Here is a 72,089-nt window from a genome sequence, read left to right as displayed (position 1 = left end):
ATTTGTCCAGATGAACAGGAGAATACGTTTATCGGGATTAAAAAAGATTGCACCATTCAACAAAGCAGTACTGGAAAAAAGACAACGTCTTGGATCTGCAATAGAAGCATACGACTATATCTCAAGAGATGGCAAAACAAATTTGACAGAAAGGGGTGTGATGACAACACAAGGAATTAAAACGTGGGAAACACCAACCCAATTAGCGTTCCAAACACATGGATGTTCCAGAATGATACCATGGAAATGGCGATACAGAATCAGAAATGTTCAGAACATGGTCAATCATGGGTAAACACAGTTACAGATGACGATAAATCAATATAATACATCGTGCAGTTGACGAAAATATAAGATGATGGACAATACAAAACATCAAATTCCATGTATTTATGTTAATTAAATTTTGTTAACATACAATAGACTTATACTAATTCGTCCAAGGACCGTGGTTTTGTTCGACAGGCTCTAAAACTTGACACTGTAGCCTCTCCGGCCGCATCCGGCACCTTGTCCGTCCCGCATATGAACTTTTCATATGCTTCAAAATGGTAACCATAACAACCTATAATTAACCCATACAATAACATTAAGCAGTCCATCATGCTAAGGTGTCCATACTGACAGGTGGTTGTGTTAGTCAATGCAAAAGAAAAAACCTAATATACAGGAAGTTGATCTCTATAACTTCCGTACAATCATGGAAACTAATTACCATGAATAAAAAAATATTTTTAATAAAAATAAATAAATATATTAAAAATGTTTAAAAATAAAATAACTGTCCGTTATTAAGTGACTATTACGACGGACAGTTTTAAGTGACTTTATGAAATGAAAAAAATAATAACTGTCCGTTTTTAAGTGACTATTATGACGGACAGTTTTAAGTGACTACATACAATGTATACAATAGATGGATCCAAGGGATCCAAATGGTCCCGCGGGCGTGGGTAATACTGACCACGCCCCGCGGGACCATTTTTTATTTTTAAAATTAAAATTAAAAGAAAAATATTTTAAGATATGCTATTTAATTTTGTGATTTGTAAAATATAACTTATTTTTTTAACATAAAAAATAAATTAACAAAAAAAATAAATAAAAAAGATAGGTTAAATACAACTATTAAAATAATAACTTTTTTATTTAATATGTGGGCATACTAGCTCACATGACAAGCATGTTCAAGTCGTATGCAAGCTATAGATATACTAATCAGTCTATTAATTAATCCACCACATTTGATAGACAAAATCTACAAATAGATCACTAAAAATAATTAGAAATACTTATAATTAAATTTAAAATAACCTATTAATAACAAATATTATATAGATTGAATAAATATTTATTAATAAATAATATCAGATAAAGGAATCATTTTTGCATCATGTCCGTCACCCATATATAAAAGATTTTATATGATTAAAAAGAAAACTATAAGGTAAATATTTTAGTCAATAATTTCTTAACGGACAGTTTTATGTGACCAATACAACTAAAATTTAAGTGACTTTACCTTATGTGACTATCGGACAACCCATCCAATGTGACTATTATGACGGACAGTTTTATGTGACCAATATACGGACACTATTAGGTGACTAATGTATGGACATAGTTTATGTGACTATCGGACAGCCCATCCAATGTGACTATCATGACGGACACTATTATGTGACCAATATACGGACACTATTAGGTGACTAATATATGGACAGTTTTATGTGACCAATAAATGGACAATATTAGGTGACTTTACCTTATGTGACTATCGGACAGCCCATCCAATGTGACTATTATGACGGACAGTTTTAAGTGACCAATATACGGACACTATTAGGTGCCTAATATCATGGACGGTTTTATGTGACCAATATACGGACACTATTAGGTGACTAATATAACGGACGGTTTTATGTGACCAATATACGGACACTATTAGGTGACTAATATATGGACAGTTTTATGTGACCAATATACGGACACTATTAGGTGACTAATATAACGGACGGTTTTATGTGACCAATATACGGACACTATTAGGTGACTAATATAACGGACAGTTTTATGTGACTAAAATAGAAATAAACTATTTTTCCTTTTTTTAAAAAAAATTATCATGGAAACAGGGAAATAAACTTTTTTTAAATTAGTCACTTAAAATTTAGACACTTAACACCCATCCATACACACGGACATTAGGTCTATGTGACTAGTCACATAATTACAATTAGTCTCATATATACCATTCATACGGACAAATAGTCACACTAGTATCATTTCGTGAGGACGTGGATGCACGTGAAATAATTCCAGCAAATCAATTTAACCAATTATAGTCCAATTAAAATAGGCCCAGATAGTCCCGCGGGCGTGGGTAATACTGACCACGCCCCGCGGGACTATTTTAAGGGATAATTTTAAGTGACTAATTATACGGACAATTTTAAGTGACTACAACTTAAAACATTTAGTCATATAAGTATTAATAATACTATCATGACGGACATAACTATTACTTAGGTGACTATTTTCACGGACACTTTTATGTGGCTATAATTTAGGTGACTAATTATACGGACAATTTTATGTGATTATTTTGACGGACAATTTTATGTGACTACAACTTAAAACATTTAGTCACATAAGTATTAACAATACTATCATGACGGACATAACTTTTACTTAGGTGACTAATTATACGGACAATTTTAGGTGGCTATAATTTAGGTGACTAATTATACGGACAATTTTAGGTGGCTATAATTTAGGTGACTAATTATACGGACAATTTTAGGTGGCTATAATTTAGGTGACTAATTATACGGACACTTTCAGGTGACTATTAACTTAGTCACATATATACCATTTATACGGACAAAATTTTATTCCCGGTTTTTTAAAAAATCATCATGGAAACCGGGAAATACACTAATTAAAATTTAGTCACTTAAAAGTTAAGTCTCTTAACACCCATCCATACTAATGGACAATAGGTTAATGTGACTAGTCTCTTAAATCTATTTAGTCACATATATACCATTTATACGGACAAATAGTCACATAAGTATAATTTCGTGAGGACTCAGAGACTGTTGAGGAAATTGCCTGGCATAGGGGCGGTTGACTGTCATTAGATAAGAATTGACCCAACCTCTGCACCAACCACGCCTGTGTACAGTATTGTCTTCAACAACCTCAGATACACTGCATCATATTTTGATTATATTATATACAGGTATATAGTTTGGATTGGTTGTTTGTTCTTTCACTTTTATTTACGTTTGCTTACGTTTGTTTCGTCGTATCTTGTATACGTATTTCATTTTGGTTACCTGTTTAAAATCCCTTCATTATGGAGGAATTAAAGAATATCTGTCTATCTGTCAATGTTTCTCCTTTCAAAAACAATGTTTGTGGGATGATGATACCAGCAGAATACCATCTGCCCATATATATTTGTCATCTGCCCATATCTACCCTTAACCTGTCTTCCAATTAATATATACTAGTCATCTGCCCACTTTCCGTCTTGTATATATATATATATATATATGCATATGCCACATATATTTGTCATCTGGACGGTATTATCAAATTGGTTACACAGGGAAGGGGCCTCAGACACGTTTACAGTTGCGTACGAACACAAGGATGTGTGTCCGAATGGTTCTAGAAAAAACAAGGAACGAGAGAGCGGGAACGCTTGAGTCAATCTCCTCTACATAATCAACCTTATGCACACGGGCACTCGTTATCAATATTAGATGTCTGTGTATGATGCTCAACGTACGCCGGCGACATGGTTTTACTTTTACTTGGCAAAGACGGCTTAGAACTTTGTCCCACCAATTCACTAAAAGAACGTTATCATTATAATGCAAGTTAAACACAAGTAGTGGTATTAAATGAAACAAAGTCGATGTTAACTTGCACCCAAGAGTCTTATGCGACAAGTACATGGACACAAATAATAGTATTTAAGATGCGTGCAGTGAACTCAGAAAACAATAATCCAGTCTAATAGATTGCGGCGCATCCGATGATAAAAGTCTACACCCACTAACCATGAAACATTTTTTCAGACTATAGTCCTTCCAAAAAAAGATATACGATTGTGAGGTTTGGAACAATATTTCAACAGCACAAATGATTTCCCTTAATCGAGTGCATAAACAGTGTATAATTTATACACTGTTTATGCACATGAAAAAACGTAATAATTCTAGAATTGACTCATTTTCACATTTATGAAGGTCGGATGTAGATTGACAAAAACCCCGACTAATTTTCGGACGGCTTTCACTAAGTGATGATAGTCGAGTACATTTATTCAAAACGGTACTAAGGTACCTACATTATTTAGGCAAGCCACTTGCTCAGTGTTTGCCATATATGTTATTAACCGTGTAGTGTATCTATGATTTGGTTAAAAGGTGACTTTAAAACTGTAAATAAGATAATCATCGCATCATACATTAGTTTACCAATTCCGTCTTTGTGATAGGCTGATGTTTATATGGTGAAATTAAAGTTCCATTTTGCATTATAATAAGTTTGATATTTAATTATTATCATAATTTAACTCTACTTGTTTATGACACAAGTACCGACATAAATTCAATCGGAAAGTTAATGCAAATGTATTACATTTTCAACGTTTGTTGTACAACTTACATCTATTTAGTTTACCAATATAAATGCACGTGCTCAGAGACTGTTGAGGAAGTTGCCTGGCATAGGGGCGGTTGACTGTCAGTAGATAAGGATTGACTCAACCTCTGCACCAACCACGCCTGTGTACAGTATTGTTTTCAACAACCTCAGATACACTGCATCATATTTTGATTATATTATATACAGGTATATAGTTTGGATTGGTTGTTTGTTCTTTCACTTTTATTTACTTCTGCTTACGTTTGTTTCGTCATGTAAATGTATTTCATTTTGGTTACCTGTTTAAAATCCCTTCATTATGGAGGAATTAAAGAATATCTGTCTATCTGTCAATGTTTCTCCTTTTAAAAACAAAGTTTGTGGGATGATATGATACCAGCAGAATACCATCTGCCCATATGTATTTGTCATCTGCCCACATCTACCCTCAACCTGTCTTCCAATTAATATATACAAGTCATCTGCCCACTTTCCGCAAGATATATATACTTCTCACATACATTTGTTACATCTGGACGGTATTATATTTTTTTAACACAGGAAAAGGATATAATAATAATAATAATAATAATAATAATAATAATAATAATAATAATAATAATAATAATCGTTTGCTTACAACTGCTCAATTTCATTTATAAAATATATTTTCTCCAAGAACATACTTGCTGAACTTTGATATCACAGTGACTGTTGGATACCACAGTGACTGAACATTCGATCAATGTATGATTTTATGGCTATCATTGGTATCAATATTAATACATACAAACGTGTTTGACGTACTTAACGTGTCGTCTTTATGCTAAGCATTTCAGCTACATGCAGGATAATGGTTATTATTCAGAACAATCCGTAACTTCAACTGGAATGGTATGTATGCAATACCGTCTTCATAAATCTTGTTTATAGAACGAAAAATATATTTTCCCAAACATATGCAAATAAAATTAAATAAATATGATTTCGTATTTTCGTTATATGATTGCCCGTCCAGTAGTTATTCAATTTCTCTTGATGGCATTTTTATTTATGGACTACCTCAGCAGGCTGAATAAATTGTATGTTGCCTTACTTCAATGTGAACACCTTATGCATTAATATACACGTCTGGTCAATCGATTGCCATCCAAACATATAGTTTGGATTGTGAATGATGCAGCAGCGTAACGCAAATAGAAACACAATCGACGGAATATCATTTTACAATAACACATATACGTATGATGTTCTAAACCAACTTGCACTATTTTGAATATCATGCTAAAATTAATAGATTAAATACTTGTAGTAAAGCTAACGGTGGAAATGATGTGGCATGTGTATATTTTTATTTATTTCGTACGACGGACATACTTAGTCTCGGACACGAGTTACTATGTCGTGCACACGCGATTATAATGTCTGGACGAGAAAGATACGACTGTTTATTAGCATTTTTCAAAATATGTCAAAAGGCAGGGTTGTCCACTAGTTGACAGTCAAGCAACCCTTTATCAAGTCTGATGTTTTCTGTAATAACTGTGCAAAACTAACCAGTGATGTTGCAAACACACCCTACCGTTACCCGTCTTTAATAATTTCAACTAACGTTGCGTCCACTCAAAGCTCAACCCTTACGGCGGGACCCCTTCGCGTCTACTATTTACCGCCTTCCACAACAAAGTCGATACCACTCAAAAACTTCAGACAGTGACATATTCTTTCACGTACATGTTTATTGCTTGACGTCAAATATCTTAATTGTTAAATTTCCAACCTGACAACAAAATTTGATTATTGGGCGACTCTCCGGCGGATTAAATGACGCCGTGATAAGACATGGGTAAAACGACACAAGTGGAGTTGTTTACATATATGAACAGAAATGATGGTGAATATTTGTCAAATGACGTCAACGATGTCCAACAGTGTATGTATGCACGTTTGCAGAAACTGATTGATGTTTCATAATTCTAAGTCGATACGGCGACAAAAGACACCGACCACAGGACCGCGTCATTAAGTTATAAAAGTGATGAATTTGTTGAATAGTTATTCTTGTTTGTTTTAAGTACTGAGTGATAGGTGTATATCATGATTATCGCCTAAAATAAACCGATTGTTTTCATACGTTAACTCTGCATTCAAATATAATAGAATAAAATCGTTTCTGCTAGCAGCCATTTTCAAACAACATTGATGTTTTTAACGTGTATTTTGATAGGCTAATTATGTCGTGCGTACGACTCAATTATCTCGTGCACACGACTTAACTATCTCGTGCGCACGAAATAGTAACTCGTGCAGACGACTTAATTAGCTCGTGCGCACGACATAGTATATCGTGCGCACGACATAGTATCTCGTGCGCACGACTTTGTATCTTGAGCGCACGACATAAATAAAAACATAAGCATGTCACATCTGTGCTACTGTAACAGGTGGCTAATACATTTAGTGCATCATCCTTACTATCCTTAATACTAAGCTCTTCAAAGAGTAAAATATAAGAAAGTTTAGGATTGGGTTTCTTTTTTTGCCCTTTCTCCAAAAACATATTTTCAATCATATACGGTAACCGTTTATCTAATTAACACAATTCGTGGGAAAGTAAAGTCGATCTGAACTGACACCAGTATCAGGTGTGTGTACCTACTTTTATAAGTCGCATTTTACGCTCAAAAACTTTAACAAAAACTTAATATCCTTTTACTAAAAGCTTTTATAATGATTTAATTGTATTTTTAAATCCAATCGAAACTAAGCTGCATAAAATGGGGGCAACAAACAGTATTCACGAAAAGGCCTATATAGTGGCCGGCGTGGGGCTCGAACATGTCACCTCAGGAATGTAAAGAAGAAACTACCACAGCCTATATATATTATATTATCCGAGGGCTTCACAATAAATGAAGTGTTCTTGTACCTTCCATGGCATTTCCATCAAGATGACTTTGAATATAATATACTACATTTGAAATAAAATATTAACTATATTTTTCACTCATCTGCTAAAACCGCAGAGTCTGAAACTAAATATATGCATTTTATGTTCCGTCATATTAGAGAATTTTTTAAAATTGACGTAATGGCGATTGGTCTAAATGCAGAACAATTTTCCTTTGATGTATTTGCAAAGTGATATTTAGCTTTGAAGATGTTTGAAACCAAAATAATATACTTTTACAATTACATATCTGAATGAAATAAAAACTAACACTATAATTATGTAACATACCAAATATTTTTGTTTATTGGGCTTTAAGTCCAAGCGACAGTTATTTATTTGGAAACACGTTTGTCCAAACGAGGCGGATTTAGTCTACCAAACTGTGTTATCACACGGTAGACAAGTGGAATGATAGCACGACCGACTCACGTTATCCTGAGACTGACAAACAGTTAGGATTAGGGACTTTTGGTCATTATTGCCCTGAAAATGGTCATTATTGCCCTGGAAAGATTACGGGTGGTTAGTATTGCCCTGGCACTGGTCATTAACGCCCTGCAAGCTGTTGGCACATTTTGCTCCAACAAATTTATCGTTGTTTTCGTGGGTTTTCGTGTTCATTTTCGTGTTCAGTGTCAAAAATGAGTCTAGAAACATGTTACCAATTCCTTCCCCGGGGGTCGGGAAAATTTTGGTGTTAGGCCATTTTTCGTCCATCTTGGTTTTTTTTTTATTTCCGAGCGATGGAATTTGTTGAAACTTTCGCTATGGCAGTTATTTTTCACGCCCTTTCAGATAAAAAAACCGCATTAAGATATCTCTAATCGTTTCGAGCTCGGGGGGGGGGGTCCCCGGGGGTGTTTAGGGAAATTCATAAAACATCAAGGAGTCGAAATTGGGGTTTCTTATGTGTTTTTTCGTGTTTAGAGACGTGAAATACCTGTAAAAAGAGTGTTTGGTCGCTTCTTTAGTGGTTGAAATTTTTTGGGGTTAGGGCTCATATGAGGGCGATATTAACCACCCCCAAAAATTACCCGTTTTTCTTTAATCACATTTTTATTATTTGAGATATCGTAAAACGGTTTTCAGCTCTGAGTTTAGCATATAAAATAACACCATAAAAAACACCTTTGTCGATTTTTTTTGCGAAAATCAGAGTTTTTCCTAGGGTTACATCAGGAAAATTTCTGGGGTTAAAGCAAAAAAAATTTAGTTTCTCATCTTTTTCTTTATTTTGTAGTTGGATTTCACGCTGAATTCAGATCTGAAAACCGTTTTTTTAATATCTGTATCCGTTGCACCGGAACCTGTGGGCGGGTGGTTTTCCAAAAGTGGTTAATTTTGCCCTGACCCATAAAACTTATTTTTTAAGATTTGAAAAAACGGACTTTAGATTTGTTCTCGGCGTCATTATTTACCATATATATCAAAGTTTTAGGCGATATTTTTGTCTAAAAAAACCCAGACATTTTTTCACTTAGGAAAATTATTATAAAAAAAAATTAAAAACATGAACTAGGGGTTTCTAAGGTCTTTTATCGTCTTCAGAGACGTGAAATACCTGTAACTAAACTGTTGTTTAGTAGTTGATTATATTATACGTAAGGGCTTATCAGTTCGAATATTGCGGGGAAAAAAACTACTGGTGTTTTTTTTGGATGCTTTGTACGAGTGAAAATACGCATTTTTTTTAGCTCCATAGTCGTATAGTTTTTATTGGGTTCGACCTATAAGTGGTTAATATCGCCCTCCGAAGATAAACGCTTCTGTTACTTCATGTAGAAAAAAAGTTATCAACAATTTTTGATACAGTTCCATCTAGAATATCCGTACCAAGGTTTCCAGCAAAAAAAAAAATCAAAACCCCAACGACCCAATTAATTTTTTTCGGGTCAGGGCGTTATTAACCAACCTCAAAGTAGTACCGAGTTCTGACTTTTTTATTATTTGAGAAATCGAAAAACGGTTTGCAGATTTGAATTCGGCGTCAGAAAATACCCCAGAAAACATATAAACACTTGCTGTTTTAGTCCAAAATTTCAACCCCAAAATGTGTTACCCCCCCCCCCCCCCATTTTAATCGCTTTAATCGTGTTTACCTTTTAATTATATCAGATATCGAAAAACGGTTTGCAGATTTGAAATCTGCGTCCAAAATTACCCCAGAAAACATATAAACAGTCGCTATTTTAGTAAAAAAAATTAAACCCAAAATTTGTGATAGTGCCCCTTTAATAGTTCAACATTGCTTAAATTTTTTATAACTTTTTTAATATTAGAGATATCGAAAAAACGGTTTTCAGATTCTTTCTCAGCGCATAATTTACCACTATAAATGATATTAAAAGTCTGTATTGTAGTCCAAACAATTAACCCCAAATTGTGGTAATGCCCCTTTAATTTGCTTTAACCTTAATAACTTTCTTAATATTTGAGCTATCGAAAAACGGTTTTCAGATTTGAATTCAGCGTCAAATTTTACCCCAGAAAACATATATATATGTGGTATTTTAGTGAAAAAAACCAACCCAAATTTGGGGTTAGCCCCCTTTAAATTGCTTAAATTTTCCTAACTTTTTTAATATTTGAGATATCGAAAAACGGTTTTCAGTTTTGGGTTCAGCGCACAAAGTTACACAATATATAAGAGTATCGGGCGATATTAAGATATAAAAAAAATCCTAAAATAAAGTTATGTCCCTTTAAGCAAAAGTCGAAAAAAAAAATAAAACAATGACCAATATATGTTTTTCAGGGTAACTTTTCACGGCGAACACGAATCCGAAACCCGTTTTGAGCTAACTCTTAAAACAAAAAAGATTTTTCGCGAAAAATGGTACTTTTGTTTTATTAAGTTTAATAAACATATTTGCATTGAAATTTATTGTGTTGTTGTAATTGGGCCCGGAGACCTTGTCGAGGGTTGCGTGAGCCGTCATTCTTGTATGATGTTGCAGTGACTATTCCGATGAAGTTGTACGGAATGTCAATGGTTGAGTCGTTGATCTGAAAACGATTAATATTTTTGTGAACAGCTCAATTCACAATATTGTTAATGAATTATAACAGTTTACAAAATTATCTTTTCGCTTCTTTTTTTTCTTCTTGAAACTGAATAGTAATTCCGGATGGTTTGAATACGATTAATATTTTAGTGACCAGCTCAAATCCCAATGTTGTGAATGGATTGTGCTTTTCACTAAATTATCTTTTCGCTCCTTTTTGTTTTCATATGAAGTGTGTATTAATCCAATATCTTGTAGATTAATGCCAATAATAATCTAAAGCACATATGAAATCCAGAATAAAATATCTTGGATAGCATATGTGCCTTTGAATATCCTTTTCGCTTTTTTGAAGAAAATCCATTAAAAATCCAATGTCCTGTAGATTTATTCTAAAGATAATGCAATGCAAAGTTGAAATTAGTGGTCATACCATTACTCAATCCCAATTCTGCATTGTAGTATCCTTTAGATTATGATGTTGCAGTGACTATTCCGATGAAGTTGTACGGAATGTCAATGGTTGAGTCGTTGATCTGAAAACGATTAATATTTTTGTGAACAGTTCAATTCACAATATTGTTAATGAATTATAACAGTTTACAAAATTATCTTTTCGCTTCTTTTTTTTTTCTTCTTGAAACTGAATAGTAATTCCGGATGGTTTGAATACGATTAATATTTTAGTGACCAGCTCAAATCCCAATGTTGTGAATGGATTGTGCTTTTCACTAAATTATCTTTTCGCTCCTTTTTGTTTTCATATGAAGTGTGTATTAATCCAATATCTTGTAGATTAATGCCAATAATAATCAAAAGCACATATAAAATCCAGAATAAAATATCTTGGATAGCATATGTGCCTTTGAATATCCTTTTCGCTTTTTTGAAGAAAATCCATTAAAAATCCAATGTCCTGTAGATTTATTCTAAAGATAATTGCAAAGCAAAATTGGAATCAGTAGTCATACCCTAACTGAATACCAATTATGCTGTGTAGTATCCTTTAGATTACTGGAGTATCAGGTATATTAAAGCGAATATTAATCCAATGTAGATGTAGATTAAAATTAATAAACTGATTTGATATAAAATTATCAACACATGTTTGCAGTGATGCTGTGTTGAGACTGTGTAAATAATTCCAAGATTACCGGATGTGATGACGTAATATTTCCTGATGACGTATATGATGACGACATTTTTACTAATTGGCCTTCGTACAGGAAGTGGTTGTTTCCTGCTTTCGTGCGTGGCATTGGAATACATAACCTGAAACACTAGCAGCTTTTGAGGGGGGCGCTTCCGGCGCGCGCCCCCTCTAAAATCGTCAAAGTTTACTTTTTATGTCATTTTAGGAGATAAAAATTAATAAAATACGCCTATAATGCATCATTTCCAACTACAAATTGTTAATTTTTCTTGATTGCTTAACCCCCAATCCATATGCAATCAGTTTATGCCATACACTTTCGGTTCAGAGGGAGGGGTGCATGTCAAAAGGTTGCGCCCCTAAGTTACGCCCCCTCTAACGTTCATTCCTGGATCCGCCTCTGTGAAAAGTCACTTTGGTGTTAGATTTTGTTTCACGTATTACTGAACAAGAAAAACCGAGGTTCGAGGGGTCTAAGGTGAAAACCCCAGACTTTGAAGATTTGGCGCGCGATTTTTTGGTCGAAGTGACGCTGGGTGGTCACAGAACATATACCTGGAAGTCGAGATTTTTGACAGATTCATGTCCGGTAAAAAACTTCTGGTACGATTTTAGTTGGATTAGTATATGTATACGTATTTATCTAAGACCATAGCCGTCTTAAAATATTCTGGGGTCGACCTCTAGGTGGTTAAAAACGCCCGCCAAAGTTGACGGCTCCTGTGAATTTATTAATGAAAAGTTTTGAACCATTTTTTTTAATCCCCTCTAGGATACCCAAACTTAGATATCCAGCGAAAAAAACAAACAAACCCACTCACACAATTTTTTTTTGAGTCCCCAAAAAAGACAAGGCGATAATAACCAACCGTCCCTAATTCTGGAAATATACTGTGCTGAGCGCCAAGCACAAGGAACATGATTTAACTACTAGGCCACCGGGAACGGACGACGAAGACATTTTACAAAATAACGTCTGTCATGGCCGCTAATATCTGCCATTTCGTTCAGGGCTGTTTCATTGACACATATCAGTCGTATAACGGATATGCTATGCATTAGGCTTTTCGCGTACCATAGTACCCCAATTTTGCGATACATAATAAAGGTATATAAAAAACGCAGATTCAATCGGACTCGTTGTTAATTCGTAGTAACAAAATCTCGAATCATGAAAAAAAAAACATAATTAGCACATGTATTGTTTTCATTTCCCTATGATAAAGAAACATTACTAGTTACAAAAATGTAAAAGCATACCTGTTACTTTGGGATAATCTTAACCACATTACGAAGCCTGTGGTCAGCAAAACCGCGGTTTCATTGCTCTGTATTTGAACATGTCACAGATTCCCCATCTGATATGCCAAATCATCTCCAGTAACTCTTTCCTGTGCAACTAAGTTCATATGTTGTGAAAAAAAGTATGAATAGAAGCTAATCGATGAACCACGGCAGCGTTGTGGTTTAAGGCCTTCGCTCTGAGTGCAGGGGGTACCAGGTTCGAGTAACCGCGATGGATTTGTTCGATATGACTAGTTGGTGAGTTGCCGGCTAGCATTTAATGGTAACCGCTTGCCAAGCTACCTGGCATCGGGGAGTTATGGCTTATGCTTTTTCTAAAAAGGTGTCTCATTAGCTAAAACCTATTTGGCCTTTCAATTGGGGTGACACTATAATTAACAAAAACAATACTTTACATAGAAGACTTATACCGTTGCAATATCAACAAGGTATTTGCTTCATGACTTGGTTCTCAAGATCACTTTCCGACCACAAGTGTGAGAAAATAATATCATGCAGAGCTACAGATAACTTTTTTACTTAAAGTGCATCTTACACCCTTATGCAATCTGGTAAAGTGTATGGTACACACTTGGGTCATTCAATAAAGTGTAATGGCGATTTCTATAGGGTACTGGTACATTAAATTACAATTATGAATGACTTTTTTCTCTTTTAATGAACTTTAATAGCACACATATAAGAACTAACACAAAATTAAAATGTTGCTCAGCAAATAACAATTCCTGACTAATCTGCTGAGCAACATTTTAGTTTGTGCAAGTTGATTAACACAATATAAAATCGATTAAACAAACGCTACGCATCGGTTACGTCCCCTAACAGTTACACATTGCGTACGACATTCGGAGCTCCTCGGCCATTATTTCCATTTGTTTTCGATAAAATGGTCGAGGAATTCCGAATGTGCGTAGGATAGTGAACTTGAATCAATTTTTAACAAACCGGTTTAATACTTAGTCAAAACGGCTAGCGTAAAAACAACCAAAAATACTCTGAAGAACGTTACGCCAGTTTTCTTTTTTTTAATCGTACCGTTACGAACAGCTGGTTTTATGTCGTAATGGGTTTAAAAGTGCATTTACGCCCATTACGACCCTTATCTGTAGCTCTGAATCATGACTTGGCCGAAGGCCCGAGGAAATATCACTGTAAGGGACAATTATCCCATATGTTTCACAACGTGTCACTCAGTAAGGTTTTCAAGATCATAAAAAAGTTCACCTCATAAGGTCTACATGAATGATTAAACCTCATTTGGATGAGGCCATCTCAGTTTAGATTCTTATGATAATCTTAAGTGCCACATATATTCATTACAGTAGCCATTAACATTTACTACAAATTTAAACCTTAAGGTGTAAAGAAAAATAAGGGGTCTGGGAATCTAGACAGATTTGCAATGTGAAACTGGGGTTAAAGACATCCAGAGCAAGGCAAATTTGATAAAAAAGAAAAAAAAATGCATTTCTACAACATGTTTAAACCGGCCGTGCCGTGCCTTTGTTGACTCCAACGTTCATTAACTAGTGCTGTTAACGGCAAACCAAATAATGCCCTAATTTGGTGGACACAGGTTTATTCTCGATTCAGGAGAGCTAACAAAACACTTTCTACTTCTCAACTTTATTTCAAAAAACAATAATGAAACACAAAGAAATATGAAACTTATATTAGACCACATACATTAATGTTTAAGTTTATTGTGTCTCGGACAACACATGAACAATGTACAGAACAAGAGCATGCTCGACATATCCGCAACTTTAGAAAATAAGGATCAAAAGTTTTGGTGAAAAGGCTATGGATATAAAATTGGATTAAAATGATGCCTGCGAAGATTTGATGAACTAATCTAGAACATCATACAATTAATTAAAAACATATTTGTATGAAATTGATGAAAGCTTGCATAAGAAAACCTTAATCAGATTTTTAAGCAGTTACTTACATTATAGGCAAAATATAGTTATCTGACTTGATGGATGTGAACATTTGTCTAAAGTTTCAATGCAATACATTAAGTATTTACAGAGAAAGCATCTTAAATGAGGTTACCAGGTACATGCAAAATGTTTAGAGTAGTATAGCTCTCCTTATTCTTCCATACAGTCAAGCTTTAAAAAGTACAACAAAATATATACAAGTTGGAAATGGCCTGAACTTTTTAACCAAGTTTCTTGTTACCATAACAATTTATTAAAGAGCAAGGCAAAAATGTTGTTTGTCAATTCTTTGAATAAATATTTTGTCCACAACCTTTTTTTCACCACAATTCATGGAATTATTAACTTGACCTAGATTTCATAAATGCTCTAATTAAGTTTCTGGAAGAGCACTGAAAAAAAGTGAATCTCATTCTTTTTATGAGAGTTTGTAGATCACAAATACAATATAATATCAGAAATAGGAATCGGTTCCCTGATGCACATGACATGTTCATTTTACAGTCTAAGCAAGTTTAATAAAAAATGTGAAGGGTTGCATTCATCAGTACATATGAAACAAATAACAAAGGATCATAACTCCTGAACAAAGAGTCCAAAAGAAAATTGAAGCACAAACACACAAATAGGTATACATTATAAATTTTTGTAGTATAGCTGATAGTATAGGCAAGCTACACCAAAATTCTTCGTAAACTACTCATAATTACTCCTGCGGCTAATCATTTTTCAGGATACTTTCCAAAACAATGTTGTCATTATTAAAAACCTTAGCCCTTTTTTCCATTCCAAAAATTTAAAAGGAAGTGGAATGAAATAATTCAACTTTAGTCCAAGGGGAACAGAATGAGGTACACAAAAGGTGTCAAATCCAGTCAGACAGGTATAGTTTTCGAACATTTCTTCATGCTTCTTATAAATCCAACAGAAAAGAAAATATTGTCCAACATACAAAATTTCAACAAAAGTTTTTGAAAGTACCAGTATGTAATTTACATTCACCCTGAACCTAGGTTGGTTGCCCAGCCAAAGAAAATCTTGATTTATAAACAGAGGTAAAACACTTGATATTTTTATTAAAACTAGCCTTATCTGTGTGAAACTTCTGTTGATGAACTTATGATTATCATCAAGCAATGTATAATTTCCAAACTGGAACAAAAAGCGCTCACGCCTGACAATAACGGTAACCCCTCCTGGTAAGCAAGTTTCAACAAAATACTTTAAAAATGTAGGAATGCATTTACAAGAATTTGTTAACTGACAGACAACTAAAGGTATAATATGACCCTATGGACATATAAAAATGAAATAAAACCCTTCAATGATATTTCCATCTTGGCACACAAAGCCCTTCAAACCAAAGTATGGGTGATATAATCACTGAACTAAAGTGTGTCCATAGGGCACGGATGCCCCCACTTGCCTCACGTGATACCAGGAAATGTTCATACATTTATTTTCAACCAAAATGAAAGTCAATCCATAGTTAATCCATTATCCTGATAATTGGGCGCATAAAATTAAATGTTATACATGCTCATTACACAGAAGCTTAGAGAACGAAACATGTACAGCTTTGAAGCAGTCTTTTTCAAACAAGTGGTTCTTAAATTAAAAAAAAGATCATGATGACTATATATATCTCAATCAAGTAGCCTGACCCCTCTCGAAACTTTTTAAGTCCCTTATAACAGGATTAAGCCAATCTCACTATTTTTGTTTCCCTATAACTCATGTTATACTTTCTTTTTTAGAGTATTCAGTTATTTTTATGATAATCTCAAAAAAGAATGTTTCATTTATTAAAATCAAATTGAAGTTTGTTTTCGGCTAAGTGAAATAAGCTAGTTAAGCTTAAGTTGCTTATTTCAATAAGCCAAAATACGTACTTAAAATTGATTTTGATTAATCAAAAGAGGTTTATTGTGATTATCATAAAGATAATTTTTATATAACGTCTAAAAACTCTTCAATAAGTAAATATAAGGCATATTTTAGAAAAACAAAAAAGGCTTAGCATAATCCAGTTATAAGGGACTTTTGAAGTTTCGAGAATTAGGGGCCAGCCGGAAACCCAAGATTTTATCACAATAAAATATTTACACCTAAACTCCCATTCCTTAAATTGAACGGCCTTACGGCAATTGTTAATATTTTCCGATAAATGCTTCATCTTTGGATCGCAAATCATCGGATAAGAATATACATGTAAATTGAAAATTGTTTATCTTGTTTGTATTAATATTGTGTCCCGGAAAACTTAAATCAACATGTAAGAAACGGTAAATTTATGATATTATAAATGTATTGATGACATAAGTCTTTCAATGTTACGTTTTAAAGAGTTTTCAAGTGGTTGACCTTTTCCCGCATTATTGTGATGTCATTTGATAAACTGTTTCCAGTTACGCTCAATTTGTTCTATTTACTGCTAAATGAAGAATTACTGTAACGTTTTCTGAAATGAAATGAAGTCTTTTTAACAATTCTTGAATGAAATGGTGAACTATTGGTGTAAATATAAGTAATGAATTGTGGGATTGATCTCATTGTTAGGGATATGAACGCAGTTGGGCTGGTTCAAGTATGTGTGGTGTCCTTTGGACCACATATACTTTTACCAGCCTAACTGTGTTCATACTCCGATAATGACATCAGCCCCCACAATTTATTCCTTAAAGGATGAATGCTTGTTTGCCTGTAATAATATTGTGAACTCTAGTTCTAATCTGAGCCACTGTCCTTTGAGGCATTTTTGAAGCTGCTAGCTTTATGGCAGTAAGTGTTGGCATATGCTTGTCCTTCAGACAGCCACTAAATATCTGCATGAAGATCTTGTTTTCAGTTTCTGACCACCTCTGTTTGTAGAATTTTTGTTGCTGGATAAAATTCTTCGACGTTTGTTCATCATCTGTGCTTGACTCTTCTCTGCCTGAATCCATAAAACTGGGATCTATCAATGAGTCATCGTCAGCAACATCTGAAAAAAACATATCAAGACATTCAGTTAATTTTATTGACAAAATACAGGCTTAAAGGATAAGGTAGTAATTTCATGTTAACAGCAGTTGCATAACATTGGTGGGTTTGATTTTGAAACAACAGCCAATTTAGATTCTTTAATTATTAAAATATCCCCAAATGTACAATTATTGATAACCAGGTTATGGTTATTTCTAGAAGCAAGGCCTTTGTTCCATGAACCTGCAAGTTCCAGCCACAGTCTTTCCTAAATGATGTAGAGTGTTAAATATTTCTTTTCTTGCAATAAGGCATATGTTATTATTTTTCCAAAGAAATATACAGATGACTTTAGACAAATTTTTTCAAGATATGGCATTTTACTTTATAATCAATTTTAATGGCAAGTATTGTTGCAAACAAATTTTAATGAAAACAAGACAGATAAAATATTTGGCATATTTGACATGCCTACAAATGACACTTTTGGTGGAATTTGCAAGACACAATTTACCTTCAGAGTCTGACTCTTGCATGTGTCTTTTCTTGGAAAGCCTGAGGCGCTTTGGTCGCTGGTAAACAGGCATGGAGGATTGGGTCTCTGCTGGTTGCTCATCTGAAATTTTATCAATTTTCTGAACATATCCAAAAGTTGTGAACATATCATAACTCTTTAACAAGAGTGCCAAACTGTCACATGATACGCATGATACACTTATCTGGTTATCAAACTAATGTGAGATATACTATGCCTATATATAGATACACAATTTACCTTCAGAGTCTGACTCTTGTATGTGTCTTTTCTTGGTAAGCCTGGGGCGCTTCTGTCTCTGGTTAACAGGCATGGAGGATTGGGTCTCTGCTGGTTGCTCATCTGAAATTTTATCAATTTTCTGAACATATCCAAAAGTTGTGAACATATCATAACTCTTGTAACAAGAGTGCCAAACTGTCACATGATACGCATGATACACTTATCTGGTTATCAAACTAATGTGAGATATACTATGCCTATATATAGATACACAATTTACCTTCAGAGTCTGACTCTTGTATGTGTCTTTTCTTGGTAAGCCTGGGGCGCTTCTGTCTCTGGTTAACAGGCATGGAGGATTGGGTCTCTGCTGGTTGCTCATCTGAAATTTTATCAATTTTCTAAACATATCCAAAAGTTGTGAACATATCATAACTCTTTAACAAGAGTGCCAAACTGTCACATGATACGCATGATACACTTATCTGGTTATCAAACTAATGTGAGATATACTATGCCTATATATAGATACACAATTTACCTTCAGAGTCTGACTCTTGTATGTGTCTTTTCTTGGTAAGCCTGGGGCGCTTCTGTCTCTGGTTAACAGGCATGGAGGATTGGGTCTCTGCTGGTTGCTCATCTGAAATTTTATCAATTTTCTGAACATATCCAAAAGTTGTGAACATATCATAACTCTTTAACAAGAGTGCCAAACTGTCACATGATACGCATGAAACACTTATCTGGTTATCAAACTAATGTGAGATATACTATGCCTATATATAGATACACAATTTACCTTCAGAGTCTGACTCTTGTATGTGTCTTTTCTTGGTAAGCCTGGGGCGCTTCTGTCTCTGATTAACAGGCATGGAGGATTGGGCCTCTGCTGGTTGCTCATCTGAAATGTATTAGATGCAAAGTTACAAGATCACAGCTATAAACTAGAATCATCACTAACAAATCTGGTCTCCGTAAATTGAGGCATAATAAAACACATCAGGAACAAAGCATTTACTTTTTGTTTTATGATTACCAGTAAAGTTTTGGTGAAAAACCAGAAATCCATTATAAAGTTAAGAAAATAAAACATATTTTGTGGACAGACAGACAATGCGATTACTAAAGGGTACCTTCAAACTCCCTTTATCAAGATATTGATAAATTCAATTTAGTTTACTCATTTCTGTAGAGTCAAATACTGATCACTTCTTTGAAGTTATTTCAACATCTTGCAGCTGATTTCATGAGATGTTTTAATAAGGCAAAATAAACTAGAACTGTAAGCCATAGGCTAACGAATACTCCCCACCCCTCCATGTCTAGGTTGTTTGCCCTGGAGTTAGGCCGGACAAAGCTAATTTTGCCTACAAGGGGAGATAACTCCAGTCAGGGTCATGTGACCTGTACCAAATTCACAGAGGCGAAAGTTTACAACATGGCCATTAATTTCTGAAAGTTTGATAAAGATTTGTTGAATAATAACAAAGATGAATCCCGGACAGGGCTTATTTTGCCTACTTTAACACATCAAGGGGAGATAACTCCAGTCAGGGTCATGTGACCTGTACCAAATTCACAGAGGCGAAAGTTTACAACATGGCCATTAATTTCTGAAAGTTTGATAAAGATTTGTTGAATAATAACAAAGATGAATCCCGGACAGGGCTTATTTTGCCTACTTTAACACATCAAGGGGAGATAACTCTGGTCAGGGTCATGTGACCCGTACCAATTTCACAGAGGCGCAAGTTTACATCATGGCCATTAATATCTGAAAGTTTGAAAAAGATTTGTTCAATAACGACAAAGATGAATCCCGGACAAAAAAACGGACGGACAGAGGGACAGACGGACAACCCGATTCCAGTATACCCCCCCCCCAAACTTTGTTTTGGGGGGTATAAATAAAATGATTGTTTCCAGTTAAATGCCCTAAAAAGAATAGGGAAGGTTGGTCAGAACTTTTTTTTATAGGCAAATTGTTTCTTGAGATTTGTCTGTTATCAAAACACAAATACGCTTTAATAAGAACAATGAAAAGGTTTAGGGCCAGGGTAATAAATTAGGGTAGGTCAGGAAACCAGAAACAAAATTATTTTTATAAGCCTAAACATAATGGGTGAAGGCAGACCTCCAATTTATTATCTTTACAGCTCAGCTTAGCCCTTTATGAGCTCAAGTGAGCTACAAACCTAAGAGAGCAGGAAGTAAATGCAACATTTTAAACATAACATATGTATGATTGTTAATATACCATCTCCATTCCAATGCTCAGCCAAGTTCAAATCAATAGAATCATCTGCACTTTCTCCATGCACAGGTATATCGTCTGACTCTCCCAACGGTAAATCTAGGAAGACAAATTGATACAAGTCCTTTCTCTAAGTATATGTTGTGATTACTAGGTATATATATGTGGAATATAAAAAGTTACTCATATTACAGACCCCATCTTAATAATACATGAAATATCTAATTATAAAAAGTATTACATTCAAAACATTCCCGTCATTTTTCATTCCTGTAACAAAACAGATAAGAGAATTACTTTTAATCTAGTGACAAGAATTAATTGCGTTTTATTAAACACATGACAAAGCCTAAAAACAAGTAACAAAGATTCAAAATTTACTAATACCTTGATTTCAAAAGCATACTACTATATTATTTTTGGTAAAAGTGATCTTGACCCGAGCTTACCCCTTAATGTTCACTGCTGTATACATACCCATACCAAGTTTGATATCAACATCTTATTCCCACTTTTGACAAGAGGTGTTTGTCAAACATGCTCCCCTGAGCATCACTTTTTCAGAACAAATTGAAGATTCAATTTAACATGTACAACCCTTGAATGTCAGCAAATTGTCTGCGAGACAATTCAACATACATACTGAGTTTGAGAGGACAGTTTGCCAACCTGTTATCCTGTTATCAGTTTTGTGTGTACAAAGGAACTGTAACCTTGATGTGCAAAGCAGTATACTTCCCTTCTTTGAAGAGATTAGCATAATAACAGTGACAGTGACCCAAATAACAATTAAAACCAAGCCCTTCATATAAACATGCTGTATACCAATTCTAAATTGAATTTCTTATTATCAACTAAAGATATTCCCAATGGAAACAGATTTTTGAAGCCTGCCTTACAAACTGCCCCACACACAAGCTTACCTTCAGTCATTGAAAATAGACTTATAACCGTTAATGACTGGTTTAAGACACACTTTTCCCCCCACAGATTTAGATTTTAAAAAATGCCTGTGTCTTACAAACAGTAACAAGCTTTTGACATTTTTTCTGAGGTCAATTTAGGGTTAAGATTTTCAAGAAATTTTTTGTCTGCATCTTCTAATGGTACCACTATGGTCTTATAACCTGTCATTTACGGTAATGAACAAGCCCATAATTCTTGCTCTAGAGCTTGGAATGAAAACAAAGTAAAATCCCAAATTTTAACAAGACCAGAAAGCATTTTACCAGAGCAGGGCTTGCAGCCTAGTGAATTAATTTCATGAAGATTGGGCCAGAAATATTGCCTCTTGACTGTTCACAAGGTTTTTTCTTAGATTTGATGTCGTGACCTAGTTTCAAACTAATCTAAAATTGTATCATGGCAGTTTCAAGATTGGGGCAAATATATTGCCGGTGTTTGTTTCCATAATATCATGAAGATTTGATCTAATAACAAAGTTTTAAACCTTATGTGCTGACAACAATTTGAACAAAGACTGACATTTCCTACCAAAAAGTGTGATGGATGGAATGACAGATGGATATACTATGCCAAAACAATATCCCCTCCAAAACCTTTGGTTCAGCTGGGGCTAACAAGAGCACCGCGAAACGGAGCATTATACGCCCGAAGAAGATTCGGCTTGAGGTCCTTTTAATGTAGTGATGATTTGTATAAAGTTATTTGAAAATCGCTTTATTAGTTACCAAGTTATGGCCCGGACACGGAATTGCTAACGGACGAGTAACAAAGATGTGGCCCGGACACAGAATTGCTAACGCCCCCCCATGGTGATTCAAGTCTTTGAGTTATGGCCTGGACATGGAATTGCTAACGTCCCCCCCATGGTGATTCTAGACTTTGAGGTATGGACCTGGAAATTGCACGTGACACATCCTTTTAATGTAGTGATGATTTGTATAAAGTTATTTGAAAATCACTTTATTAGTAACAAAGATGTGGCCCCGACACAGAATTGCTAACGCCACCCTATGGTGATTCTAGTGTTTGAGGTATGGACCTGAAAATTGCGCGCGACACATCCTTTTAATGTAATGATGCTTTGTATAAAGTTATTTGAAAATGACTTTATTAGTGACCAAGTTGTGGCGCGGACATGGATTTGCTAACGCACCCCCATGGTGATTCTAGTCTTTGAGGTATGGACCTGGAAAGATGTGGCCCGGACAAAGAATTGCTAACGCACTCCCATGGTGAGTCTAGTCTTTGAGTTATGGCCTGGACATGGAATTGCTAACGTCCCCCCCATGGTGATTCTAGACTTTGAGGTATGGACCTGGAAATTGCACGTGACACATCCTTTTAATGTAGTGATGATTTGTATAAAGTTATTTGAAAATCACTTTATTAGTAACAAAGATGTGGCCCGGACACAGAATTGCTAACGCCCCCCATGGTGATTCTAGTGTTTGAGGTATGGACCTGAAAATTGGGCGCGACACATCCTTTTAATGTAATGATGCTTTGTATAAAGTTATTTGAAAATGACTTTATTAGTGACCAAGTTGTGGCGCGGACACGGATTTGCTAACGCACCCCCATGGTGATTCTAGTCTTTGAGGTATGGACCTGGAAATTGCGCGCGACACATCCTTTTAATGTAGAGATGATTTGTATAAAGTTATTTGAAAATCACTTTATTAGTAACAAAGATGTGGCCCGGACACAGAATTGCTAACGCCCCCCCCATGGTGATTAGTTACCAAGTTATGGCCCGGACACGGAATTGCTAACGGACGGACAGACGATGGAGGCCATAACATAATACGACCCTTCGGGCGTATAAAAAAGGCTTCTTACCATCAACCTGTATATCTTCCAGCGACTTTCCTTTATATTTTGACAATGTCCCGTTCTCTGCGGCTAGTAGCAGCCTAGATACTTTGGCGATTTCGATGGCTCCCTCCTGCAGCCTGTAAAAACCTAAGTGGGTTTTTACTGTGTGGGCAAGGTGGCTCGACACCCACTGCACCTCACCTTCGTTTAGATCTAAAATCTGCAAGGAAAGGAAAAATGAGTAATGAGTACTGAATCATGCTGATATTACAGACAATATCTAATTAATCAAATTGTGAAACCATTTGGTTTTCTATTTACTAATACTTTGTACTTTCTGGCTGTGTCAATTTTGCTTAACAGCTGCTGACCCAAGTAGCAAATGGTACCTCTGAGAGCAGGGATTTTTAAAAAAGAAAAACATGACATTTTGTTGAATTTTTATTTTTAGAAAATATTGGTTTCTAGAAACAAAGTAAAAATCATCCATTTATCAATAGAATCAGATAACAGTCATTTTTTTAAATGCTTACCTGACAAACTGTTGCTATGTACTTCCGCAGGGAGTTACTGTTGATGAGTTCTGGTCTTTGGCACCCAGCCTGATTAACCATGTCACGAAGACTTTGCCAGGTGCTGAGATGCCCATCCTTTTGGTTTGCGAAGATAAACTTGTTAGACTCTCTAATACCACACTGTGTTCTGCAGGCAATCAGGATATCAACTGCGCTCACCATTTCACTGGTCATTAGCGTCGCAACTTTTTTGTTCATTTTTCCTTGCGACTGTACCATATCCATTCTATAAAAAGAGATGATTCAAATGTACATGTATCAATCATAGCAGCACTTCATCTTTCAGTGCTCCAGCCAGGATTTGAAAAGGGCAGGGTGGAGTTTTGAAAAGGGCAAGCTACATGAGTCGTGTAGGGGCGATTGGGGGTGGTGGTGGTGGGAGGGGTCAATCCCTGTCACAAGGTTGTTTTTTTGCGTGTTTTTTTTTTTTGGGGGGGGGGGGGGGGGGGGGGGGTCTGCCCCTAGAATCTGTTTTGTTTACATACTCAATTTAAATCATTTTTCATGATTTTCAGACTTATACAAAATGGTGTTGTTGTTTTTTCTCTAAAATTAGAAGGGTGTGTTTTAATATCAAAATTAAAATTTGTCTTTTTGTCTGTGGTAGTATGATTGTACTTGTCTGAAGTCTTCTTTAGTGCAATGTCACATATTTCTCCTAAAAATTATGTAAAATGAAGAAAAAACAAACACAGTTAAACATTTGAAGCAATCAAATAAATAGATACAAAAAAAAAGATATATGTTAGAGACGAATCTTAGTTTGGTACGATCACGATTGGGTACGAATGTTACATTCAGCCTGGCTGTTATTTGATTGTCTTTGGTAAAATAATGTTTAATATGCTGATGTTTTAGAATAAAATGACAATAAAAATCACTTCCCTGGTTTAAAAAATCACTTATAAAACAGAGCATTGATAAAATAACTCCGAAAAATGTTCAACAAAATGGCGGTTTCGGCGAATTTTGACAAGATCATGGACATGGTAAATAAATGCTACATAAAACATCAACATATTTTTGTGGGTAACAAAGAATTTTTTATCATGAATATTTTAGAAATTAACTTTCAAAACTTTTACTGAAAAGGTGATGTATTTGATTGTGTCAGCGCCACCTTTCTTATGTTTACAAATCGGCAGTGACTGTCTGCTTCAAATCAACAATTTTTAATTAAAATGGCGAGTATCATCAGTACAATACAATTAACAATTATTTTTAAGGATTTGTGCTTGACAACTCTTTTCACCATCCCTTCACATTTTCGCATTTTATGAACTTTCATGATTGAATGAATGAGTTCTCAATGTATATTCTGATTGGCTGACATTAAATAGCCCCGCCTCATGCCGATGTTCCCGTATTTGGCTCTTCCTAATTATTGGATTAGAAGATGACCAATTATGAACACACAGGTCGTCTGCTCACTACATAAATACACACTTAGCTGTCATATGACTTGGACAAGGCACATAGGAAGATGAAAGGGCAGTACGGCATATTTTAAGCAGACAATGGGGGCATGGTGACACCTAGCGGGATCACTATTATCATAAGTATTACGCAATTTGTCTAAATTATGACAGCAGATTAAGGGCTGCTGCTCTTTCATAATGATTTCAATAGTAAAAAGGGCACTAACGGAATAATTGGCCCTAATAGAGTATTTGTGAAAAGGGCACTACTCAAAAAAAGAACAGGGCGGTAAGAAAAGGGGCACGGGCGCTGCGCCATTGAAAAACGGGCTCGCTGGAGCACTGTCTTTGATCAAATCATTGGCCTTTCCCACAATATTAACGTTTCCATTTCTTAATAACAGAAATAGTTGTATATTTCTTAAAGAATATTTTCATAGAAAAATAAATTCATACAATATGAATCAAGCACAATAATCAACGGTTACTGTTTTTTCACCTTGAGAACATTTTTCTTTCCAGTGAAGAGAGACTGTCAAAAACCTCTTTGTTAGTGGTCTCTTTCCAGTTCGGTCGATCAGTATAGGCCATCAGTAGCAACTTTGATGCTTCAGCTCCTCGGCGTTTATTTAATAGAAGTATTCGTATCATTGTTGATTCTGCTAGTTCACGCCATACTGGGTAGGTTGGGGAATCGTTCATCTTTTCAGTCAGTGTGGCCATTTTTGAAGAGAGGTGGTTTCGCAGTTTGATTAGATCATCAGTCAGAGGCATTGCATCCCCTTTGTTAAATTTGTTTGTTTTTAGAGACGCTAATGCTACGGAGGAGATTAAATCAGTCCATTCTTTTCTATAAAACTTGCTAAATGTTTCTGCTTGGTTTGCACCCACATCATCATCATCATCATTCCTCATGCACATTCCAAATTTGATGTCCGCTGCTTTGATTATATTGTGACCCAATCTCAAAGCAAGACCAGGCTTCTCAAATTGAAAAACATTCTCCTGGTTTTCATGAATTTCTGCCAGCTCTTTAACAGCTTCAACTACATTATCAAAGTTCTTGCCATTGATCATATCAGATAGCTGATCAATCTTTTCTATCTGGTTAGAGTTTATATGTGTCTTTAATCGCCCAAGTTGCCGCATTCTTTGTGATACATCATTTTTTCGTCGGCTTCCTAGTTTTTCAAAAAGCACTTTCCCAAACTTGACAATAAGACTGTCATTAATAATTTCATTGCCAATGACATCATTTCTTGTCTGTAAAAGTTCCAAAAGTTGTGCACCATCATTTCCCTTCGGATCTGTGCTTACTGCGGCCCGTAGCATAACCCTTGCAGAAGCCGTAAAACTATTCTTCTGTTCTGTGCTATGAATTACTTTTAAGCAGCAAGTTTTCAAATGTCTCCAAAGTTCCTTTCTCTGATAAAAACCATAGCAGTACACACATGGCAAGAATTCACTTGGTATTACAGGACGTCTACTTGGTCTCTTGCATACAATGAAGTGTTCACCGCCATTTTGAAGAACGGAAACATTGTGCTTGAAGTTTCCTTTGTTCTTCAGTTTCAAGACAATGACATTTTTTTCTTCCTTGTTGGAGGTACTCAATGCTTTTGCTACTTCCTTTTCATCTCCGTGGGCAAGATACATATGCTCCATAATTCTGTGTTTATATAATTTCCCACAGTATAAGCAAGCCAGGCGTTTGTCATATATTCTCTTTTTTTTCCCACCTGAAAACAGACAATAGAAATACACCAATCACTGGAGTTATGAAGGGACCCGCACATGACTTGGACACAGAATGTTGTTTCAGACTACACACCATGGGTTGTTTGAAATCAAGAATGATTAATGTCATCATGTGTAATGCTCAATTTTTGTTAAAACCAGAGGCTTTGCAAATAGTGTGCACAAGAATATAAATGTACCCTGTATGGGAAAGGATTGGCCATAATTTCTATGAATATAATCTTACCAGTATGCATAAATTTCAAAATAGTAAATAAAGATGGATCCAGAAAACAGGAATACATAGTATGATATATTCTTTAGAATTGTTTTGTAGGCATAACATACAATACCACTAGCAAATAATGCTAATCAAGTTATTAGTGTCTGCCCTTTGCTGACAGAACAAACAGCATACAATTATTGCTTGTATTCTTCAAAAATCCACTTACTACTTGTTACAGTTTCATGTACATCATGACATGTTCTGGATCCCGAACTTTTATATTTTACACTGTCATGACCGCCACTTGCTTCAGAAACTTTTGTTTTTTTCGTCAGCTTCAAGTACTTTTCCTGAAATAGAGATGTCACAAACCTAGCCGAAGTCAATAACACCACTCTTCATGACAAGAAGGCTATGATGGCCTATCACTTACATGGGAGTGTTTATGGTCCTAATTTAATTGCTCTACAAAAACAACATTGAAATTTGTTTTCAAAGATGATGCTATATACAACATATCAAGGGTCTGCAGCTAGTGCTTCCAGACAAGGAATAATTTCAAAGATTTCTTGTGACACCTAAGGCGGGCCTTTTTTGACCCCAGGGGGCCACTTAATGATGCTACACACAAAACAGCTGACAGACAATGACCAGTCACCATTACTAAATATGGGCACTTCCTGGTCAGGGGGCTTTAAAAATGGTGGTTTTTTGCTCTGACAGACAAATACTGTTACAAGTCTTTAGTTGATGAATTTTCTTATGTTAGTGACAGTTACCTTCATGTTGTAATATTTCTTCTGAAGATTTCTCATAACTGCCATGGATGCTGAAAAATTAAAGTATCCTTCAGTTATTTAAATAAAACATTTACCCAACATCTTTATTTCAACATAGTTATAAGCATCCACCAATAATAAAGTGTAGATTGATTCTGAATTAAATCTTGTGAGACCCGCTAAACATATTTAGCTTGACCTGCCTCTAAAGTATACTTAACCAAGAATCAATTTAATATTTTAAAGATTCGAGTCAACGCAAGGCCAAATCAGGTCAATGAAGATTCAATAAAAAATGGGTATTTTAGTCTGCACATTTAAGGACTATTCCACGAAAAATGTCTGAGAGTGTCAGAGTGTAGTTATAGTGTTGGTTGGTGTACCTGGCTGTGGATATTTTGTGTTTTAAACCAACACTTATTTCAGTATAAAATACTATTCACTGTTTATATTACATTGGATTATGACTTTGGTTACACTACAATTTTTTATAACAACATGAATATTGGCAATTATATGTCTACACATGCTTGGTTTACCTTTCCCATCTGTCAGCACTGGAAAATCTTCAGATACATCTGATTCTATGCTGCACTCACTATCAACAAAGTCTGGCTTGTAGGTGACTGCTCCTGATGCTGTATATAAACCTAGAATTTTTAAACAATATTTTCACAGGCCATAACTTATACATAAGTTACATAATTGTGTGATGAACCTGAACAAAACTTTCTAAATCGATAAAGGGCTAAAATATCTGTATTAAAGATAATATGGAGTAAAGCAACCTAATACAGTAATGCTGTGATCACTCGAGGACGCTGGGAACTCTCACTCAGCAAAAACCTCGAGTGATCTGATGTTTTAATGACCCAAGTTTCCATTTTAGTCTGAAATGAAATGTCTTAGAATGTATTTTTCCATTTTAGTCTGAAATGAAATTTTCCTCAGAATATATTTTTCTTTTTTAGTCTGAAATGAAATGTCTTAGAATGTATTTTCAAAGTATGAAGTTATCACTGAGTATTGCTTTGTGAAAATGGCTCATAAGGTTAAAATCTGTCATAAATTAATGAAAAAAATGTAAAAGAAAAACCTGCCAATTGTTTGTTTTTCTTGGAACTTGCTTTTGGGAAAATGTGTGAAATTATGACCTAGGGCTAGAGGTAAGCATTAAGTTGTGTGCATGATTTGTGTATTTGGAACTGGCAATCATGCGTGTCTCCTAGACTTATTAGGTTTCGATTCAGTTTTAGTATATTTTATATGAAAATAGAAGAAATAATGGTCAGTACTAAAGCTTGGACCTCAAGTGACTGCCAGTTATCGAATGACCGCCTATTCAAACGACGGCAGTTATATTTTAGTGTGATGGTCATGAACTGTGTGAAATAGGAGTGACTTGAATGAAGGTATAGGAGTTTATAAGCGAAAATCCCTTGGTTTACCTTTCCCATCTGTCAGCACTGGAAAATCTTCAGATACATCTGATTCTATGCTGCACTCACTATCAACAAAGTCTGGCTTGTAGGTGACTGCTCCTGATGCTGTAAATAAACCTAGAATTTTTAAACAATATTTTCACAGGCCATAACTTATACATAAGTTACATAATTGTGTGATGAACCTGAACAAAACTTTCTAAATCGATAAAGGGCTAAAATATCTGTATTAAAGATAATATGGAGTAATGCAACCTAATACAGTAATGCTGTGATCACTCGAGGACGCTGGGAACTCTCACTCAGCAAAAACCTCGAGTGATCTGATGTTTTAATGACCCAAGTTTCCATTTTAGTCTGAAATGAAATGTCTTAGAATGTATTTTTCCATTTTAGTCTGAAATGAAATTTTCCTCAGAATATATTTTTCCTTTTTAGTCTGAAATGAAATGTCTTAGAATGTATTTTCAAAGTATGAAGTTATCACTAAGTATTGCTTTGTGAAAATGGCTCATAAGGTTAAAATCTGTCATAAATTAATGAAAAAAATGTAAAAGAAAAACCTGCCAATTGTTTGTTTTTCTTGGAACTTGCTTTTGGGAAAATGTGTGAAATTATGACCTAGGGCTAGAGGTAAGCATTAAGTTGTGTGCATGATTTGTGTATTTGGAACTGGCAATCATTCGTGTCTCCCAGACTTATTAGGTTTCGATTCAGTTTTAGTATATTTTATATGAAAATAGAAGGAATAATGGTCAGTACTAAAGCTTGGACCTCAAGTGACCGCCAGTTATCGAATGACCGCCTATTCAAACGACGGCAGTTATATTTTAGTGTGATGGTCATGAACTGTGTGAAATATGAGTGACTTGTATAGGAGTTTATAAGCAAAAATCCCAATTTGCCCTAAACCTTTAACCAGACACAAAGTGCCCTTAAACTTTAACCAAAGTTCCTCCAACAGCTTAAATATTTCAGAAAAACAAACCAGTTTAAAATGAGATGCTATTTTTTTATCCCTTTTTCTGTATGCTACCCCCACATTATACACACCATGGGCAGATATAATCTGAATGCTGTCTTCAGGATCATGTAGCAGGGCAGGAATCTGTTGACCTCCTGACAAGTCAGCCATCCCTGGCAGACATTTCCGATTAGTATGTTGCTCCACTGGAGGCTTGGTGGTACATACAAAGTGGACATCTGATTCTATCACATTTACATGTCCTTTACCTGATGTGGGTAACTGATATGTTGATGGGTGTTTGTAATCACTAGAAGCATTCTGTAAGCTAGCATTATGAAACTGAGATTTCCTCTCAAAGTCACATCTCTGTTCGGCTTTAGCAATGTCTACATCTTCGAAACATTTTTCAGCAGATTTTTTCTCTTTCTGCACTTCAAATTGGTTATTGTACTGACTATCTGTCCCTTTTGTGAATTTCATTTTCACACCAACTGTTTTTTTACGATCTGAGTCATTAACACTGATCACAGCATCTTTGTCTGTTGAATTTTGACCATCTGAAGAAACCATCTGTCGCCCACTATGTTTGCCTTCTAACAATGACGAAGGCCTTTTACAATCATATGAGACTGAAATTCTTGGGCTATCATCATAATAAGGAGACTTAATTTCTTTTAAATGCTTTTGAGATATTTTCACTTTTTGTGGCTCACTTGAGTTAAAAATTTCTACTCTGTTTGACGTTTTTAAGCATTTTGACATTGTGCTACTAGAATGCCCATTTTTCTCAGCCTGTTTAGCCCTATTTTCAATGACACTGTGTTCATTGTTTTCATGGGTGGATTTTATAAGTATATCACTCACAGATATGCCATCATCTGAACTTCTATCATATGAGTATTCTCCAAATTCTGAACCAGCAAGAATTGTCCCCCTAGCCTTACTGTCACTTTGGGTTTGGGTTTTACTGATCACTCCACTGTCATGGCGGAGATCCTTGACAGCCTAAAATGACATGTTGAAGACAATTAAGAAAGAAAAATTATCAGAATAAAAAACGATGTACTTCGAGGGTTTATTCCTCTGATATTAAACATATCTTGGTAACTAACTTAAAACAACAACATTTTTTAAACAGGCCAATGTGAATAAAACATTGATTTGAATAGACATTAAAGATACATTATATGTATGAATGCACATATATTAAAAGAAAGTCAACATTACACATATGAATGTGTCATAATTAGAAGACTGTTTTTTATTATACCAGTCTATCATTTTCTGAATATTTAACAGTTTTAATACTTAAACTTTCATTCTATTCTCTAATAGTGATTTTCTGATTGCATTGTTTCTAAGACAACATAAATAAATAAATCAGGCAAGATGTTTTCATATGACCATGCCACAATACCTACCTTGCCACCAAACTGCCTGTTTCCCAGGGATAGTGCAGACCTTGCACTATGGACGGACACCCCTGATGCTGCGCTAATATGTGGTTGTTTGGATACACCTGAATCCACACTGACATCTGAAGTTACCGACACTTCACTGTCACGAGACCTTACCGACATCCCTCTTGATCTGGCAGAACCAACTGACTTCCCAGACCTAATATTTCAATGATATTATGTAATTGTTGAATTTATAAAATGTTGCAGATAAAAAATGTTGCAGAAATAATATCTTGTAAATCAAAATATAAGGAAATTTTAAACCACTAAGATAATCAATGCAATGGGAATGTTTCAAAACAAAATCTTTTTGTTTCAAGCAGAACAATTCTGATGAAAATCACAAATAAATTTCATTCTGATGATTATTTAAAGCAGTAGTTAATAAACATTTTATATGAAAACAATACCCTTTGTTGTAAAGTGTGTACAACAGCCTAATAAAAATGATGTTTGTGATAAATATATGGTTGTTCAGATGGTAAATGACAAATCTAACTGTTGCATGACTTGCATAAAACAATGCCATGAGAATTTTCTCAAGCATTTTTCATGACTTAGGTATAGCATTTAATCTGGAAAAACATTAATGTGTTCAAACCGATCGTTTAGCTGCTGGGAGGTCAGTCTGTCATCTTGCTGTGAACTCTGGGAGCCTTGACTGTGACCAGTTTGAGTCAAGGGGTCCATAGGCCAAGATACATGAGAACCCTCACAGCAGCTTGATTGACCAGACTGGGTCAGTGATCTTTGGAATCCATGACTGGTAGCCAAGTGGCTGGACTTGTTTACTGCCTTAGCTGCAGCATCTGTTATACTGAGGAGTTCAAGCATGCTCCTCTGGGCGGGACTGCTGCCTGAATCAAGTCTGTCAGGAGAGGTGTTGCCTGCAGAAAAGATATATGAGTATAAAGATACCAGAATCTTTATTGAAAGGCTGGTACAAGACAATAAAAAACATTAGCTCAAGTAGCTATTTTCCGCCACGAATTACAAACATACATATCATAAGGCCAAAAAAAATATGGTTTGGTTAGGGTAACATCCTTTTCAAAAACAGGTAGGGTAGGAAGGCTTTATATATATAAATATATTTTTTTTTATATTAGGCTTTATGTAAGAACAAGATAATTATGTTAAAGTAATCTTCTGTATAACACCTTAAAGGTTATAAACTAAACATAAAAAAATAATAAAAAATTACTAAGGCCTAAAAAAAAAATACATTTGGTTCGGGTTACCCGACCCTACCTACGGAATAGGCGCCGACTCTAACGTTTTTATAGTCAGTTTGAAAAAAAAAAATGAAAAAAAAAAAAAAAAAAATTCTTCTTTTTTTTTTTTGCTTTTCAATATGTAGTTTAAAACTTTAATTGCTTATATAGAAGATAACTTTAACACCATTCTCCAATGATGAAAATGACATTCTTATATAAAGCCTAATAAAAAAATAAATAAAAAGCCTACCTACCCTACCTATTTTTGAAAAGGATGTAACCCTAACCAAACAATTTTGTTTTTAGGCCTAACCGTAATCAAAACAGTAGGGTCAGCACCTATTTTTTTAGGTAGGGTTTCTGATTCAAGTTTCATAATTAGTGGACCAGATATACTGCCTCTAGAATGTTTCAAAATTTGACCTAGTGATCTAGCTTTGGACCCCATATGACCCACTAATAAAATATGGAGGTGTCATCAAGGGTAACATTCTGTCCAAGTTTAAATGTCATCAGACTAATCATTACCATAATATGGTGGCAGACCAAATAATAAGGACCTAGTGATCTAACTTTATTAAGATGTGACCCACAAGTTGTCCAAAAGTGAATATCGTTCAGGACAGATGGAAAGAAAGAATGACAGTCAACACCAAAACAATATCCCCATACCCAAACTGAAAAGATAAAAAAAAATTCAGCAGTCAAATAACGCCACCTTGACTTTTCAAATCATTTCTATTTCAAGATACTATTTTGAGTATTGATTTTACACATTAGCAAATTTTTTATTTTAGTATAAAATATTAAATATTTCTTTTTTTCCCCTTACATTGTTGTATGCTTGATCCACCAGACTTGGGGCTAGTTAAGGATGAACCTATGCTAAAGACTGTGTCTGGGGTCCCAACACCATCTGTGAGAAGATTAAGTTTACATAAGTTAAAAAATAAGCATTAAAATTATATAAACAAACACAATCATATAAAACACCAAAAAACATATATTTAACAGTATACAAACTTAATGCTAAAAATCTATGAAAACCATGATTTTAAATGCAAATTTAATTGTTCTATATCATTTATAGTGTTCTTGATCTTTGGAAGTTTGCTACACACAAAATGTGGTTTCAACATCCTATACATACTATAGTTATTAAGGAGAAACTAATAGTTTAGTCTGTGCTTATAACCACCCACTGCCTAGCTAGATGCAATTACCAATCTAATAACTAGACTTTTCTGTTTGAAAACCTTGTTGTTAGCATATTAGGCAAAACTGAACATGACAAGATGTTAAATCAGTATCCGACTTGCAAGACATGGAAAAAGTATGCCGACTAATGAATTAGTCATTTTTACAACAACAACTTCTTTCAATCGAGCTTTTACCTTTCAGAAGATTCCATCTAAATGTTCTTCCTCCAACTTCAAATAGGTCATTGTTCTTAAGGGTTCTAACACTGCTTGTTCGTGCATCAACCAAAAAAATCTGCAAACAACAACATAAATTTACTAGCAGCATAGTTTAATATTGGGAATCAATTAGTACTCAATAATGGCCTGAAGTAGACAAATGATTAAAGACCAAGTTCGAGATACATAAACTGCATGTGCTTTGTGAATAATACCAATCAGAAATTATGATTAAAAAATAAACAAGAGCTGTTGACGGACAGCACGCCTGATGCCTCTTTGTCTTTAAATTTTTTATGCAATATAGTGCCTGTCAAAAGTGAAATAAGATGAAAATCAAGATCAAACTTTAACAAGAATTTCTAAGTCAAAGGACATATATATTTGCATTTAATGCAAAAAAGTGTGATCTTGCTTCATTAGTTTAGTTGGTGTTTTGTATTAAGTTTCAATGTCATAAATCAAGTGGTTACTGTGATATGGACTTTATTGTGGTTAAATGGCAAAAATTTAATCATAATTTGTGTAAAGTAAAAACATAAAAGGCCCTGATTTTAATTAAATGCAAGCTCAAGTTATCTTACTTGCTTATTTCAGTTGTTAAAACGGTTGAGAAGCCTTGAATAAAATTTCAATGTAATAAATCCAGTGGTTATTGAAATATGGACGTTAATGTTATAAGTTGCACACAAAACTTTAACCAGATTTTTAAGTAAAAAACAAACGGCCATTTTTTGTACTTAATGGCTGATAATCCTTGTAAAATGTTTAAACAATATAAAAAAATGGTAATTGGGATATGCAATTGTAAGACTTGAAGTACTCGAAGCAAAACTTTAACCAGAATTTCTAAGTAAAAAAATAAAGGGTCAAAACTTGCATCAATGCATGATCTAGTTATCTTACTTGCTTATTTCAGATAGCATTATGGCTGGAAAGCCTCGTACAAAATTTCAATGAAATACATTATACATTAACCATTTTTAAACAAGATCCTCAATGGAAGCCTGTTCAGCCTGCTCACATTTATGCCCATAGAGGCTCACTAGAGCTACAACAATTCACTTAAAGCTCAATTCAATTTTATTCCATAATCAAACATGTGGATTAGATTATTTTCATTTTGATTCATGTTTTACTTCTTGCTGCTATTAAATATCAAGTTGTACATTTAAAGGTTGTTTCATTTCAATTATAAAAACTAGGACAGAATAAATAGGACAAATAACAAAACTTTCTGTTTACAAAGTTAACTGTTGATAAAATTTAAATGAAACACAAAACATAACATGGTTTTGTTATTCATTTAAGTTTTATTAACAGATAATTTTTGTTATAAATGTGTGGTCTTGTATGTTTCCAAAGTAGCCTAAGATCCTTTAAATTGGGAATTTACTTTAGCATGATTTAAGCAAAGCTGCATGCGATTTTAGTCATGAATACTGTCTTGTATATAAAATTCATAGGATTAATTACCTGGCCCTGCCAATTGACTTCTATTAAAACTTCATGCAGTGAAGCTGTTTTCACTCTAATGTCATTTGTATTAGCACTGAAAACAAAAACAACTGATATTGCCAGATTACAAATAATCACACAACAGTATAACTTACTGGGATATATCATTTTATTTTTTTCATGATTATGACAGACTCTAAAAACACTCAGATATCGTAATTACCCTAGGCTTGTCATTTGATTTTGTTAATCTGGTTAATAAACTACATCTATGTTAAACCCCTAATTTGTATCTGATTTTCTATATTGAAGATCCAGTCACCTGACCAATCTATTCAACAACAATGTTTTACCAAGCAATCAATAATGATTTGCAAAGCTATATTTAAGGGTATTCCTACACTTATATCTAGATCTAAAATGCTATACAGCTCTAGGTTCACTTGTGACCAGTCAAACAAATGCAATACTCACCTTCCCATTGCCAATACTGTTGAATACATGGGAAACGTTCCAATCTCTACACCTCCTTTAAGTGCACTAACTGAGCCCCAACATTTTCCTAGAATATGTAATATTACAATTTATGAAAATGAAATAATAAGTTTTGTTGTAAAGATATAGAGGATATTTGTTTATTTCAGTGCATTTTATTTCACGAGTGTCATAGAAAAACATATTTTCACGAGTGACTTTAAAGCTTAGAAAAATGATTAAAATCCAATATGGCTTTAGAGTGCGTTTCTTAATACATGGATATTCAGTCATCAAACTGTCAGAGACCAGTCTGTTTTGCTTGAAGACAAGTCGTTTTCAAGGTAATGATGAGGACCATGCTAGTTTGTTGACATATTTTGAGGCGTGTTTGGGGTAAAACATATCAGATTATCTGTAAATTGTTGTGTAAATTTTCCGGTAAGCTTGTTTTACATATTACTGATAAACAGTTCAAAATACATTCGAACAATGATATAACATTCTTTTTATGTTCGAACAGTTGTTTGCGTCTGAAATTTGTTTGGTATGTAAGCAAATGTTCGAACATTCAGCTTCAAGATAAAAAAAACGTTCGAAAAACGGGATAATAAACAGAAAGTTGTTAATTTCCAAAAATATATCTATTTAAATGTATAAAACACTAGCGGATTTAGAGGGGGGCGCTTCCGGCGCGCGCCCCCTCTAAAATCGTCAAAGTTTACTTTTTATGTCATTTTAGGAGATAAAAAATAATAAAATACGCCTATAATGCATCATTTCCAACTACAAATTGTCAATTTTTCTTGATTGCTTAACCCCCAATCCATATGCAATCAGTTTATGCCATACACTTTCGGTTCAGAGGGAGGGGTGCATGTCAAAAGGTTGCGCCCCTAAGTTACGCCCCCTCTAACGTTCATTCCTGGATCCGCCTCTGTAAAACATTTCTTTAAATTTGCCAACATTTTCTGGTTTGAAGTGTTCTGTTTTGATCAAGGGGAAGTAACTACAAAAGTTTTTAAAAGTAGTTCTGAAAGTTGATATTTTCACTCCTTATTTTGCAGTGAAAATATCAAATTGATATTTTCACTGATAAAACCCTATATTTCATCGAAAAGCATGAAAGAAAAATGTATATTGTAATTGTGTATTAATATTCAGCAATTTCACACCACTTTATTTACAAGTGACGTGTTACTATACAGTGTCATGGCCAAGGAAACAAACCTCCAGACACAAGTGGCGAAAAAACTATATATTAAAGGGTGTGAAATTTATCAATTGTAAATTATTTTGATGAATACATCAGACAAAAAAATTAGACATCCTAACTTATGGAAGAATTTGTGAATTCTTTTGACAACTTTTTTTTATTATTTGTCTTGTAATGAAACAATTTTTTTGCGTAAATATCTGGAACCCGGTTAATCAAAACTGCTGGCAGAAGATGAAATAGGTTTGAAAAATTGTTATTTTGGGCTAAAAGCATTGCTAACCCTGAATAAGAAAAGTGATTGATTTTTTTTGCAATTTAGGCAAAATGACCCATTTGATCCGATCAGAAAGACCTGGACATCATTCCCAAAAGCGTTTGTTTATAGAATATTGCTAGAAAGATAAGCGAAAAAATATCGCCGAGCAAGCTTCTGCCATGGCATTTGCAGTACAAATTTGAAATAGAGGAACATGAAAGTATTAAACTTTAAAGTATATATCTTTTTCAAATAAATTGACAGGATAAAAGGAACAATAAGTAAGTGTCACATTAAGGATGGTTATTTGGCTCCAATTATGAATGTAATTGGATTAGACACTGCTCCGCTAAATATATTTTTCCACAGCACTGTTTAATCTTTCTCGCTATAGACACTTACCTATTATTTCTATATGCTGTCAACTAGCAACAATATAACATTTAAACACTGAGGAAACAGTTTGTGCGTACCACTATTTTTCTTCTGAAATGTGAGTATTTTGCTATAAAATTTTAATTTCAGAGTCAAATTGAAGCGTAAAATTGAACCTTTTCTTGGTAAATCACATATACAAAGATTAACAACATAAATTATTATCGGACTCCACACACATTGACCAATCCAATTGCGTTCATACCCCAATAATGACATCAACCCCGCAATTCATTCCTTAATTAAATACAAGTTATAAGTAAGGTTAGAAAATAACATTACATTTATAATCCCCTTTAAGTTTTTTTACCCAATTTGTTTCAAATCCTAATACACAATTGCCATAAGATGATTGGGTAATACTTAATTTATTAAAAAACACACACCATATCTGTAGCTCTGATCGAGTATAAAGTTTCATGCGAATAATTTATAACAAAACTTATATAAGTTTCCATGAAAGAATTATGAGAATCAACATAATATACCAAAGCTGTGATGATCCCTTGAAAAACAAACCCAAATATGAAATGTTTAGAAGTGAAAAAAAGAAGAAAAAAAAGTAGCATACCTCGACTTCATCTTTGTTGTCATTGTCCCTCTTCTCATCAGCCTCCTGCAGTTTCCTAATGAATGGCAATGCCTTCTCATGGATCTCCTGGGCAACTGCCTTGGACACATATTTCTTTGAAACCTTTACACAACCAAAAAGAAATCATATATGAGGTTTCAAAATTACCCATTCTAAGGCCAGAGGTTTCAATAAGCGGACAAAGCATATTATACGTCCGGAAAATCGCAAAGAAACACCAAGAACTTGACCCCGGGCATTATAAAAATTCCTTATAATAGCCTTGAACGTTTCTTTTAATGTGACTGGATGTTTTCATATACTGCCCCATTGACTGCTATGCCGTACTGCCATTTATCTTCCAATGTGCATTGTACTTGTCAAATGACAGCTTATTACATGTATAATGAGTGGACGACCTGTATATTCATAAACAGCACGCCCATCTTCTAATCCGATTATTAGTGAGAGCATTAGTAAAACATCACCAGGAGGCGGAGCTATTGAATGTCAGCCAATCAGAACAATCACGCCCCCCCCCCTCCATGTCCGGGGATAGCCGGGGAAATTGGCCATGTTTTTACCTTCAAGGTGGCCACGCAGTGCCGGATGAATGCGCTGGATATACCCGGGGTTTGCTGGACCAAATTTAGACCCGACCCAATATTTGGAAATGATCTAATGATGAATTACTCTTACGAGTCTTAAATGTTTTTTGTGATAGTAAGTTACGGAATGAATATAACAGTCTTCTTTTTGGTCTTCAAATAATTGCACGTTGCTATGAGGAACGTTGTATTTACAATATATCCACGTTTTAATCGAAGTTAATAGTAAAGCACTAGATCTTATTGCCATTTGTTAAATAATGAGACAGATTTTTATGTGATACAATCAAAACCTTTTCATTTATAACTGAGAACCTATGTTTGCAATTAAATAGCATTTCTTAACATAATTGTATGATATATTAGGTAAGAAATATAAAAAAAAATTCACATTGCTCTCGCCTCTGAATTTGGAGAAATTAAAAAAAAAAATATTTTTTTTTCGCTGGCTCGTTCCTACTTTTATTTGGCAAAATCAACAAATGATCAATTTGTTGTGGCCTATATATATACTGGTAAGACCGTAAAAGTGGGAAGTGGTCCTCAGACCGGTGTTACGGGATGATGACTTTGCCGATGGCTAGGCTTCATATAGTTAACATCATTGCTATATATATGGTTCAGTATACTATATATCACAATATAGTGTCTGTAATCTCCCTTTTTAAAAACAACACTGTGGGATGATTTTACCGGCAGAATACCATCTGCCCATATATATTTGTCATCTGCCCACATCTACCCGCAATCTGTCTTTCAATATTATATACTAGTGATCTGCCCACTTTCCGTCTTGAAATTATTGTTATATTGTCTATGATACTAAGTATTCTAACCGGCCGATATCCGGTTTTAACCGGTCAAATAGGCCGGCAGCCAGTTCATTTTGAGAACCCTGACATAATTTTGAATGTCATGATCATTACTTCAACAAGTCATTGCATGCTTGTGCACAAGACATGGTAAGATCACAAGACAGTTTTGATCATATTCAAAAGCAAATTCAGAGGAAGAACCTTGGCTTTAATGTTTCACATTTTATCTAAAGACAAAGTAATACCAGAATATCAGATGCAAAGACAGGTTTAAGCTGTTAAAACCATGTAGAACCACGGAACATTTAACCTGACCAAATTTGTTGCTGTATACCTTGACATAGCTGTAGAAGTGATTTGTCCTCTCATTTTCTGGCTTCTCCGGTTCCTCTGACATGGCCATAGTCTTGGCTGCATTATTGAGCTCGTGCATGCTCTTAGGTACTGCCTCATCAATCACATTCTTCCCATCCAAGTTATCATCCAGGTTATCAACTGCCCGGGTCTGTACATGGGAAATAATTGTGCTTAATTTCTTTCAATACCAAACTAGAGCTGTCACAGGAGTGACGAATACCCCCAAATGCCGCCTGGACACAGGAATGGCAAACCATTCCTTTAAAGAGGCCATAACTACAATGTTACTGCACACTGCATCTTCTGTTATCATGCATGTATTGTTTTATTTAAATCTGTTGAGTAATTTAGAAGTTACACTGCTGACAAGAAAAACTAGCTGAGAAATTGTCCGGAAACCGTTTTTCTATTTTCGTAACAGTGCACAAAAACCTTTACTCCACTGGCCCCATTTTCAATCACAAGCATTGTCTTCACAGAGGCTGCCTATACAGCAAGTTTCATCACAATATATCATGCCCAATTAAAGTTATGAAGTAGAAACCATTTTTCTATTTTTAGTAACAGTGACCTTGACCTTGGCTATTCTGAATATTTTTGGGACTTAAATTTATTAGATTTTCAAAATTGGTCTAACATAAGGATCAAAGTGCCTCCAAACAAGATTGGAATGAAAGGAAAACATACTTTCTATAACATATGACTCACCTCTGGTGGTGCATCGATGATATCCCCAGAGGCCAGTTGGTTTGCCATCTGTTCTAAGGTGTTAATTCCTGGGTTATTACGATTGTTGTCCCCATCATCACCCTCACACTCTTCCCTTTTCTTAACTTTCCTTTCTCCCTTCTTGTTTTTGGAACCCTTGGAGGTGGTGAAAGTCGCTGGGTCCTGAAAGAATGTACCAACATTTGTTCTGAATAATTAATGAGTCTTAACAGACTTTATAATGCTTTAACTATTCACATGTTTCATGCACATAATTAAGAAAAACTTTTTTTAAGACACATGAACCTAGTAGGCAAAATCAGAGATATGTATAGTTGATAAGGATTTACTGTACAAGCCAAAGCTTACAATATTTCAAGTAAACATTTCCTTTTATTAAAATGTCCATTTAACGTAACTGTAAACCTGCATTATGAAAACAATCATGAATGCAAATTCAGAGGAAGAACCTTGGCTTTAATGTTTCACATTTTATCTAAAGACAAAGTAATACCAGAATATCAGATGCAAAGACAGGTTTAAGCTGTTAAAACCATGTAGAACCATGGAACATTTAACCTGACCAAATTTGTTGCTGTATACCTTGACATAGCTGTAGAAGTGATTTGTCCTCTCATTCTCTGGCTTCTCCGGTTCCTTTGACATGGCCATAGTCTTGGCTGCATTATTGAGCTTGTGCATGCTCTTAGGTACTGCCTCATCACTCACATTCTTCCCATCCAAGTTATCATCCAGGTTATCAACTGCCCGGGTCTGTACATGGGAAATAATTGTGCTTAATTTCTTTCAATACCAAACTAGAGCTGTCACAGGAGTGACGAATACCCCCAAATGCCGCCTGGACACAGGAATGGCAAACCATTCCTTTAAAGAGGCCATAACTACAATGTTACTGCACACTGCATCTTCTGTTATCATGCATGTATTGTTTTATTTAAATCTGTTGAGTAATTTAGAAGTTACACTGCTGACAAGAAAAACTAGCTGAGAAATTGTCCGGAAACCGTTTTTCTATTTTCGTAACAGTGCACAAAAACCTTTACTCCACTGGCCCCATTTTCAATCACAAGCATTGTCTTCACAGAGGCTGCCTATACAGCAAGTTTCATCACAATATATCATGCCCAATTAAAGTTATGAAGTAGAAACCATTTTTCTATTTTTAGTAACAGTGACCTTGACCTTGGCTATTCTGAATATTTTTGGGACTTAAATTTATTAGATTTTCAAAATTGGTCTAACATAAGGATCAAAGTGCCTCCAAACAAGATTGGAATGAAAGGAAAACATACTTTCTATAACATATGACTCACCTCTGGTGGTGCATCGATGATATCCCCAGAGGCCAGTTGGTTTGCCATCTGTTCTAAGGTGTTAATTCCTGGGTTATTACGATTGTTGTCCCCATCATCACCCTCACACTCTTCCCTTTTCTTAACTTTCCTTTCTCCCTTCTTGTTTTTGGAACCCTTGGAGGTGGTGAAAGTCGCTGGGTCCTGAAAGAATGTACCAACATTTGTTCTGAATAATTAATGAGTCTTAACAGACTTTATAATGCTTTAACTATTCACATGTTTCATGCACATAATTAAGAAAAACTTTTTTTAAGACACATGAACCTAGTAGGCAAAATCAGAGATATGTATAGTTGATAAGGATTTACTGTACAAGCCAAAGCTTACAATATTTCAAGTAAACATTTCCTTTTATTAAAATGTCCATTTAACGTAACTGTAAACCTGCATTATGAAAACAATCATGAATGCAAATTCAGAGGAAGAACCTTGGCTTTAATGTTTCACATTTTATCTAAAGACAAAGTAATACCAGAATATCAGATGCAAAGACAGGTTTAAGCTGTTAAAACCATGTAGAACCACGGAACATTTAACCTGACCAAATTTGTTGCTGTATACCTTGACATAGCTGTAGAAGTGATTTGTCCTCTCATTTTCTGGCTTCTCCGGTTCCTCTGACATGGCCATAGTCTTGGCTGCATTATTGAGCTTGTGCATGCTCTTAGGTACTGCCTCATCAATCACATTCTTCCCATCCAAGTTATCATCCAGGTTATCAACTGCCCGGGTCTGTACATGGGAAATAATTGTGCTTAATTTCTTTCAATACCAAACTAGAGCTGTCACAGGAGTGACGAATACCCCCAAATGCCGCCTGGACACAGGAATGGCAAACCATTCCTTTAAAGAGGCCATAACTACAATGTTACTGCACACTGCATCTTCTGTTATCATGCATGTATTGTTTTATTTAAATCTGTTGAGTAATTTAGAAGTTACACTGCTGACAAGAAAAACTAGCTGAGAAATTGTCCGGAAACCGTTTTTCTATTTTCGTAACAGTGCACAAAAACCTTTACTCCACTGGCCCCATTTTCAATCACAAGCATTGTCTTCACAGAGGCTGCCTATACAGCAAGTTTCATCACAATATATCATGCCCAATTAAAGTTATGAAGTAGAAACCATTTTTCTATTTTTAGTAACAGTGACCTTGACCTTGGCTATTCTGAATATTTTTGGGACTTAAATTTATTAGATTTTCAAAATTGGTCTAACATAAGGATCAAAGTGCCTCCAAACAAGATTGGAATGAAAGGAAAACATACTTTCTATAACATATGACTCACCTCTGGTGGTGCATCGATGATATCCCCAGAGGCCAGTTGGTTTGCCATCTGTTCTAAGGTGTTAATTCCTGGGTTATTACGATTGTTGTCCCCATCATCACCCTCACACTCTTCCCTTTCTCCCTTCTTGTTTTTGGAACCCTTGGAGGTGGTGAAAGTCGCTGGGTCCTGAAAGAATGTACCAACATTTGTTCTGAATAATTAATGAGTCTTAACAGACTTTATAATGCTTTAACTATTCACATGTTTCATGCACATAATTAAGAAAAACTTTTTTTAAGACACATGAACCTAGTAGGCAAAATCAGAGATATGTATAGTTGATAAGGATTTACTGTACAAGCCAAAGCTTACAATATTTCAAGTAAACATTTCCTTTTATTAAAATGTCCATTTAACGTAACTGTAAACCTGCATTATGAAAACAATCATGAATGCAAATTCAGAGGAAGAACCTTGGCTTTAATGTTTCACATTTTATCTAAAGACAAAGTAATACCAGAATATCAGATGCAAAGACAGGTTTAAGCTGTTAAAACCATGTAGAACCATGGAACATTTAACCTGACCAAATTTGTTGCTGTATACCTTGACATAGCTGTAGAAGTGATTTGTCCTCTCATTCTCTGGCTTCTCCGGTTCCTCTGACATGGCCATAGTCTTGGCTGCATTATTGAGCTCGTGCATGCTCTTAGGTACTGCCTCATCACTCACATTCTTCCCATCCAAGTTATCATCCAGGTTATCAACTGCCCGGGTCTGTACATGGGAAATAATTGTGCTTAATTTCTTTCAATACCAAACTAGAGCTGTCACAGGAGTGACGAATACCCCCAAATGCCGCCTGGACACAGGTATGGCAAACCATTCCTTTAAAGAGGCCATAACTACAATGTTACTGCACACTGCATCTTCTGTTATCATGCATGTATTGTTTTATTTAAATCTGTTGAGTAATTTAGAAGTTACACTGCTGACAAGAAAAACTAGCTGAGAAATTGTCCGGAAACCGTTTTTCTATTTTCGTAACAGTGCACAAAAACCTTTACTCCACTGGCCCCATTTTCGATCACAAGCATTGTCTTCACAGAGGCTGCCTATACAGCAAGTTTCATCACAATATATCATGCCCAATTAAAGTTATGAAGTAGAAACCATTTTTCTATTTTTAGTAACAGTGACCTTGACCTTGGCTATTCTGAATATTTTTGGGACTTAAATTTATTAGATTTTCAAAATTGGTCTAACATAAGGATCAAAGTGCCTCCAAACAAGATTGGAATGAAAGGAAAACATACTTTCTATAACATATGACTCACCTCTGGTGGTGCATCGATGATATCCCCAGAGGCCAGTTGGTTTGCCATCTGTTCTAAGGTGTTAATTCCTGGGTTATTACGATTGTTGTCCCCATCATCACCCTCACACTCTTCCCTTTTCTTAACTTTCCTTTCTCCCTTCTTGTTTTTGGAACCCTTGGAGGTGGTGAAAGTCGCTGGGTCCTGAAAGAATGTACCAACATTTGTTCTGAATAATTAATGAGTCTTAACAGACTTTATAATGCTTTAACTATTCACATGTTTCATGCACATAATTAAGAAAAACTTTTTTTAAGACACATGAACCTAGTAGGCAAAATCAGAGATATGTATAGTTGATAAGGATTTACTGTACAAGCCAAAGCTTACAATATTTCAAGTAAACATTTCCTTTTATTAAAATGTCCATTTAACGTAACTGTAAACCTGCATTATGTAAACAATCATGAATGCAAATTCAGAGGAAGAACCTTGGCTTTAATGTTTCACATTTTATCTAAAGACAAAGTAATACCAGAATATCAGATGCAAAGACAGGTTTAAGCTGTTAAAACCATGTAGAACCATGGAACATTTAACCTGACCAAATTTGTTGCTGTATACCTTGACATAGCTGTAGAAGTGATTTGTCCTCTCATTCTCTGGCTTCTCCGGTTCCTCTGACATGGCCATAGTCTTGGCTGCATTATTGAGCTCGTGCATGCTCTTAGGTACTGCCTCATCACTCACATTCTTCCCATCCAAGTTATCATCCAGGTTATCAACTGCCCGGGTCTGTACATGGGAAATAATTGTGCTTAATTTCTTTCAATACCAAACTAGAGCTGTCACAGGAGTGACGAATACCCCCAAATGCCGCCTGGACACAGGAATGGCAAACCATTCCTTTAAAGAGGCCATAACTACAATGTTACTGCACACTGCATCTTCTGTTATCATGCATGTATTGTTTTATTTAAATCTGTTGAGTAATTTAGAAGTTACACTGCTGACAAGAAAAACTAGCTGAGAAATTGTCCGGAAACCGTTTTTCTATTTTCGTAACAGTGCACAAAAACCTTTACTCCACTGGCCCCATTTTCAATCACAAGCATTGTCTTCACAGAGGCTGCCTATACAGCAAGTTTCATCACAATATATCATGCCCAATTAAAGTTATGAAGTAGAAACCATTTTTCTATTTTTCGTAACAGTGACCTTGACCTTGGCTATTCTGAATATTTTTGGGACTTAAATTTATTAGATTTTCAAAATTGGTCTAACATAAGGATCAAAGTGCCTCCAAACAAGATTGGAATGAAAGGAAAACATACTTTCTATAACATATGACTCACCTCTGGTGGTGCATCGATGATATCCCCAGAGGCCAGTTGGTTTGCCATCTGTTCTAAGGTGTTAATTCCTGGGTTATTACGATTGTTGTCCCCATCATCACCCTCACACTCTTCCCTTTTCTTAACTTTCCTTTCTCCCTTCTTGTTTTTGGAACCCTTGGAGGTGGTGAAAGTCGCTGGGTCCTGAAAGAATGTACCAACATTTGTTCTGAATAATTAATGAGTCTTAACAGACTTTATAATGCTTTAACTATTCACATGTTTCATGCACATAATTAAGAAAAACTTTTTTTAAGACACATGAACCTAGTAGGCAAAATCAGAGATATGTATAGTTGATAAGGATTTACTGTACAAGCCAAAGCTTACAATATTTCAAGTAAACATTTCCTTTTATTAAAATGTCCATTTAACGTAACTGTAAACCTGCATTATGAAAACAATCATGAATGCAAATTCAGAGGAAGAACCTTGGCTTTAATGTTTCACATTTTATCTAAAGACAAAGTAATACCAGAATATCAGATGCAAAGACAGGTTTAAGCTGTTAAAACCATGTAGAACCATGGAACATTTAACCTGACCAAATTTGTTGCTGTATACCTTGACATAGCTGTAGAAGTGATTTGTCCTCTCATTCTCTGGCTTCTCCGGTTCCTCTGACATGGCCATAGTCTTGGCTGCATTATTGAGCTCGTGCATGCTCTTAGGTACTGCCTCATCACTCACATTCTTCCCATCCAAGTTATCATCCAGGTTATCAACTGCCCGGGTCTGTACATGGGAAATAATTGTGCTTAATTTCTTTCAATACCAAACTAGAGCTGTCACAGGAGTGACGAATACCCCCAAATGCCGCCTGGACACAGGAATGGCAAACCATTCCTTTAAAGAGGCCATAACTACAATGTTACTGCACACTGCATCTTCTGTTATCATGCATGTATTGTTTTATTTAAATCTGTTGAGTAATTTAGAAGTTACACTGCTGACAAGAAAAACTAGCTGAGAAATTGTCCGGAAACCGTTTTTCTATTTTCGTAACAGTGCACAAAAACCTTTACTCCACTGGCCCCATTTTCAATCACAAGCATTGTCTTCACAGAGGCTGCCTATACAGCAAGTTTCATCACAATATATCATGCCCAATTAAAGTTATGAAGTAGAAACCATTTTTCTATTTTTCGTAACAGTGACCTTGACCTTGGCTATTCTGAATATTTTTGGGACTTAAATTTATTAGATTTTCAAAATTGGTCTAACATAAGGATCAAAGTGCCTCCAAACAAGATTGGAATGAAAGGAAAACATACTTTCTATAACATATGACTCACCTCTGGTGGTGCATCGATGATATCCCCAGAGGCCAGTTGGTTTGCCATCTGTTCTAAGGTGTTAATTCCTGGGTTATTACGATTGTTGTCCCCATCATCACCCTCACACTCTTCCCTTTTCTTAACTTTCCTTTCTCCCTTCTTGTTTTTGGAACCCTTGGAGGTGGTGAAAGTCGCTGGGTCCTGAAAGAATGTACCAACATTTGTTCTGAATAATTAATGAGTCTTAACAGACTTTATAATGCTTTAACTATTCACATGTTTCATGCACATAATTAAGAAAAACTTTTTTTAAGACACATGAACCTAGTAGGCAAAATCAGAGATATGTATAGTTGATAAGGATTTACTGTACAAGCCAAAGCTTACAATATTTCAAGTAAACATTTCCTTTTATTAAAATGTCCATTTAACGTAACTGTAAACCTGCATTATGTAAACAATCATGAATGCAAATTCAGAGGAAGAACCTTGGCTTTAATGTTTCACATTTTATCTAAAGACAAAGTAATACCAGAATATCAGATGCAAAGACAGGTTTAAGCTGTTAAAACCATGTAGAACCATGGAACATTTAACCTGACCAAATTTGTTGCTGTATACCTTGACATAGCTGTAGAAGTGATTTGTCCTCTCATTCTCTGGCTTCTCCGGTTCCTCTGACATGGCCATAGTCTTGGCTGCATTATTGAGCTCGTGCATGCTCTTAGGTACTGCCTCATCACTCACATTCTTCCCATCCAAGTTATCATCCAGGTTATCAACTGCCCGGGTCTGTACATGGGAAATAATTGTGCTTAATTTCTTTCAATACCAAACTAGAGCTGTCACAGGAGTGACGAATACCCCCAAATGCCGCCTGGACACAGGAATGGCAAACCATTCCTTTAAAGAGGCCATAACTACAATGTTACTGCACACTGCATCTTCTGTTATCATGCATGTATTGTTTTATTTAAATCTGTTGAGTAATTTAGAAGTTACACTGCTGACAAGAAAAACTAGCTGAGAAATTGTCCGGAAACCGTTTTTCTATTTTCGTAACAGTGCACAAAAACCTTTACTCCACTGGCCCCATTTTCAATCACAAGCATTGTCTTCACAGAGGCTGCCTATACAGCAAGTTTCATCACAATATATCATGCCCAATTAAAGTTATGAAGTAGAAACCATTTTTCTATTTTTAGTAACAGTGACCTTGACCTTGGCTATTCTGAATATTTTTGGGACTTAAATTTATTAGATTTTCAAAATTGGTCTAACATAAGGATCAAAGTGCCTCCAAACAAGATTGGAATGAAAGGAAAACATACTTTCTATAACATATGACTCACCTCTGGTGGTGCATCGATGATATCCCCAGAGGCCAGTTGGTTTGCCATCTGTTCTAAGGTGTTAATTCCTGGGTTATTACGATTGTTGTCCCCATCATCACCCTCACACTCTTCCCTTTTCTTAACTTTCCTTTCTCCCTTCTTGTTTTTGGAACCCTTGGAGGTGGTGAAAGTCGCTGGGTCCTGAAAGAATGTACCAACATTTGTTCTGAATAATTAATGAGTCTTAACAGACTTTATAATGCTTTAACTATTCACATGTTTCATGCACATAATTAAGAAAAACTTTTTTTAAGACACATGAACCTAGTAGGCAAAATCAGAGATATGTATAGTTGATAAGGATTTACTGTACAAGCCAAAGCTTACAATATTTCAAGTAAACATTTCCTTTTATTAAAATGTCCATTTAACGTAACTGTAAACCTGCATTATGAAAACAATCATGAATGCAATACTAAAACTAGAACTGTAAGCCATAGGCTAACGAATACCCCCCACCCCTCCATGTCTAGGTTGTTTGCCCTGGAATTAGGCCGGACAAAGCTAATTTTGCCTACAAGGGGAGATAACTCCAGTCAGGGTCATGTGACCTGTACCAAATTCACAGAGGCGAAAGTTTACAACATGGCCATTAATTTCTGAAAGTTTGATAAAGATTTGTTGAATAATAACAAAGATGAATCCCGGACAGGGCTTATTTTGCCTACTTCAACACATCAAGGGGAGATAACTCCAGTCAGGGTCATGTGACCTGTACCAAATTCACAGAGGCGAAAGTTTACAACATGGCCATTAATTTCTGAAAGTTTGATAAAGATTTGTTGAATAATAACAAAGATGAATCCCGGACAGGGCTTATTTTGCCTACTTTAACACATCAAGGGGAGATAACTCTGGTCAGGGTCATGTGACCCGTACCAATTTCACAGAGGCGCAAGTTTACATCATGGCCATTAATATCTGAAAGTTTGAAAAAGATTTGTTCAATAACGACAAAGATGAATCCCGGACAAAAAAACGGACGGACAGACGGACAGACAGACAGACGGACAACCCGATTCCAGTATACCCCCCCCCAAACTTTGTTTTGGGGGGTATAACTACCTAATTATAAGTACCTTCATCCAAGGAAGATCTTTCAATCCATAGTCATACAAAAGCTCTTCTCCTGCTTTAATGTTCCTGAAACATGTTTAGTTTTCAAAATGTGATTAAATGACTTTTGTACTTTGTATTAAGGCTATAAGCCATGTGTTACATAACATTACAAAGGATGTGATTGATCTGTCAGTTAAAGGGCTGAAACCTCTTTTTTGCGATGATTTTAGGCATCCAAATGGGATTGAAACACAGCAGAGGCCAAACTGTTTTTAGAAGCCTTTTTGAGGGTTCTCCCAAGTTCAATTTCATGTCAACAGGAGTGTAAATCAATACTATCAACATATTAAGCAAAAACCAAAAGACACCAGTTAATTTTTTTAACTAATAAAAAAAAAAGTATTAAAAAAATATATTTTTTATGTTACAATCAAAAGCATCCAGATAACGTTTTTTGGTCTCTAGCCAATATATCCACAGAAATCTGTGAAATTGGACAAATCACATCCTTTAACAATGTTAATAGCTGTTTTTTTTATCAACAATGAACAATCACTCTGCAAGACACAGAATCATCAAAATGACACATATAGAGATGGCAGGTAAATGTCTATGCACTTTCAAGTTATGGGCAATTGGCTGCACTTTCTTTATCATTTATTTGGACAGACATCAGACAAACTAATAGGGTTAAATATCAAAAGAAGGCTGACCATTGTTAAGCACTTAAGGGTCGGCCACTTAGCCAAGAAGTAGTGGGGCTGAGCCACACCATGATTAACTCTCTTATTGCCTCCTATTAAGAACATAAAGAACTCAATTATTCAGACAAATAGCCTATGACAATAGTTTTGTGGGACTAAGACCAAAAGTGACACTGGTGACAGTTGAATTTTTAAACATTTAATGAGCTCAAATAACTAAAGTCAACTCATTCTATATATACAGTTGTACATTTTTTTAACTGTTTAAAGTGTTCCATATACTAGTTGATATTTAAATGTTAAGTATACTCTAAATATGGGCATATATGGAAATTGTCTTGCTAACACAATAGTTCTACAACATAACTTAGGCCAAATAAAAAAATAGGTTTGTTTTAGGTTACCCGACCGACCCTATTTTTTCCCGCCGACCATAATCAATTTTCCCCTGAAAAAATGTGATTTGGGTACGAAAAGCATTTTTTTAAAAATGTATGTACCGTTGACACTATTAGACTTGGATTTCAGGATTTCCCCTGAAAAAATGTGATTTGGGTACGAAAAGCATTTGATACAAAATATATGTACGTAAAGTTGACAATATTAAGAGTTGGATTTCTGAATGTATTTACCGTACTTCACCTTAGAGTTCGGATACCTTAAAATAATTAATTTTTCGTCCTCCGAATTCATCAAGTTAATTAAAATCCCATTCAACACCATTTTATACATGCATTGAAATGAATAAACACCTTTTATCGGCTTCAGATCAAACAGTCACATTGTGTGACGTCACATAACTCAGTTATACCCACGAGGATCTCATGGAGAGCATGGATATTGCTATGCAGGATTAATGTGTCTGGGTGGTGTTTTTGATTGTAACTTAAGTATTATATTTCTAACTTTAATTCATCACATTAAATAGTTACATGTATCATTGAATGTGTTGACTTTTATTGTTCTATTGATGTTACAATCAGTATTACTGTACGATTATTGCTTCATAAAGTCTATATTAAAAGTGTGGTACAAGTTTCCAAGTTTATTGGCGGATCATTTAACAAACATGTCATGTCTGTGTTTTCTTAATCTCTTGATTGCCCATGTTGTTTCTTTAATCCTCCATTAAATATATAACACATCCTTTTCAACAGGCAATAAACCGTTTAGGATGGGTAGTAACTAACTAACAAATCACAGTGATGTATACGGTTAGGCAATCTAGCCAGGCACTGTAACGATAAAGATCAATAATTTTGGTCTGTGAGACTTAGTAACTGTAAACAATCGATGTCCTTTGGGTGTCCGAAAATTAGGTACCTAAAATAAATTATTTTTGAAAATAATAATGTATGTCCAAATTTTAAGATTGTCCGAACTCTTAAGGTCAATTACAGATAGTTTGTGCTTGTGTGGCAGGTATATTTCAATTCTTGAACTATATTTTCTTGTCAGACACAAATGTGTCAGATACTGACTTTCGGATTGATATGCCAGACTTAAGTGTGCAAATTTTGGCAATAAACCTGCATGTTACTTGTTCTTCAAACCTGAACCCCCAGGTCCTCTTGACAGCATTGAGGTTTCCTTGGCTGATGGCTTATATGGTAAATTTGCTGTCCCACTCTTTATGTAATTATCTTACAGGGAGGTTAGCATTCTACAGAGGGTGATTGAAAGCAAAAGGGTGCATAAAGAAAAGTAAAACTGTTCCTGGAAAGTCTTGAATAATAGCTGAGTGGTGTACCATAACTTAGTTGAAATCCAACCATCATTGTCAAAGTATTTAACCAGACAAATAAAGAATGTTTCCTTTGAAGCATGGAACATGTTTAAAAGCTACTGATACACCTGCAAATTGATGACTTTTATTTTTGTTACTTTCTGAGTCAACAGTTACTGAAATCAAAACATAAAAAAAAATAAATAAAAAAATATTCTGACCTACCTACCCAATTTTTTTTGGCAACGTTACCTGAAACGCACCTATTTTTTTTTATTTGGCCTTATGACAAATACAATACCTTAAAGCAAAAAGGAACAAATGCCCATCAACATGTTTCATGATGGAGTTTGCTTCTTTCTTATTTCCATGATTTACTAATCTTCCCAATCTACCAGACTCCTTTGATGCATCCACACTACAAAAGAAAAATAATTCAAAGCTATTGTTTTAGAAGTTTAACCACTCTAAGAAAGATTCCAGTATATGGCAAATTTGGAGATGTTTATGTCTTTAATTGTTCATTATTAGTCAAAAGTTTGCCTTCTGGTTGTTGGGATTTCCTTAAACAGTATTAAGTAAATTGACAATTAATTAAACAATTAATACAATTATGTATTACATGAATGTATTAACATATCATGCATATGTTTTTTTTTATACATAACATCCCTTTGTTAAGTTCTGTTCAGAAATTTTCATGTTATTTTTCACTGCTATAAACATTGTAAGTTTAAGCCGAAATAAACGTATTGTATTGTTTTGTAGTGTAAATCGTGTATTTGGTGATTTTTATACATAATTTTATTTTTTTCCGAGTACTCAAATAGTGATTTGGTACTCGAGTACTTGGACATTCGATGGAGTACTTGTTGCCATCCCTAATTTTCAATATACATTATTTAGAAAGTAGTTAAAGGTTTGTGACTCAAAAATTATGTTTGTTATACATGTAAATGTATTGATTTTGAGAAAAGACTGCTGATAAAAAATTGATCACAGATTTTTATATTTAATTTCAAAAAATGATGTTTTATGTATTTTTCTAGTTAGTAAAGGTTTAAGCCATAAAACTTTTTTTATTGCAGATCTAGGACATATAAGAATCATTAGGACATGCTTTACATGTAAAAAGCATTATCCAGACTTTGATTTTTTCCAACTTTTGTTTTGATAACAACCAGAAATTTATATTTTGACGGAAGTACAAGGGCAAATATATATATGCCATACATTTCAGGGCTTTTTCACCAAAAATTGTGAAGAGACCTAGCCTTTTCATTAAATTTAATCACGTGAAATTCTGCAAATTGGGAAATTTAAATGCGTAAATGTCTCAAAATGGAATTTTTTTGAAGTAAGATCTTCTTTTTGGGAAAGATATCTGGAAATTGTGAAAAAAATATCTGGAAATTGGGAAAATATGCCATTTTTTCCAATTGTGAAGTAGCCTTATTTCCGCCCCTAGCAAAGAAGGTGAAAAAGCCCTGCATTTTAAAATGGGTCCATGAAATGTAACCAATGATGCAATCTGCACATAGAAGATCCTTATTCACATTCGGAATGCTATCCATTAAAAACATAATTATACAAAATGCAACAAAAATAATTTCTTACCATAACTTTTGGCCATTACTATCAAAGAAAAAACGGTATCCAGTTGATTTACGTCTTTCTCTTCGTTCGCCTTCGTCCCCTGAAATCTTCTCTCCAGTATAGTGCAAGAGGAATTCACCACGGTCCCTTCCTATAAGAGTCTTTATACCTCTGCCTGAAATTTGCCACTTTTACATGAACATCTAACTGAAAATCAATATCTCAAATATATGATTCAAAAAGATATATATATTCATCATATTTTGATCTATATACATTTTACATGTTAATATTAAGTACATAAATTTTATGTCCTCCAATGCTCTTCTAAAAACTTCAATATGAAATTTAAACATGTTTAAAATCAAGCATTTTTATGCCAAATGATAAACTAAGGGCATTTTTGTTCGCAGTCTGCGAAATAAGAAAATATAAGCTATAGGCCATTTACAAAAAAATGTAAAAAAAAGAAGAAAAAATAACAAGTTTGACCTCATCATAGAGTATTTAATGCTAAAGAAAACACAGCCATTTTCCCTCTGGAGGCGTTTCAACAGTTTGTTCCAACCGAAAACTAGCTTGCAGACAGTGATCCACTACATGTGTTGAAACACCATTTAGTTGAAAATGGTTATTGTGCTACATATACAAAGGATATGAATCAGGAATTTCCAAGTTCCATTCTTTTTTTGTTAATAATGTTTGCGTTCATGGTTATTCTTGTGGGCAGGCTATTATAAGAAACAAGATGTTTGGTTTGTTGTAGCTAAAACTTTATTTCTTTACAAAAAATTAAGTTTAAAATCTCCAGACTTGCCCTTTATTAAGCTGAGAAACACCTTCAATCACTTCAAATAGTCAAGGTAAAAATACTTCTCAGCTTTTAAATACAGCTTGCACAAAGTGGCAAAAACACTAAAACAAACAGTCATTGTCATAAATGTGCTTATGAAACAATGATTTTTCAGAAATATTTTTTTATATATAGTCTGCATGCTTTTTAGTACCGTAACCACAAAAACCTTGGTCCTTTTGCATGACAAAGCCATCTTGGAAAACAAAATGGCCAAAATAAAACTTCCTGTATATTAAAGGGGCTGTACTCCATATGATAAAATAGTGGGAAAAAAAGAATATTGTCGAAACTGACATAAACTTGGCATCGATGTGTACAATGCCAGGGGGTCAAAAGCACACTGCCGTATAAGAAAAACTGGCTTTTTAGAAGCTCTTTTGAGGGTTCTTCTGACTTCAAAGTGAAGCAAATTGGAACATCTACATAAACAACCAAAAGCACTCTAGTAAGTTTTTAAATCATCAAAAAACTTTTTTTTTTTTTTTTGGGGGGGGGGGGGGGGGGGGGGGGGGGGTCCCTGAGGCCATCAGATCCGCGGAATTTCGCGATTCCGCGGACAAATTACATCCCTGAATGCATTGAAACTTACTAACTGAAGTACCACATAGTTTACAATTTATTAAGTTTAGCAGTTATTTTGTATTTTTTCATTTAACAAGGAATACGTCCTTTTGGTATGTCGAACACATGTGGCAAGTTATTTTAAAATATATCCATACAAGGGAAAGTTACTCTATGTCCTTATAATTTGCAGCACTCCATTGTGAATAACACTTAGTGTCACCTTGACCTTAGAGATAGGGACACAGGTCTTGCACACGACACGTCGTCTTGGTATGTCGAACACATGTGGCAAGTTATTTCATAATATATCCATACAAGGGAAAGTTACAGCCCGGACACGAAAACTTATACTCTAGATTCTTATATGCAGCACTCCATTGTGAATAAACACCTAAGTGTGACCTTGACCTTAGAGGTAGGGACACGGTTCTTGCACGCGACACGTCGTCTTGGTGTGGCGAACACATGTGATAAGTTATTTTAAAATCTGTTCATACAAGGGAAAGTTACAGCCCTGACACGACAACCTAATGTTATGTCCTTACATGCAGCATTCCATTGTGAATAAACTCCTAAGTGTGACCTTGAGGTAGGGACACGGGTCTTGCACGCGACACGTTGTCTTGGTATGCCGAACACATGTGGCAAGTTATTTTAAAATCTGTCCATACAAAGGAAAGTTACAGCCCGGACACGAGTTATTGAGCCGGACACACGGACGGACGGTGCGATTTTAATATGCCCACCTTCGGGGGCATAAAAAACTTTTTTTTTCAATCTGGTGTACAGTCCCTTTAAGATATATTCTGTATTAATGGGCAGACTTGCGTTTCTGCCCACAAGCAAGCAAATATGATACACAATGAAGTTAAGCTATATGAACACTCCATCTCTATATATATACACACATATAAATATATATTTATTTCTGCCCAGTTCTCTCAATAATATTTTTGCCATTTTGCCTATAAACTTGTTTAAACAATCAGTAGAGCGGTAGAAAAGTCCAAAAAGCAGTAAAATTCGTCTTCAACCAGTAGAGTTATGTCTGATGACACCTGACCTCAAGGCCTCACCAAATCAATAACTTGTTCATCAGACAATTATATATAGTTACTTTTGGTTTTTGAAAAGAATATTTTTAAAGTTTTCCCTATATAAGTCTATGTAAAACAAGTGACCCCCGGGGCGGGGCCATTTTTGACCCCAGGGGGATAGTTTTAATAATTTCGGTAGAGGACCACTAGATGATGCTATATACCAAATATTAAGGCTCTAGGCCTTGTGGTTTTGGAGAAGAAGATTTTTAAAGTTTTTCCTTTCCGTTGCCATGGCAACCAGAGTTCTGCATGGAATTCAATTCTTTGAACAATTTTCCAAGGGGACCACCCAAGGAACATTCCTGTGAAGTTTGGATGAAATTGGCTAAGCGGTTAATGAGGAGATGTCGTTTAAAGTAAAAGTTTACGGACGGACAGCTGACGGACGGACGCCGGACAAATTGTGATCACAAAAGCTCACCTTGTCACTATGTGACAGGTGAGCTAAAAACATGTTCTCTTTGCTTGTTGTTAACACACCCTCATTATGCAATAACCTTTTGTGGACACCAACTTCAGCTCAAATGGCAAATACCAGCAAGCACAATAGATTTCACAAAACTTCACAATGAACATAAAATCCCTCTTAATAGGACTTGATATATATTTTATAATTGAATGTGATGAATTTATGTTACCTTTAAAGCCATACATGTCTATAGAAAATCCATCTGGGTCGCCTTTCTCAACCCACTGAAGGGCAATATCTTTTGGGGATTTTCTCTTTCCTGGCACAGGCATCTGAAATAACACAGTTGATTTAAATGTAAAACATACTGTCTGCTTAGTTCTGGCTCACATAACTTTAATGTAGATTTTTTTACTACACATTAAAGTCATGGTGTAACCCTCATACAAAAGTCAACCAGAATCAATACAACTGACTACGATGATAAAATGACTCTGCAATCACGTGCCAGCAGTGATTTTTTCACTTCTTTGTGAAACAGCCCCTGCCATTTCTATTGTGAAATTTTAACGCGTTAAAGTTCAATTTTGTGAAAATTTAACAAAACATAAGTCTTAATTCTGAAATACAATAGTATTATACTCAAACATATAGACTGATTTAGTGTCAACATGTTCTGACTTCGAGGTACAGTGTTTCGGTCAGGAAGAATTGGTGTAATGACACCCGCACAGTGATTTTTGTTCGTGAAATTTACCGCCGAATAACGGCTGTTTCCCCTCGCCGAAAATCGTCCAATTTTCCCAAAAAATAGTCATATTTTCCCAAAAATTGGTAATCAATTCCCCTCAGAAATGAATAAAAAATACAATTATGAATTGTCAGGTGTTTTTTAGGCAATATTTATAGCCGGTATTCGGTCATGTTCCCAATGGCAAAAAGTACCCTTTTTTCCCATTTCTAAATAAAAATTTCCAATCTGGAGTTCTAAAACTTCAAAAGAAAATAAGAATAAAAGACAATGAGATTATAAACAAAACAGTTATTTCCCCTACATGCAGCCAGGATTTGAAAAGGGCAGGGTGCTTGGTCCAAAAAGGCACTTTTAAGGCGCATTCAATGAGCCTCAATGGGGGACTTGCAAAGTTCAATATTTTGGTACTAGAGCTCTACTTTCAATACTAATTGTTATGATATCCAAAGATGTAGTTATTAAGTCATAGTTCTGTATATTTATTATTTTCATACTAATTTCTGAAACATAACCTGACTATATGTGCAGTAATATCAAAATTGGTAACAAACTGTGATTTAAATAGAAGTAACAAATCATGCTTTATTCGTAGTTTAATCTATGGCATATCAATGCGCAACTCTTTCAACAACAGTGTTATGAATGGGAGAAGTCACTTCTCCCAGTTTTCAGCCTACTCTCACTAGGCTGAAAACTTTGGGAGAAGTGACTTCTCCCTTCAGTCAATTTAGGGAGAAGTGGGGAGACTTAAAGGAGAAGTGATACTTTCGTAACACCTGATACAAAAACTATGCCATAACACACACCTCAGTTTATATTCACATTCAAATTGATTGCTATAACTATATAAAATGTTCATAAAAAAAATGTATCATTTTTGGCTCAGCAAAAGTGTATTTGTCAATGTCACATAGTTTATCTCCAAATAGCATCTAAAAATGAAACAAAAACCAAGACAGCTAAGGATTTGAAACAATCAAAATGACTAATAAATTAACTGTCAATATTATTTTGGTACATTCGGGATAGGGTACGAATGTCACATTCAGCTATGCTGTTATTTACTTGTCTCTGGCTAAATAATTTTAAATATGCTGACATTTAAGAACTAAATGACATTTAATTCACTGTCCTTGATGAAAACTTTACCAATACATAATGGGAGGTTGAGAAATTAACTCGGAAAATTGTTCTGACAAAATGGCGATCTTGCAGATTTTTTTGACATCGTAAACAGGAGAATACTGTAAGTATTAAAACTCTACATAAAGCAAAAAAAAAAAATATTTTTTGTGTTTACAAATCAATTTTTTATCATGAACATTTCACGAAAACCAATTAAATATTTGGTGATACGTCATGTTATTGATTTTCTTAGCGCCACCTTGCAGATGGCCCGAGATGGCTATGACCGTCTGCTTCAAAAACATCAATGTTTAAAATGTCTGGCATTGTTTGTTCAATACATATAACAATTACTTTTTAACTTCATCAATGCTTGACACGATTTTTCATAATTATGTCGCCTTTTCTATCTCATTTTAATGAACGTATATCATATTATCAGGTTCTTCTCAATGTACATTCTGATTGGTTAACTTTCAATAGCTCCGCCTACCGGCTATGTTTTGGTAATTGGATGACACGGCCCAATTATCGGATTACCCTATGGCTAATTGCGATGTTTTGACTAATGGGACAGTGGCCAAATACTCGCTGATTGACAGATTTACAATGTGTTAAAATTTCAGCGAAGTCAATGTTGCTTTGATGACACAAATGGACAATTTATTTGTTTTATTTATCATCAAAGGCGGCTCTGTCAATGAAAAGGGCAAAGCGGGGCGTTTGAAAAGGCAGCAGGGCGCCATAAAAGGGCAGCGGGGCGCCCCGCCACGCTAATTATGCTTAGCTGGAGCACTGCGTCTATTCACAGAAACTTACAATGATGTAATATTCGTATCATGGTGAAAGGTGGATTTTCATTGGTTCAACTCCATTTTTTCATCCAATAAGAGAGCATGTAACAAGAGTTAAAATCATTGTGTTAAAAACATGTGTCACTGTCAACAAAAGGATTACTAATTTAAAAGTGACAGTAAATTATTCGGTGCAGGAGGGGATTAAAATAACTAATACACAATACTGTTCTTTGTTATGCCTAAACTACATGTTCACATACATGACATTGACCTTCATTGCCAATATCGGAAAATGACAGAACTGAGAAGTGAAACTGAAAGTAGACAACTGTATTTATTTATTGTAATGATGGTATATTTACTTATTGATGAATGCCTAAGGAAACATTTTGATGAAATCCTACTATTTGGAAATTGGGAAAAAAAATAAAAAAAATATTGATATATTCATTCCATTCCCTCTATGAGTGTGAAAGTCATAGTTTTTAAAAGACAGCAGATTTTGTATCCAATTTAAGAGGAAGATAAGCCCATTAAATTGTCTCTGAAATTTTTAAGAACTTGTTAATCAATCAATTGACTATTTCAAAGAGTTAAAACAAGGGATTAAACAATGTAAGGTGTTAACAGAGTCAGTGCATATTATGATGAAAATACCAATGTTATTCATTATAGTATATAACATATCCTTTGTAATTATTTATGAAAAATTTCCCAACATTGATAGGGATCATTTGGCACAAAAATCATGTTTTACATGTTTTGATGATAGTAACAGTCATTAAAGAGAGTTGAAACAGTTTGAATAGGTGTCTTTGTTACTGTTTATTTTAAATGACCATTTTAATGTTCATTGTATTTTCCCAATTTTGGGAATTAACACGCTTATTTTCCCAATTGTAAAGCCACAGGTGGTTTTGAAAATTTAAATAAAAATCACTGCCGCATGAAATTGTTTATGATCAGGCTGAAGACGAATTCTTGAACTATATTTTCTTGTCAGATACAAATGTGTCAGATACTGACTTTCGGATTGATATGCCAGACTTAAGTGTGCAAATTTTGGCAATAAAACCTGCATGTTACTTGTTATTCAAACCTGAACCCCCAGGTCCTCTTGACAGCATTGGGGTTTCCTTGGCTGATGGCTTATATGGTAATTTTCTGCCCCACTCTGCATGTAATTATGTTACAGGGAGGTTAGCATTCTACAGTGGGTGATTGAAAGCAAAAGGGTGCATAAAGAGAAATAAAACCGTTCCTGGAAAGTATTAAACGATAGCAGAGTGGTGTACCATAACTTAGTTGAAATCCAACCATCATTGTCAAAGTATTTAACCAGACAAATAAAGAATGTTACCTTTGAAGCATGGAACATGTTTAAAAACTACTGATAAGCCTGAAAATTTATTACTTTTATTTCTGTTACTTTCTGAGTCAACCTTTACTGAAATCAATATATCAAAAAAAAAATAAAAAAAATATTTTTTTATTTGGCCTTAATATTAAATTCAACATACAAATACAGTGTCTTTTACTTTTCAATTTGTAATTCAAGTATACACCATATTATACATGTTTTCAGCAGTATGTAATGACAAGTTTAGTAGCACTGAATGTCAGACATGCTGTGAACCTCTGGCAATGGCAGTAAGATATATTTGGGTCTTTAAGTTGGTAGATTGGGTTCAAAAGCAGTAGAGTGTCTAAGTTCCTTTTGTTTTCAGTCAAAAACAAAGATGGATACTATGTAAACAAAAACTTGATGTTGTTACTATTTTTAGATTTTCAGAAAATATGCATAAAATACATCATGGTTCAGGGTCTTGTAAGATGTTGGTGCTTTTCATTGAGAAACAGTAGGAATATTACATCTGGCTTGTGAAAACTGAAGCCAATATTAAGTAGAGCTGCTGATAAATCAATCAGACTGCCCAACAGGTATAGTGCATACAGGAAGAGCAGACGACCAAAAATTGTGTATGTTAATTTTCGCGCCATAAAGTTGTAACATTTTATAAATTGACTGTAGATAATGAATAAAACTTAGCAAAGTTTATTTCTATTTTGATTTGATCATAGCATTAAAATATACGTCTTTAAAATTAACAAATACTGATCAGTTGAATGCCAATTAACAAAGAATGCTGAATGTATGGTGCCGGTCTTTTGTGCCATAAATGTTATTGTAAATACTCGAAGGTCGTATCATAAAGGTATCACCAGTGATGGCATTTTTTTAGCGGTTCTGACACATAAGCAAAGCAATTCCACTAAGTATTTTGCCGACAATAAATCTCTGTCACCTCTGACCTTGTTGAAAATGTAAACAACAAAACGGAAGCGTTAACCAGCATGCGCCCTGTGTAAAGACCAGTTTATTTATAGATTCATGACGTAACTATAGTCAAAAAGTCAGCTATACTTTCGCTTTGGTGTGTCCAATAATAATAATTATAATATCATTTTCACATGCACTCAGGGTTCGAATTTAACTTTGAGGAGCACTCGCAAAATTTTGCGAGTGCATTTTGAGGCAACTCGCAAAATGAAAAATCAACTTGCAATTTTATTATTTGCTTTATTCCCTTATAATATTGTCTAATTAAAGAAGAAATTAACACCAAAGACCTATTATGAATATTAAAAAGAATCAATCTTGAGTAATTTAATACCCACTCGACAAGCACGCTACATATTTCATTAAGTCTATATGTATAAAAAACAATAAAATAATAAATCTAAAATAAAAAAGCAACAGTAAATGTAGCGTGGATACTGACCATGAAATATATCGATCAACGAAGTCTATTCATTTTGACAGTTGGGCGGAAATATATTCAAAGGATGATGGGGTTTACATATAGTGCCCGAAAGCGCTTAATTTAGCCAATGATTGAGCTAGGTGATTACGTCATTCGTATTAACTTTGTATTATGCACGCCTCAGAGCTTCCCGGAAAGATTCGAGATAAAACTCGGCCTTTTCCGTATTTGTTCTATTTTTGAAAACCTACAAGAGCGTGACTCCGTACTGTCTTCCTTATACTGGTAGTGTAAACATGCCACTTAACGGGTACAGGCTGTTTACACTCGACTACGTAGCGGAATTAAGTTCATATTTATTCTACTTTCCTTTTACCATTTTGTGGTCTAGAAAAAGCCACTCGCAGAATAAAAGTCACTCGCAATTTTCAAATGTCGCTCGCATTTTGCGAGTATAAATTCGAACCCTGGCACTGTCAAGAAATTTAGGGGGACCCGAATTTAGGTAATTAACTAATGAAATGCTATTTATTCATTGATATTTAGCGTTTATCAGTCAGAAATTTAAGTGTCCCGACGGAATACCAGACATTGAAGTTAGATGTCCCTCCCGAAAAATTGGTGTCCTCGGGATCCGGGACCCCGTTAGTGTCGAACACTGCCATGATGATGACAATTGATTCTCATTTTAGCATCGGCTTCACATAAAAATCCATTTCAGTTAGGTTGAAAATGAATTTTAATAATAAAAACAATTAGCTATATTCCAATTTTGTTATTGTTATCATTCAAAATAGAAAATAACTGCAAAAAACTTGGTATTTTCCGAAAATCTTTTTATCACATGATTAAATTTGAACAAAACTATGACTTTAGTAAGGAATGTTTATATTAGATTTTTTATAAAGGTAAAACACCTATCTATTTAGCATTTTTAGGTTTTGAAATTGTGTTTGAGAACTACATTTTAGTTTTTACTTCATTTACCCAATAACTTTTTTTCAGAGAACATTTCCTAAAAGGTAATATATAACATGTTTGCTGAAGTTCTTTAGCTACTGGTATCTGGGACCAGTAGTCTTACTCCCAGCTGGTACTGTATGCATTTTAAACAATGATTAGCTACTGGTATGCATTTTAAAGAAAGACCAGACCTGATTATGGCAACTACATATGTACAAATATAAAATAGAGACTTACTTTGAAGTAGTCTAAAATAATAGACGTGTTATACGGGATTCTTCCAATCCCTAACGTCTAAACGGGAATGTGCAAAAAATGGGGGGGGGGTTAAAAATATTCTTTTAAGTGAAGTATTTTATGGTTGAAATTGATCATAAAGAGTTATATTCGTATTTGACCAAGTGAAATATTATCTTGCACTAAACAAGCACTTAATGCATTAAAACAAGTAATTTAAAACTGTGCCCTGAAGCCTTGCAGATGCCCTTCATGTATATATCGTTATGTTTTGACAGAATGAAATGAAGAAAAGCCGTCAAACTCATAACTATAAGTTGGATATTTATTTTTTGTGTACGGAACTAATATAAAATAACATTATCTGGTAATATTACTTGTTTTTATGATATTTTATAGACGTTATATGCTTTAACCTGGAATCCTGATCGGAACAACTACCCACTTTTGATACTTAACAATTTGTACGTGAAGGATTTGCCATATCAAAAATCTAAAAAAAATCCGTCAACGTTCAATTATTTGGACTAATTTTGAAGATAAGTCCTCTTTTACTACACCAAATTAAATAAAACAAAAGGCAGTCTATGCCACTATAAGAGCCCAGCCTTGATTTTATTACCGCAGTTTGATTAGGTGATTAGTTTACTCAAACACTTCAAGAAACCTGTTTCAAACTGACAGTGCTCCGTCAGATGGCCTTATTGTGAAATGGTTTTTCGAAGTGTTTGAAGAAACTAAACTTTCGATCAAACTCTGGTAAAAGATGAGAGGAGGGACTCCGTAAGAGGCATAGACTACGCTATGTTTCATCTAAAATTGTGAAGAAATAGTGGAGTTATCTTTGTTTTAAGTCTTCATTCGAAGCAAAATATTGCCTTCCGACGTAGCATTTATGACGCAATTTATCACGTGGTATACACACACTGAAAAGAGCCCCACAATCAAATAGGTACTTTGTCGTACAAAATTTGGCTACTACAGTATTTTTTTTTGGCGCCTTGCAAGTTGAAGTCATCGATCAACATTTAAATTGAGACCCACCATTGATTGGCACCAACTTTTTGGAAGTCCTTAAATTACAACTATAGAGATACACAAGTTTACAGCCAAGATATGACATCTTTTCACATGTTTAACTATTAAACCATTTAAAACGTACCTCAACCTCGCTGCATCTCCAACAAAGTTATCAAAATGGCGGTTCTAACATCGAGTCGTGCCGGAGATGACCGTGTAGTTTCAATTGGCTAACGAGTTCCGACCCAGCATTCGTAACAACTCGGACTTTTCCGGCAAGCTTCGGGTTAGTGGTGACCAAATTGTTCCAATCGATGATTATTTTGCAGAGAGATATCAAAGGGAGGCAAGCCAAATATTTTTTTTCTTCCCACAACCCAAGCTGGCGAATTGTGGGCAGATTTTTAAACATTAAATTATCACCCCTGAAGACCAAATGAATGAAATAAAGGTACCGTATTTTTGGGAAGATTCCGTACTGCCCACATTTACGGTGTACCTCCCACAACGTTGGTCTGAGGACTACGATTCTTCCCACATGTACGGTATTACAAAACTATATATATATATATATATATATATATATATATATATATCTACTACAGATATTAAGGTGACCATATATATATTAATCTAGGCATTATGGGGACCGCTGGATTAAGGCGACAAAAATTGGTCTCCTTAATATTTTCAGTCCAGATTTGAGGTATCAAATTTCAATAAAAATGTCCATTGACAGTAAGTTGATAAGCTTGAATGTTTATTTACGAGATCATTTCATTGTTTTAAATCTTATTATATTTTAATATTAAAAAAAATATTCTTAAACTTTTGTGTGTGTATATTTGTGTATCCATAAAAATAGCCATTAAGGCGACCAGGGAAAAAATCATAATTTTGGTAAAAAATAGCTATATACTAAGCATTTTTTATTTGTTTTACTTTATTTAAAGCCTATTGTATATTATCCCGAAGTTTCATTCCATAACAAACAGAAATAAGGAAATTCGATATTTCCGGTACCATCAGCATCTAAATTTTCAAGTATACAAAAATTTAACTTTCCGGAATATAACGGAAATTTTCGGGTATCTCCGTGGTACCATCTCCGTGCAATTATGCAGTATGGCGTTCATCTCTTACGGAAAGAGAATGGTAACTTGGTAAGTGTTTAAAGTACATATTTAACGTTTTTTTTCGTTTATTTTTATGACTTTTGTACAGTAGTATAAATCGTCCACCCTTTGGATGAAAAGCAAATGATTTATCCGGATTTTGTTCATCCGAAACTAAATCACTTGTATCAACATCCGGTGTAATTTTTGCTTGTATTTTGGAGAAACTCGATTGATTTCTAGCAAACTTGGTTTACCACTACATCGTCGCTTATTATTATTTGGTATGTTCCAATCTAAAAAGGGATTTGCGCCCTTAACATCTCAGATTTTAATAAATAAAAGACGAAAGGATACACATGCCTTACATTTTGTTTGTCAATGTCATGTCATTAGTCATTCTCATCACCTTTGAATAGCAAAACAGAACGAACACTGTCTTAAATTCTCATATTTGACAATAAATGCAACAATAAAATATTTCGCTTATTCTGCCACAGTTATGCACCAGTCAATTGTAACCATGGCCCCCAGATCTTGTTTATACCGGGGATAGCAGGGGAAATGGGCCATGTTTTTACCTTCCAGGTGGACCGGCAGTGCTGAGTGAATGCGGTGTTATTGTTTTTGCGCTGAAAACAGGGAATGAGCCTAACCTAGGATGTCCCCAGGGGCATTTGACGGGGATCTGGTCATTTCGTAACCTTACCATTTCGTAACTGCTGAATCTTGGTTATTTCGTAACCATTCTGTTAGTCAATTCGTAACCGTCAAGAAATCAATTGCTCATATGATATGGTAACCACCATTTAACAAGGTGATAAATAGTACACTTAGCACCTCGTTAAGTGTATTGTTCGAACCTGGATGTATATGGCACAGCAACCAAGACACCAATTGGGAGACATTACTCAAATTCTCACTATTAACAAGCTAATAATTTATGTTACTCAATAGTTATTAGATAATAATAACAAATCATTTCTAATTTAGCATGATATATATATATATATCTAATAGATATATATATATATCATGCTAAATTAGAAATGATTTGTTATACTACCAAAATATGTTAATTATTTTCTTACATTTTGCTTACTTATAAACAATAATTTAAGACTGATCGCGATGTATTTTTGAGTAAAATTACGTTTACATAAATGATCATTCTTGACCTATTTCATTGACTATATTTGTTTGAATTGTTTAAAACGAACAAAATTTTGTTCTGTTCTTTTCTCAATTGATCCATATTCTGCATACTTTATATACGAAGCCGACAAAAAACAGCCTAAAATTATTAGTTATGGTACAATATTAATTTCCAATAACAAGATACAAAATTAAACATATCGGCACATTTTTAATACAATAAGCATATAAAAAGCGCATACTCTCATTCGGCAAACTCACTACATTTTACAATACTTCTATGCAATTTAAAAAAAATGAAATTCTAAAGTTATATGGTCTATATATTTAAAAAATATTGGCTTAAGGTCACAATTCCTCTCAATGGTAGAACATCTATGAATTAAAAAATTATTACATTTAATATTCAGCCTACTTATAATATTTCCTTCGCAACATAAAAAAATAGCTAGTGTGAATGTTTCTATTTGTCATAGTTTCAGAGTTTATTGGTAAATCGCACTACACTATTAGGAATAAAGAAGGAATACAACTACTAGATTTAACTTTGTTTATGTTGTTATTTTTATGTTTTATACTTACAGTAAACTTATTTTGTAAATTCAAATGGTATTAAATTAATTCCTCATAATTATAGGAGTCAACGGTTAAGATATGAACATTCGATTTCTTAACGGTTACGAATTGACTAACACAATGGTTACGAAATGACCAACAATGAGAGGTTACGAAATGACCATAATTCATTTGACAGGGCTTTTACCAGCTGTTTGTCTGTGCAGAGCGGGAATTTTACCTGGGATTGGCTGTACTGAAAGTCAAAGTCCCCACTATTAGCAGGACCTTGGGGGCCCATGCTGCAATTGACTGTTGCATTATTTGGATTTTTTCTTAACTTTACGACAAGCCCCCCTACAGTATTTTATAGTCAAGTTTAGTAATATTTATTTACAGAAATTGGATAACTTAACAAGTAAAGTAAACTGTACTGAGCTTTTGAACAAACCTACATACTTATAAATCAAAATTGATATTTAAGGGTCTACACTGAATAAACCCAAAATGTTAGTTTTGATTTGCTATATTCGAACAGTATTTAGTCTATCCACACAAAATTTACAGGATCATCAGATAACAAATTTTCTAATTCTCTGTTTGCCAAATAGGGAAGACAGGTTTAAGTGGGGTTAAAAGGTTGCTATCTGTGACCAAAAAAAATACTGTTCAGAATTGTGAGAATTCATTTATCTTTCGTTCAGTTAAGAGCATGCAATGGCATAGTGGTTGGATTAGATAATCTGACAGCGGTGCTGGACGTCAGGAGTTCAAATATTGTTGTGAGTTCAATATACCAAAAGAATACCTTTGGAATACACAATTATCTATAAAAATGGCAGAGCAAATTGCCCATATTGTAGTAATGTCTTAGATCCAGCTTGGATAACTTGGACACAGTAAGCGGTTCACACCCAGGGAAATTCTCAGATAAAACAGCGCCTATAAACTTGAAATTTACATTTTTCATGGAGACAATTAAAGAAAAAACATTATTGCTGATCTTCTGAAAACAAATCTTCTAACATTCAAATATTGAATTTGGTGGATGAACTAAGGTTTATATTGATACGAGATTGCTTCAGTTGGATTTAAACTAATCACCAACAAAAATATATGCATTTAAATCACACAATTTTGGTTTTGACGCCACAGAACCAGCATAGCTCCATGACAGATATATATGTTTTCGTCATTGATGTCAGTACTGCTGTATTGGAGGCCTCACAATTTTTGTGTGGAAATGTCATCTGATACAATCATAACGGCGTATTTCTAGCATAGTTTTCATAAGTGCATGGCCATTCTCTGTCATTTTCAGATACACTGTGTTGTGTGTGGATAAGAAATGCATAGTGGTACCACCAATCACCAAAGCCACCATTCCCCTATCAGACAAAAGGCTCATGGGGACAGTTCCTGCAATTTACAGCAAAGCTCACAAGTGTAGCCCTACGAACTTCAGGTAAGCGATAAATCTGGACTGGATATCTCTGTACTCACTGTAAGTTTATACTTCATTTGAACAAAACATAGGGCCGAATTCAGAACAATCACTCTCACTCACACTCAATGAGTTAATCCTCTGTAATCACATAACGGTCGAGATATTTTTGAGTGAAAGGTATATCCGTATTCACAGGTGTGAGTGAGACTCAAGTGTTTTGGGTGAGTGGGACATTTGTGAGTGCTCGGCTAGGCCACTTGAACCGCCCTCGAGGATTGGTTGTGAATACGAATTGAATGAGTGTGAGTGAAAAAAGTATGTGGCAAGTAGAAAAGATGAAATATATCAAATATTTGGAACAAATAAGGGACATGCTTATTCCCAGACAATATTTAAGAGACCGGGATAATCCATTGAAGTACATGTTCATTTAATAACGTGGCCATCTATAAACAAAACAAATTCAAAAGGATGCGCCTATCATATATTTGTTTTGTTTCGCAATGATCTTGAACCCCCAGCAATGTTGATGTTTGCAATTCATCAATGGCTGCAAAGACAGGCAGCTAAATGTATGCGAAGTATGCAGCCTAGCGGCATGAAGTTAGCGGTCTAGGGGCGTGAAGTTAGCAGCCTAGCGGCATGAAGTGAGCGGCCTAGCGGCGTGAAGTTGGCGGACTAGCAGCCTAAATTTGTTCTCTATTTCAAGGTTCACGGGTTTATATGGGAAATATGATAAATCAATGTTTTTAGTCGTACATTAACATAGCGGCCTTAAATTGTTTTCTACTTCAGAGCCTTTTATATGAGTTTTCTTCTAAAACAATGCTAAAATAATTGTTCTCCTATGCAAAATACATCACGCTTGAGCGGCCTTGCGGAGTGAACTTGGCGGCCTGGTGGCCTAGCGGCCTAAAAATCCCCAAAACTCAATCCAGCAGCCCAGGAAAAGGGGAAAATGCTGATATTCGCTAAAGGATGTTGATTTATGAATAGGAACATTTAATTTATCATTGTTTTAGACAAGAACGCATATAAAATGCATTGGAATAGGAAACAATTTTAGGCCGCTAGTCACATGAGGCGGCTAGGCCGCCAGGCCGCTAACTTGGCGCCGCTAGGCCATTTCATAGCGTGGTCAGGGAATTGCTATGTATTTTCCAGCCTACATTCAGCTGGATTATTATTACTATTATTATTATTTTTATTATTATTATTATTATTATAATAATTATTATTATTATCATTTTCATCATCATTTTCATCATCATCATCATCAGCAGCAGCAGCAGCACCAGCAGCAGCACCATCAACACCAACACCACCCTATCATCATCAACATCATCATTATTATTATTATTATTATTATTATTATTATTATTATTATTATTATTATCGTCATCTTCATCCATTTTCCCCTACATTTCTTGAGTTGTTTTTCACTCCGAGGTGTAATTTCCCCATAAGAAGCAGATTCATTCGCTAATTCTATCCATCTGCTATTTTTTCAACTTCCATATATTATTTTCAACTGCTAAGACCGCTTTATGTAGAATACAAAAGCAAGATTATATATGAATACATATTTAAATTATGTGATACAATGGAAAACGGCTACATATTTAAAACAGCAACAACAACGACAACAAAAAACATGCATTTAAACGCATTTTGCAACAGTTATTTACAATCCAAAACGTTTATTTTTATTAACTAATTGTTTTAAAATGTAAATTTCAGTTTCAGAATAACAATTATTATCATTTGTTTGTTGCCATAACTAACAATAAGGTACTCAAATCTCAAATAAACATATGTTTACAATGTGTAATGTAAACATCACCATAGTCAAACAGATAATCCGATATGATCATGTAAACATACGTGTATAATTATATACTGTGATGAAGTGGAGTGTTAGCGAGGCGTGTGAATACGAACAGTCACTTGAGTGTCACTCCCCGTATTCCACTCAAGTGATCATTTGAGTGTCCCTTACGGGAATGTGGTTGGAGTGTGAGTGAGAGTGGATGTTCTGAAATCGGCCCTTACAATTTCAGCATCAAAATCCAGGTTTAGATCCCAGACCGAACTTTGTCTCCTTCATTAAACTTAATTTCAGATGTTCTATAAGCCACATACATGTTCACTACTTATGACGGATAAGAACTTTCGCAAATTGATTATA

The 72,089-nt window shown here is 34.9% G+C and overlaps 2 protein-coding genes and 1 long non-coding RNA gene across 4 annotated transcripts in view; 1 reads left to right on the top strand and 2 right to left on the bottom strand.

Annotated features, from left to right (window-relative positions):
* Positions 1 to 14,729: 14,729 nt before the first annotated feature.
* LOC128227384 (uncharacterized) lies at positions 14,730 to 34,512 on the bottom strand. The gene is made up of 18 exons (XM_052937883.1): positions 34,437 to 34,512; positions 32,989 to 33,274; positions 32,349 to 32,544; positions 31,014 to 31,932; positions 29,967 to 30,065; positions 29,058 to 29,156; positions 28,519 to 28,568; positions 27,966 to 28,089; positions 26,276 to 27,515; positions 24,317 to 24,584; positions 23,808 to 24,003; positions 21,006 to 21,101; positions 19,548 to 19,649; positions 19,287 to 19,388; positions 19,026 to 19,127; positions 18,764 to 18,865; positions 18,503 to 18,604; positions 14,730 to 18,007 (listed from the first exon to the last, which is right to left on the bottom strand). The coding sequence occupies exons 2-18, from the start codon at positions 33,219 to 33,221 to the stop codon at positions 17,703 to 17,705; spliced, it is 4,335 nt and encodes a 1,444-aa protein (XP_052793843.1). The 5' UTR covers positions 33,222 to 33,274; positions 34,437 to 34,512; the 3' UTR covers positions 14,730 to 17,702.
* A 530-nt stretch (positions 34,513 to 35,042) lies between these two features.
* Positions 35,043 to 65,820, bottom strand: LOC128227385 (uncharacterized). Its single transcript, XM_052937885.1, has 23 exons — positions 65,772 to 65,820; positions 58,198 to 58,300; positions 55,061 to 55,214; positions 53,745 to 53,861; positions 51,034 to 51,097; positions 49,913 to 50,095; positions 49,182 to 49,352; positions 48,579 to 48,761; positions 47,848 to 48,018; positions 47,245 to 47,427; positions 46,514 to 46,684; positions 45,911 to 46,093; positions 45,180 to 45,350; positions 44,592 to 44,759; positions 43,861 to 44,031; positions 43,258 to 43,440; positions 42,527 to 42,697; positions 41,924 to 42,106; positions 41,193 to 41,363; positions 39,436 to 39,558; positions 36,955 to 37,042; positions 36,499 to 36,574; positions 35,043 to 35,098 (listed from the first exon to the last, which is right to left on the bottom strand). Exons 2-21 carry the CDS (start codon positions 58,298 to 58,300, stop codon positions 37,001 to 37,003), a joined length of 3,066 nt encoding a protein of 1,021 aa, XP_052793845.1. The 5' UTR covers positions 65,772 to 65,820; the 3' UTR covers positions 35,043 to 35,098; positions 36,499 to 36,574; positions 36,955 to 37,000.
* Positions 65,821 to 66,732: 912 nt separating this feature from the next.
* The window catches only part of LOC128227394 (uncharacterized), a 10,898-nt gene continuing 5,541 nt past the window's right edge, over positions 66,733 to 72,089 (top strand). Inside the window, exons 1-2 of one of the 2 annotated variants that reach the window (XR_008259810.1) lie at positions 66,733 to 66,792; positions 69,776 to 69,919. This is a non-coding gene — a long non-coding RNA (uncharacterized LOC128227394). Of the gene's footprint in view, positions 66,793 to 66,939; positions 67,029 to 69,775; positions 69,920 to 72,089 lie in introns of those variants that run through there. The other variant, XR_008259809.1, reaches the window with a different exon arrangement.

The sequence above is a fragment of the Mya arenaria genome, chromosome 3, assembly GCF_026914265.1.
Source record: "Mya arenaria isolate MELC-2E11 chromosome 3, ASM2691426v1".
Classification (NCBI taxonomy): Eukaryota; Metazoa; Mollusca; class Bivalvia; order Myida; family Myidae; genus Mya; species Mya arenaria.
The sequence above is the reverse complement of the archived record's forward strand: the minus strand, read 5'-3'. Positions and strand labels throughout refer to the sequence as shown.

Excerpts from the sequence above, each read along its gene's own strand:
- LOC128227384 (XM_052937883.1), bottom strand. The coding sequence starts at position 33,221 with ATGCTTGAACTCCTCAGTATAACAGATGCTGCAGCTAAGGCAGTAAAC. Across the intron at positions 31,933-32,348 it reads ACAGGCAGTTTGGTGGCAAG|GCTGTCAAGGATCTCCGCCA; the intron begins GTAGGTATTGTG and ends ATGTCATTTTAG. Across the intron at positions 18,605-18,763 it reads ACAAGAGTCAGACTCTGAAG|ATGAGCAACCAGCAGAGACC; the intron begins GTAAATTGTGTA and ends ATAAAATTTCAG.
- LOC128227385 (XM_052937885.1), bottom strand. The coding sequence starts at position 58,300 with ATGCCTGTGCCAGGAAAGAGAAAATCCCCAAAAGATATTGCCCTTCAG. Across the intron at positions 44,032-44,591 it reads TCATCGATGCACCACCAGAG|ACCCGGGCAGTTGATAACCT; the intron begins GTGAGTCATATG and ends TCCCATGTACAG. Across the intron at positions 41,364-41,923 it reads TCATCGATGCACCACCAGAG|ACCCGGGCAGTTGATAACCT; the intron begins GTGAGTCATATG and ends TCCCATGTACAG.